This window comes from Pelobates fuscus, chromosome 8 (assembly GCF_036172605.1).
Source record: "Pelobates fuscus isolate aPelFus1 chromosome 8, aPelFus1.pri, whole genome shotgun sequence".
NCBI lineage: Eukaryota > Metazoa > Chordata > Amphibia > Anura > Pelobatidae > Pelobates > Pelobates fuscus.
This window is the reverse complement of record NC_086324.1, coordinates 78,615,882-78,687,970: the sequence shown is the minus strand read 5'-3', so window position 1 is coordinate 78,687,970 and position 72,089 is coordinate 78,615,882. Positions and strand designations below refer to the sequence as shown.

Sequence of the window (72,089 nt, the reverse complement as noted above, 5' to 3'; positions counted from 1 at the left end):
TATGATATAATAGGCATAACTGAAACATGGTGGGATGAGACACATGACTGGGCAGTTAACTTAAATGGGTACACATTATTTAGGAAGGATAGGAAAAACAAGAAGGGTGGTGGGGTATGTTTGTATGTCAACCATGATTTAAAGCCAAATCTTAAGCAAATTGAATGCGATGAGGAAAATGTGGAAGCTTTATGGATAAAAATCTGCTTGGGGGAAAAGAAGGGAAACCAACTATTGGTTGGGATATGTTATAAACCACCTAATGTTAATATTGACGAGGAACAACAGCTGTTTGAGCAAATTGAGAAAGCTGCAAATCTTGGTAACACTTTAATTATTGGAGATTTTAATTACCCAGACATAAATTGGGACATAGGGACTAGTAGCTCAGCAAAGGGAATTAGGTTTTTAAACTTGTTAAATGACAACTTCATGTCACAACTTGTACAAGCACCAACTAGAATGGACGCTTGTCTGGACCTGGTTTTAACAAACAACGTTGATCTTTTGACCAACATTCAAGTAGGTGAGCACTTGGGAAATAGTGATCACAATATAGTGTCCTTTGAAATAAACTCAAAAAAACAAAAGCACATGGGGTATACTAAAACATATAATTTTAAAAAAGGCCAATTTCAATAAGATAAGGGAAGCTTTACAATATATTGACTGGCATAAACTCTTTAGTGAAAAGAACACTGAGGATAAATGGATCATCTTCCAACAAATATTAGAAAGGTACATTTCTCAGTATGTACCATTGGGAAATAAGTATAAAAGAAACAAATTAAAACCAATGTGGCTTAGTAGAGAAGTAAAACAAGAGATTAAAAATAAGAAAAGGGCATTTAAAGCATTTAAATTAGACAAATCAGATGCATCTTATAAAAGATATAAGAAAGCAAATAATGCGTGCAAAAAGGCAATTAAACTTGCTAAACTTCAAAATGAAAAAATGATAGCTAAAGAGAGCAAAACAAACCCCAAAGCATTTTTTAAGTACATAAATTCCAAAAAACCCAAAAATGAAAGTATAGGTACACTTAAAACTGAAACGGGGGTGTTAGTTAATGAAGACCAAGAAAAGGCAGGAATTCTAAATAACTATTTCTCCTCCGTATATATTAAAGAAGAACCCATGGCAATAGATGTGCAAATGATTGCTACTAAAAACTTGCAGAATAATTGTAATTGGTTAACTCAAGACAATGTGCTGCAGCAACTAAAGAAAGTTAATATAAACAAAGCTCCAGGGCCTGACGGTATCCATCCACGTGTACTTAAGGAACTAAGTGTAGAAATAAGTGAACCTCTGTTTTTAATCTTTCAAGATTCTTTTCTTTCAGGAAGTGTTCCGGAGGATTGGAGGAAGGCAGATGTGGTTCCTATATTCAAAAAGGGTTCAAAATCCTTGCCTGGAAATTATAGACCTGTGAGCTTAACTTCTGTGGCTGGTAAAATATTTGAAAGGTTATTAAGGGATAATATTCAAGAATTCCTTGAGAAGAATATGGTTATCAGCAAAAATCAGCATGGTTTTATGAAGCACAGGTCATGTCAAACTAACTTGATTGCGTTCTACGAAGAAGTAAGTAGAAGTATAGATCAGGGTGTTGCAGTGGATGTGATCTATTTGGATTTTGCCAAGGCATTTGATACAGTTCCACACAAAAGATTAGTGTTCAAACTCAAGGAAATCGGTCTCGATGAAAATGCTTGTTCTTGGGTAGAACATTGGCTTAAAAACAGAATACAAAGAGTTGTCGTTAATGGTAAATTTTCAAGCTGGACAGAGGTGGCAAGTGGTGTCCCTCAGGGGTCTGTTCTGGGACCCCTTCTATTTAACATTTTTATAAATGATCTTGAAGACAGCATTGAAAGTCATGTTTCAGTGTTTGCAGATGACACAAAACTTTGTAAAATAATACAATGTGAGCAAGATATTACTTTGCTGCAGAAGGATTTAGATAGACTGGAGGACTGGGCACTCAAATGGCAGATGAAATTTAATGTTGAAAAATGCAAAGTTATGCACTTCGGCGTAAAGAATACACAAGCAACGTATACCCTTAATGGAAGGGAATTAGGGATAACAACACACGAAAAGGACTTGGGAATTGTTATAGACAACAAACTATGCAACAATGTGCAATGTCAATCAGCAGTGGCCAAGGCCAGTAAGGTATTGTCATGCATGAAAAAGGGCATTCATTCTCGGGACGAGAATATCATTTTGCCTCTCTATAAATCACTGGTAAGACCACATATTGAATATGCTGTGCAATTTTGGTCACCTGTTCTAAAGGAGGACATCATGGCACTAGAAAAAGTGCAGAGGCGGGCTACAAAATTAATAAAAGGAATGGAACATATCAGCTATGAAGAAAGGTTAACAAATTTAAACCTATTTAGTTTAGAAAAACGTCGCCTGAGAGGGGATATGATAACATTATACAAATATATTCGGGGCCAATACAAACCATTGTGTGGAAATCTATTCACAAACCGGACTTTACATAGGACACGAGGCCATGCGTTTAGACTGGAAGAAAGAAGATTTCGTCTAAGGCAAAGGAAAGGTTTTTTTACTGTAAGAACAATCAGGATGTGGAATTCTCTGCCTGAAGAAGTGGTTTTATCAGAGTCCATACAGATGTTCAAACAGCTACTAGATGCATACTTGCAAAGACAGAATATTCAAGGATATAATCTTTCAATGTAGGGTAATAACTGCTTGATTCAAGGATAAATCTGACTGCCATTCTGGGGTCAAGAAGGAATTTTTTGTCCTAGCTTGTTGCAAAATTGTGCTTCAAACTGTTTTTTTTTTTTTTTTTTTTTGCCTTTTGGATCAACAGCAAAAAACAGGTGTGAGGAAGGCTGAACTTGATGGACGCAAGTCTCTTTTCAGCTATCTAACTATGTAACCCCAATATAAATGCTCAACCGCATTATAAGGTTACAGGCGGTGGTTGAGATAATTACCAATGAGACATCGCAAGCGCTCAATCTCCTAGCGAAGCATAATACTAGGATGAGGACAGCCGTTTACCAAAATAGATTAGCTTTGGATTACCTATTGGCAGTAGAGGGAGGTGTATGTGGGAAGTTTAACCTAAGCAATTGCTGTCTTCAAATAGATGATGAAGGGCAAGCAATAGCTGAGCTTACTAGCCATATGGTTAAACTAGCGCATGTGCCTACTCAGGTATGGAAAGGGTATAATCCAAGTAGTTGGTTTGGTAACTGGTATGAGCAGTTTGGAGGACTTAAGGCATTGGTAGGTGGAGTCATGCTAATCTTAATGCTGTGTCTTCTTCTACCATGTCTTGTTCCTTTGTTAGTTAGGTCTGTGCAGGGCATTATAGAAAATATAGCAGAGAGAAAGACTGCTGCACAGATAATGGCCATATATAGATATGAGGCTCTAAATCAGGGAGAACCAGTGCAGGAAGAGGAATGTTGAGGGATTCATATCATTAATCGCAAAGTCTGGTCTGGTTCATGGCAACCTGAGGTGTAAGCAAACTAAGGTTAAGTGATGCCTCCGTAATTGTGAAAATATCAGAGGCATCAAAGGGGGGAATGTGGTGGAATCTCGGTAAAAATAAATTTAGTAGGCCGAGATTACCACGTGGCATGTGTACGTGCATATACTGGTGTATCGGTCGGTTGGTTGCACGTGGCAAAGATTCCCCTCCTCCATTGTGCTGGGCAAGCCATGCGGTCAAACCGGAAGTTAGTTCTTGTTCGATTGATTGGGTAAGAGTATGTGTGGGTGGAGCTTATTATGGGAGGAGTTACATGCCTATATAAGGAGCCTACACTATTGTCCGGGGCTCAGATCTTGTTGTATTTTGGTGACATTAGTCCCTCTGAGTCCCGATCGGTGAACCGAATAAAGAATCTCTTCCTTCCTGAAGAAACCTGTGTCCATCTCTCTGTGCTTGGCTTCCGTCAGTTTCTCCGGTATCAGAGGAAGTGGCTTTGAGGAGGAGGAAGAAGACCAACCACAACAGGCATCCCAGGGTGCTCGTTGTCACCTATCTGGTACCTATCTGGTACCCGTGGTGTTGTACATGGCTGGGGGGAAGAACATACATTCAGTGAGATCACTGAGGACGAGGAACGGGACATGAGTAGCTCGGCATCCAACCTTGTGCAAATGGGGTCTTTCATGCTGTCGTGCCTGTTGAGGGACCCTCGTATAAAAAGGCTGAAGGAGAACGACCTGTACTGGGCGCTACTAGACCCCCGGTATAAGCAGAAAGTGCCTGAAATGTTAGCGAATTACCGCAAGTCGGAAAGGATGCAGCAGTTCCAAAATAAATTTAAAAGTGTGATTTACACAGCGTATAAGGGTGATGTCACAGCACAACGGGAATCTAACAGGGGAAGAGGTGAAAGTAATCCTCCTCCTCCCACGACCACGCCGGCAAGGACAGGACGCTTTACAGACGTGTTGTTGATGGAGGACATGCAGAGCTTTTTAAGTCCTACGCATCGCCACAGCCCTTCGGGGTCCACCCTCAGAGAATTACTCGACCGACAGGTAGCAGACTACCTCACCTTAACTGCAGATATCGACACTCTGAGGAGCGATGAACCCCTTGACTACTGGGTGTGCAGGCTTGACCTGTGGCCTGAGCTATCCCAATTTGCGATAGAACTTCTGGACTGCCCCGCTTCAAGTGACCTGTCAGAAAGGACTTTCAGTGCAGCAGGAGGTATTGTCACTGAGAAGAGAAGTTGCCTAGGTCAAAAAAGTCTAGATTACTTCACCTTTATTAAGATGAATGAGGGATGGATCCGGAAGGGACTGACAGGGGCGATACATTCGACTAAAAATGGCCTGATGAGGGGGACGTAACAGGGATTAAACTGATAAGAATAGTACTACTTAACACACCACTCCTATCTGGTGGCACATTAGATTACACGCGCAGTACCCCAAATTTGAAGTAGGAGGACCAACCAAGCATCTTTTTCCATCTCTCGGTTCCTAAAATCGATGCCATATACACGTCCCCTGATAGGGGACGTAACAGGGATTAAACTGATAAGAATAGTACTACTTAACACACCACTCCTATCTGGTGGCACATTAGATTGCACGCACAGTGCCCCAAATTTGAAGTAGGAGGACCGACCAAGCATCTTTTTCCATCTCCCGGTTCCTAAAATTGATGCCATATGCACGTCCCCTGATAGGGGACGTAACAGGGATTAAACTGATAGGAATAGTACTACTTAACACACCTTATAATAACGCAGAGAGATGAGTCTGAAGAAGAGGAGTCAGAGGAGGAAGGTGGCTTTGAGGAGGTGGAAGACCAAACACAGCAGGCATCCCAGGGGGCTTGTTGTCACCTTTCGGGGACCCTTGGTGTTGTACGTGGCTGGGTGGAGGAAGAGACCTTCAATGACATCAGTGAGGACATGGAACGGGACATGGCTAGCTTGGTATCCAACCTGGTGCAAATGGGGAGTTTGCGGTTTTGCAAATGGACTGTTTGCGGTTGTTTGCGGTGCGTTAAATGGGGAGTTTGGTCTGTCACTGTGAAGCGGGCGTAACCCTTACACTACCTGATCGATACAACATGATACCTGATGTTTTAAAGCATGTTATTCCAAACAATTTAGGAATGTTAGGTGATTTATGCCCTTTATGGATTAAAACCAGACTCTGCATCAACTATACAAAAGTGGAAACCACCCAGAATACGTATAATAGATAGAATACAAAAGGACAACCTGATATAGGTCAAATTTCCTTAATTGGAATCTGTGTGAAAATTGAAAAAACTTTCATAGCGTAAAAAAGTAAATATACCGTATATACTCGAGTATAAGCCGAGTTTTTCAGCCCATTTTTTGGGCTGAAAAACCCCAACTCGGCTTATACTCGAGTCAAGGTCTGTATTATGGCAATTTTCATTGCCATAATACAGACTGGGGGAGAGGGGGGCTGGCAGGAAGCTGTAACTTACCTTCACCGCAGCTCCTGTCAGCTCCCTTCTCTCTCCTCCGTCCGTGCAGCTCCCAGGTCGGCTTCCTCTGCAACTCTCGCGAGAGCCGCGGGGTCAGAGCGTTGCCACGGGTTACCGTGGCAACGCTCCGCGCGGCCGCGAGAGTTGCAGAGGAAGCTGACCTGGGAGCTGCACGGACGGAGGAGAGAGAAGGGAGCTGACAGGAGCTGCGGTGAAGGTAAGTTACAGCTTCCTGCCAGCCCCCCTCCTACAGCCCATCCACTGGACCACCAGGGAGTGAGAGCCCCCCTCCCTGGCCAGCTAACAGGCAGGGAGGGGGGACGAAAAAATAAAAATATTAATAAAACAAATAATAAGAAAAAAAAATATTACAATAATAACAAAAAAATAATAAAAATTAATAATAAAATAAAAAAATAATTACCTAAAAAAAAATAACAAAAAAAAAAATATTAAGATAATAATTAAATAATAATTAATAAAATGCCCAACCCCCACCAATGCTCTGCACACACACACACACACACACACACACACACACTGCACTCACACATACACACACTGCATTCATACACACACTGCACTGCATTCATTATATACACACTGCATTCATACACACTGCACTCATACACACACTGCACTGCATTCATTATACACACACTGCACTCATACACACACACTGCACTCACACATACACACTGCATTCATCATTCATTATATACACACTGCACTCATATACACACACTGCATTCATTATACACACTCCTATACACTGCACTCATATACACACACTACACTCATACACACACTGCATACACACTGCACTCATACACACACTGCACTGCATTCATTATATACACACTGCATTCATACACACACTGCATTCATACACACACACTGCACTCATATACACACACTGCACTCATATACACACACTGCACTCATACACACACTGCACTCATACACACACACTGCACTCATACACACACTGCACTCATACACACACTGCATTCATACACACACTGCACTCATACACACACTGCACTGCATTCATTATACACACACTGCACTCCATTCATTATATACACACTGCACTCATACACACTGCATACACACACACTGCATTCATATACACACTGCATTCATTATATACACACGCTGTAAATAAATATTCAGTTAATATAATTTTTTTAGGATCTAATTTTATTTAGAAATTTACCAGTAGCTGCTTCATTTCCCACCCTAGTCTTATACTCGAGTCAATAAGTTTTCCCAATTTTTGGGGGTAAAATTAGGGGCCTCGGCTTATATTCGGGTCGGCTTATACTCGAGTATATACGGTAAGTAGTGTTTAAAGTGAGATTAGAAATGCACTCACAAACAAACGATCATTCAGGCCTTTCACCCTCTCAGGGGTAGTGTGATGAGTAAAGATATCCTCCGACACGATATATGTAAATGTAAAAAAATGCAATATAGTGAAGTATGTCTAGAAATATATAAATTCACATTTATTCATTGCACTTACAAAATAGCAGCATAAAAAGGCATCTCTCCATAAACATATGGAACTCCTGGTGATGACAATCGAGTATCCACAATCCAGAGTCAGGAAGAAGATACAGCATTCAAATAAATAAAAATAAATAAAAACAATATAAGTACATAAGAAGTTCTGTAATATCCAACGCGTTTCGTCCTATTGGGTGTCGGACTTCTTCAGGGATAGTTATGGATCCACTTCTGGAGGTTTTTATACCATTGAACATCATCTTCTTAATCCGGTACACATGTAATCAAACATGCGTTTCACTGTGAACCGCAGAAATCCAGCGCGAAATACATGGAGCTTCTCAAACAGTTCCGGGTAATAGTGCGCATGCGCGTAATGAACGCGCATGCGTCAACTGAAAAGACCGCTGCCTGTAGGGAACAAAAAGCACAGAAAGGCGAAAAAACGCCTGAGACCAAAACCGTGCACATTCTGCTAGAAAATCCTATATAGTGGCAAAATTGCCTATGCTATTAAAGTATAAACCATGGATATATCTATACATATCAATATATATACATTTTTATATTTTGTCTTGCAAACATAAGTACAAAAATAAATAAAATATACACAACCCATATGTTAATATAAGGTTATAACTGGGGATGGATTGAAAAATCCAACTAATATAAACCATATTAAAGGGTCATGTTAAACCCATAATAAGTTCTTTATGTGCAAGGAATTATGAATGTAGGTTTAATTAATTGTAGGGGTTCCTATATGTGAATCAGAAAGTTGGACTATAATGAGTTATATTACATAAAAAATATATTCCATATATTTACATATAGATTAATATATACATATAAACAAAGAAAAAACCATGACATCTTATTAAAGGAACATCGACAACGAGGAGAACCCTTGAGGAAAAATGATTAGATGAGACCTTGTAAATCTATTTCTTGATTAAGTCCCACATTTAAGGTTTTTAGATTGAAAATCCACCAAGCCTCCTTCCTAACTAACTCCTGTAGTTTGTCTCCACCTCTCCATCCTAGTTGAACTGAGTCTATTCCATAAACTTGCAGAGTATTCCAAGAGAATGAAGGACAAGAATTACAGTGTCTTGGTACACTGTGGTCAATTTTATTTTTGCGTATATTATTGTGGTGTTCTAATATTCTGATATGTAACTTTCTGGATGTGCGTCCGACATATTGGGCTCCACAACCACATTGTAATAAATAAATTACACAGACAAAATTAAATCAATTTGAAGGCATTTTTAATCTTTCTGACATATCCCTTTCACCGCAAGAACTGTCATTATTAAAGAAAGGTTTGAATTTTGCTCCGTCTTCAAATTGTAATCCCTTTAACCTTTATCTAGACAACCAGAAATTCCTGAGAAAATTAACATTAAAGAGATTCTTTAAAAGTAAGGAAATGAACATGATTACCTCAGAGCCATATCTAAGTAATACTCCATTAGACTCGAATATAGAGAACAAGGTCCCTGATATGGAATCGAAAATCATTCATACCACTTTGAAACGCAAATCAAATTTTTCCATGGGCAGCCAAGGGGAAATTTTTGGAGGTCTTTAATGATTTGGTACAGGAAGATTTAAACAAAATTGTGGACAGTAAATTCAAACCCAATCTTACTAAAAAAGAAAAGTCAGCTTTAACCACACTTACAGAAAATCACAATTTGGTTATAAAAGAAGCTGACAAGGGAGGGGGGATTGTTATTATGAACAAATCTTATTATTTACAGGAAGCTTATAATAACTTACATGACGTTAACACATATCAAATCTTGGAAAAAAATCCTTCTTCTGAATTTTTGGCAGAATTAAATACACTATTGACTACCGGTTTAAATAATCACATTATCAATCAGGATGAATTTAAATACATCTATAACCCGAACTGCAAAGTGGCAGTTTTTTGCCAAAAATTCACAAGAACACTCAAAAACCCCCAGGACGCCCCATCATCAGCGGAATCAATTCCTTGTCATGCAAATTATCAGAATATGTGGATTTATTTTTACAGCCATATGTCCCATTACATTATACCTTTATCAAAGACACTAGGCATATTCTACAAGATTTACAATCTATAGAGTGGAAATCCTCTTATATTCTAGCGACAGCAGACATTACAGCTCTATACTCTAACATTCCCCACGCCAAGGGTATTGCTTGTATTCAAGATACCCTTAGATCACCACAAGTTTTAGAGGATGCCCAGATTGAGTTTCTGGTGAGTTGTATTCAATTCGTACTCGCCAAAAACTTTTTCTGGTTCAATGGTCAGTTTTTTCTTCAGCGGTGCGGCGTCGCCATGGGAACAAAATTCGCCCCCAGTTTTGCCAACTTGTATGTGTCCCATTGGGAACGCCAGCACATCAAGTTGGCGGACCATGATGGGGGTGGTTTGGTCCTGTGGCGGCGCTTCATCGACGATGCCCTGATCATCTGGGATGGTTCTATAGAAGGCCTTGATTTATTTTTGGGCCAAGTTAACGACAATGAATATAATTTGAAATTCACTTCGGTATCCAGTAATTCCACTATAAATTTCTTGGATTTAACTACATACGTAGAACAAAACCAATTAAAAACCAAGACGTATTTTAAGCCCACAAACTGCAACACAGCCATCGAAAATTCCAGTACTCATTATCCTCCATGGCTCTCCAACATTCCCAAGAGCCAATTTACCCGGCTCAGAAGGAATTGTACAGACAACCACATGTTCCTAGAACAGTCTAAGATTGTACAACAAAGATATACTGACAAAGGGTATAATGTGCAAAAAATGGAGACATCTAAATCTGAAATATTAAATTCTGATAGATCATTATTTCTAACTAACAAAAATGAAGAAGGTTTGGAACTATTAACAGCTGAGCAAAAAATAAAAAATAGATTCAGATGGAAAAATAAAAATAAGGATAAAAGTGATAATACAGATAGAGGAAAAAATAATAACACCAATAAAGACACTAATAACAAATTTGAATTAGCGTTTGTCACACAATATAATTCCCAAGCAAGACAGGTGGAAAAAATCCTTAAAAAGCATTGGTACATCTTAAAGAGAGATGAGATCCTAAAAGATGTATTACCAGATTTTCCTACAGTAAGCTATAAAAAATCTAGCAATTTAAAGAACAAATTGGCACCTAGTCTATTACCTACCACTCCCTCTTGTAACAACTTTCTTAAGACCCAATTACAAGGGTTTTACAGCTGTGGCCACTGTTCTACCTGTATACACCTCAAAAGGAAAATCCAAGATTTTATTGGTACATATACGAAAAAAACATATAAAATAAAAAACTATATTCATTGTTCCTCTACTTTTGTAATTTATTTATTACAATGTGGTTGTGGAGCCCAATATGTCGGACGCACATCCAGAAAGTTACATATCAGAATATTAGAACACCACAATAATATACGCAAAAATAAAATTGACCACAGTGTACCAAGACACTGTAATTCTTGTCCTTCATTCTCTTGGAATACTCTGCAAGTTTATGGAATAGACTCAGTTCAACTAGGATGGAGAGGTGGAGACAAACTACAGGAGTTAGTTAGGAAGGAGGCTTGGTGGATTTTCAATCTAAAAACCTTAAATGTGGGACTTAATCAAGAAATAGATTTACAAGGTCTCATCTAATCATTTTTCCTCAAGGGTTCTCCTCGTTGTCGATGTTCCTTTAATAAGATGTCATGGTTTTTTCTTTGTTTATATGTATATATTAATCTATATGTAAATATATGGAATATATTTTTTATGTAATATAACTCATTATAGTCCAACTTTCTGATTCACATATAGGAACCCCTACAATTAATTAAACCTACATTCATAATTCCTTGCACATAAAGAACTTATTATGGGTTTAACATGACCCTTTAATATGGTTTATATTAGTTGGATTTTTCAATCCATCCCCAGTTATAACCTTATATTAACATATGGGTTGTGTATATTTTATTTATTTTTGTACTTATGTTTGCAAGACAAAATATAAAAATGTATATATATTGATATGTATAGATATATCCATGGTTTATACTTTAATAGCATAGGCAATTTTGCCACTATATAGGATTTTCTAGCAGAATGTGCACGGTTTTGGTCTCAGGCGTTTTTTCGCCTTTCTGTGCTTTTTGTTCCCTACAGGCAGCGGTCTTTTCAGTTGACGCATGCGCGTTCATTACGCGCATGCGCACTATTACCCGGAACTGTTTGAGAAGCTCCATGTATTTCGCGCTGGATTTCTGCGGTTCACAGTGAAACGCATGTTTGATTACATGTGTACCGGATTAAGAAGATGATGTTCAATGGTATAAAAACCTCCAGAAGTGGATCCATAACTATCCCTGAAGAAGTCCGACACCCAATAGGACGAAACGCGTTGGATATTACAGAACTTCTTATGTACTTATATTGTTTTTATTTATTTTTATTTATTTGAATGCTGTATCTTCTTCCTGACTCTGGATTGTGGATACTCGATTGTCATCACCAGGAGTTCCATATGTTTATGGAGAGATGCCTTTTTATGCTGCTATTTTGTAAGTGCAATGAATAAATGTGAATTTATATATTTCTAGACATACTTCACTATATTGCATTTTTTTACATTTACATATATTGTGTCGGAGGATATCTTTACTCATCACACTACCCCTGAGAGGGTGAAAGACCTGAATGATCGTTTGTTTGTGAGTGCATTTCTAATCTCACTTTAAACACTACTTATATTTACTTTTTTACGCTATGAAAGTTTTTTCAATTTTCACACAGATTCCAATTAAGGAAATTTGACCTATATCAGGTTGTCCTTTTGTATTCTATCTATTATACGTATTCTGGGTGGTTTCCACTTTTGTCTATTTGCTGTATATTTCCACAGGTGGTTGTGAAGTTCACCTTGAGCTATCATAGTATACGTGTATTTTTTTAGTGTATATACTTTGTTTCTTTGCTTCATTATTCTGCATCAACTATGTAATTTTCCATGGGAGTTTTGCCATGGATCCCCTCCGGCATGCCACAGTCCAGGTGTTAGTCTCCTTGAAACAACTTTTCCATCACTATTGTGGCCAGAAAGAGTCCCTGTGGGTTTTAAACAAACTGCTCCAAATTGCTCAATAAGAATAATAATATATATGTGAGATAATAGTAAGTGGTCTTGCCATGTAGGGATATAAATGTACCAATTTATATCAAAACGTTCAGCTATCCCTGCTGCCACTGTGATGTTTTGTACAAATCAGTCAATAATTCCTGTATAACGAAGTACTCACTTTATTAATACATGTATAACAGCATCTTCATATTGCAGCCTTGTTACACAGGGTTTCAAATCCCTCGAACATTCCACCAACTGCCAACAAGAACTAATAGATTTTAAATAGGGCAGAGAAGAGCGGTGAAAAACAAACTGCTCCAAATTGCTCACTTCACTGGCGGTTGCCATCTTCAAACGGTCGTATTTTCCAAACTATAAATCCTGCAGTGAAGAGCTTTATATTGTGAATCACAAGACCCAGACCTACATTTTGATGCATAGTATGTCTCTGAAATATTAAAAATGAAGGCACAGTCGCAGTTTAGATATTGCCCTTCAAATTTGAGGTGGCTAGAATGGAGTTTCAATGAATGTCAATGGACGGCGTGAGTTGCATACAAATGGTCATATTGTGAAAACTATCTGGACTTTGGCTTAGTCGTGGACATGTTTAGTGGCAGCAGGGATAGCTAAACGTTTTGATATAAGATTTGTGTAGATGAGCTTTAAAATGAGGAAGTGGTGGCAGTTTAGAAATCATGTCCTGATTTTTCAGCTCACACTGTCTATGACATTACTTCCTCTTTCCTTGCTGCTCCAGCCTGGCACAGGTCAGAGTATTTTGCCTCTCCTGATTACTTTTCATTCTTCAAATGGTCGTATTTTAAAAACTATAAATCCTACAGCAAACAAATGGTCATATTGTGAAAACTATCAGGACTATGGCTTAGCCATATAAGATTTGTGTAGGTGGCCTTGAAAATGAGGGAGTGGTGGCAGTTTAGAAATCATGTCCTGATTTTTCAGCTTTTGCCAGCTCCCACTCTAGTTTTGAACATTTCGCCATTCATTCCTATGGGACCAATTTCGCCACAAAAACGACGATATTTTGTGAACCATTTGGCGAAACGTTCCACAAAGTAATAGCACACCAATAGGGAACAATCCGCACGTTTCAGTATATTACTGTCTATGTAATGTAAAAACTGTGGGAGGAGTTAGGGTGGTAAATTTGGCTATAATAATAAGAATAATATATATGTGAGATAACATTAAGTGGTCTTGCTATGCAAGAACAAATCAGTCAAATCAGTGGAGCGCTCTAAACAGTAGAGGGGTTTACTCACCCCTTTGGTACAGTGACAGTCTTGAAAAACTTGAATGTACATATAAAAGGAAACAAAAACAAGAAAAACAAAAATATAGTGCAGATGTTCCAAAAATGGATAATTGGTAGTAAGTAATGACTGAAACCACTCACATGGACAGGAGCCTATATGGTATTGGCTCTCCGTAAAAGGATCCTTTATGCTTTTAGGGCAGCAACACACCCCTTTATCCCAGGTAGTGTCCCTCCAGGAGTATACAACGAGAAGAAAAGCAGAAAAACAATTGTGTAGAATTGCACATACTATAATGGTATTTTGAAATATAAATAGTTAAATAGTTTAGAGGGGGAATAGCACTCTCCCCAATGGAGTTCCTGATGGCTAGAAAGGACTTTGGACTAAAGTATAAAATAGTAAATAACATTTATTGTATTAAAAACAAAATAAATGGGTACTTAGAAAGTAAAAAGATCCAATAAAAGTCCAATAAAAAGTCCAGAATAATCAGCTAAACACGTTTTGTTACTGGCTGACAGGGCAGCAGGGCAGCAGGAGTCCAATAGCTAATACTTTCTCTGGCCTCTATGACTTAGGTTAGTGGTCCCGCGAGGCCAACACCTATCCTCATACTTGGAGGTACTACGCCCATTGACCCAACTCATAGTTAGTCACCTCGCATGGTGGCATAGAAAGGACCTCACCTGTCACTCCCATTTTATCTTATGCTTTACCAGTCACAGAGAGGCCGATACCCCACCACAACGTTCAGTGGCCATGAAATCCCCTCATGCCAACGCATATGTAGATCCTGTCAAGCCACTCAAGGCCTCACCCGTCACCAACCTAGTTTAATGGTTTCACCGCTTGGCAATAGCTGGTAAGTCAGTAAGTTATTAGGGTACACACAATTACTTCATGTTATTTCACACATTTCAACAACAAGAGGGTGTAAGTCCTGTCCCTGACTAGCACTCATACTTGGTCTGATACTATGTCACACAGGGGACATGACTAGTCCTGCTTCTATTAGACTTTGGACTGTAACCTTGTATCATAGCAGAATATTGTTCAGCACATAAGGTACCAGCAATGGCTGTATTAGGTATTTAACATTGCATTTTGTTCATGTTCATATCAAATTCAAGACCTACAAGTGCATTTGGCTTTTCATCAATCATAGCATAACAGCATGCCTCTTTTGGCTTTCAATACTGGGCCCCTTACGAAGGCATATCTGTAGCAGAGAGCAGTGGTAGCAGGGCTGATTCTCCGCTGGTCACTCCAACAATTACTCAGGAACAAGCAGGATATTATAAGAAGCACAGCATAAGCAGTAAATAAATCCACTAATCTACCATCACCCTCCCCAATAACTGGACGACACTCAGTATCAGGAGCAGAACTGATCTTTTAATACACACACTCAGTTTTTATACACTTCTCCCATGCAAGGGAGACACCCACAGAGAATTAGGCATCAACCAATCAATAGCTGGATACAGTACACATATTCCCTCCCATTACCCTGAGAGATAATTTAATTACATAGAAGTTATAAACATATTTTCCCCCAATTCTTGGATGTACCCCAAAACAATAACATACACCCATAATTTACATATCTCTGATAGCCCGATCTGGGGGAGCAACATACTGAAAAATCACCCAGATCAGTTCAGGAGTTTGAAAGTTTTATGGAGGTCTTAGTTTTACCGACCGCACACGAGGTGTAAGCCAAAGATAGTTCCATGTGTTTTGGCCTTGCGGTTGGTCTCCATTCATGAGGTTGAAAAGCACAAAAATGTCCAACATAATGGGTTTTGTCTTGGTTTGTATGATTCCCCTCATTCGTATAACTCTTTTCACTGAATGTCACTTTGTTCTCTTGATTTCCCACGAACTGGTGGGAGTATTTGGGTTCCCGATTTGGGTTCCAGACACTCGACGATCAAACACTGCTGTTGCGTTCGTATGTAAAGATGGTCGCCGCCACGTGTTCATATGCCGAACGGCGGCCACCCAGGGAATACCCAGTTAGTTTGTGTGGTTGGTAATTAAGGCAGTGTGAATAATGATAGGGGGGTCAGTTAGTGCCACGATCCTCTCCGGGCTGGCCTAGTTGTTCGTATTTTATTCGTTTGTCGAACAATACAGGTTAATATAGTTAAAATAGAATTCTTACCGAACAACCAGACAAATGATATAAAAGACAGCTTGTTACTTGTTTCCTATAAGTAACGAACAGTGGCAAATAATATAAAATAATGCAACAATAAAGGGTATGGACAGCAAAAAAAATTAAAGGTGGATAGTAGCAAAACACAGTCCGCTACGATATCAATTTTTATGCTTTGTCACTCAACCTGGCTACCTCTAAATGGCAGGTGTTGCACTGGCTGGATCGGTTTTATGCCAGGCTCACAAGTATACATGATATACATATTAGATATCTATGTATGTAGGTATATAGTGGGTGGGGGGTGTATGTGTGTGTGTGTATATATATATATATATATATATATATATATATATATATAAAAAATTGTGCACGTGCTTGCGTGTTTTCACACACACTCTGGTTAATTATATTTCGTACTATTGTACTCACTGTCATGTTGGTGATTTGTGTTTAAGTTATCCTCGGTTCTTATTTCATAACTCAAGGTCGGTCGATTATTCTCACTTATTTGACATATCTTACGTATCTACATGTGCCTCGAGTGGATCTTGTCATACATCATTAATATCTGCATACTGGTCGATATGATCACGATTAACTGTATTCTCTTTCGGGTTTCCCCAACTTTGTGATGGGGATTATTCCACATGGTCAAGCTTTCATATACAGATTACTTAACTTTCCCATTTTCAGTCCGATAACCTCTATATGGAGCTTAACTAACATGCCACCTCTTATTTGCGCATGTGGAGGAACTTTCTACTTAAGGGAATGGAAGCATGTTTTCATCCCCTTTTACCAACGAGTCCCTTACAATTTGGGCGTGTTGTGGGCAGTTCAACTATTAGGTGTAGCTCAGAAAACCGGCCACATGCTACATCAACTAAATACATTTGCGTTCCTGACTATGATGTACTTCATGAAGATACTGACTTGGTCAGCTGCTAATAACTACTTTCCTGGTATATGCCCATATCCCAGGTATTGGCGACTTTATCACTGATCACTTATCTTGTTCTCGATTACAGGCTTACACAGGGAATCTAGATTTTAACTAGTTATGGCTGGAATTTAATATTGTAAACAAGCTTCTGGAGTACAACGGTTGTTTTACTTCCTTTTTGCCACCTTTACTTAAATATTTTCACGCTACTAAATTATATGATACATTTTTCTGTCATCTTATTAAATTAGAATCATGTTGTTAGGTGTTAAACCTCAAGTTCTATTCTTCCACCCTCTAGATTACCTATCCTCAGACATCTTTTCCAGTCACGGTCCTGTCTCATCAATGCAGTACCTCTTGAACCACACACAAATCATTACATAAATACTGCCACTTATTACCGCCTTCTTTGGTTTCACAGTTCAAGAGAACTTACTTCCATGAATGTCACTTCCCTAGACTGCATTAAGATCTCACTCCAGCTTACTCCAGATTCCTATTTCAACCTGTTCTTAAATACGCCAAGTCTTACGTAACATGTATATGTAGTACATGGTTATATGCTTAATTTGTAGGCTGTATAATCTTGTATGATATACGCCTGTTGCCCTCTATCACAGGCCCACCCCATCATTGGTTCCGGTACACCACAACCAACTTTCATATTACTATGTCTCATATAGGGACCATACATACCTTCTTATATGCCCTCATTACGGCTTTTGGTGCCCCAACCACAAATTGTAAGGCTGGGCCTGTAGTTGTGGGAGGGGCTTGGTTTCCCTTCTTAAGGATGCCAGACTGCTCCCCATTATCGTTTCAGTCTGGCGATTTACCCCTCCCTTTCTCATATCTTTATCTAGCGTGGGCCCTCTTATTACAGGCCCACCACATAATCGATTCTGGCACGCCACAACCAACTTTCATATTACTATGTCTCATATAGGGGCCTTATATAACTTCTTATATATGCTCATTATGGGTTTTGATGACCTAACCACACAAATGAAAAGAATTTTTTTTTTATTTTTTTTTTACCAATTGCTTTATTAAAACTTTATCCTATTTGAACAGCAGGGGGACTGTGTTTAGGCAGCTATGCCTGCCATGTGATTGCTCTTTGAAAGCGATCACATGTCCCCCGGAGGCCTAAATTGCCAAAAGGAGGGACTGACTGGGCTATCAGGCAGTCCCCCAGAAGACTATTGCGGTGGAAGTGAGTACACCTCGGGCTAAAAGCCATTAGGGTGTTCTATGTTGCTGTAACAGCTTTAAAGCCCATTATAATGGGGATGGCATAGAATGCACTAACGGTGTTAAGGCATATAAAAACAAAAAAAATGGGTGGTCTGAACACTGCCCACAAACATGCAGTTAAGCAGTACATATACACAAATAAAATAGTGACTGAATGAAAAACAATGGAATAGTGTTGCTACAGTCACCCAAACACAAATAGTAAAACAATAAAGTGGATAGGTGAGAGCAAGCACACAAGGAAAATAAACCACTTTAAATAGAAGATGATAAATGGCAGTGGTCAACTATGTATTGCTGAGCCTATTTCTAGCAGGCTCGGAGTTTCAGGCTCATCAATGAGTAACCTCCGGATTGCAGGATCTTGAATCTGCTTTCTCCCAAGAAGTAATTTCCAAGCTCTTGTAAATGGAAAAAAAAAATACTATTTATTGGGCATAGCGTGCAGTAAAAAGCAGCAAGACAAATAAGTAAAATAGGCACAACATTTTTCGACTCTATAGTGAGTCTTTGTCAAGTGCATATATTCAATCAGCTGACATCCTCTTATACTCGGATCCGACATTTTCCCGCTTTATTTGGCATCTTCTTCTGGGTTCACGGGGTCAGCCATCATTTCTGGGAATCGGCGTGGTCACATGACATACTGACCTCACTTCTGGAAACCAGCCTCATTCCGTTGTGTTTAGCGTGTCAACGCTACGACAAAATTATAGTCCTTCCCATAACGTCCATTTTTATTACTGGTGAATGGCAAAAAACATTCCCTTAATAGGGATTATTAACAAGAAATAAGGGTACATAGCATACAAATAATATAGTTCCTAGGAAGAGAAAAACCTGTTTACACATTATACTAAAGTATACCATACTTCATATATTATTGATTAATGGTTTACCATGCTTAAATTAAATCCAGAACATGTGCTGGAGTTCAGTATTACAGATTTAATTAAAAAAAAAATATTTTATGTATCAAAACCATCCATCACAAGAGTGAAACCTTAGCTCTTGTTTTTATAAAAAAAAAAAAAAGAATTAAGCAGTACATAGATGGGTAATTTGCACCAAAATAGAAGAGAACTTGCACATGCATTTGCTGATAGAGGCAATTAATCAGCCTGTATGTACATACCTTCTCTGGTTATTGGAGAGAGAAACCTGTGCATGTGTTCCACAATGAGGTTGTCTTTCACAGGCATTACAGGAAGCAGAGCCTTTCTGCAACACTCAGACCAGCATACACAGGGTACAGCCTTTTCCTTCGTAGATAAGCCAGCCTTGGAAATAGTCTAGCGTTTTGGTACAAGCTTGCTGAAACAAACCAATATGTACTTACATTAAATGTGCTTGTGCCTTCTATATGACCAACAAAGCTATAAAGGAATTGGTTGCCTATTTGCCTCTGTGTGTTGGAAAAAAAACAAAAACGTCAGAAGACAGGCTAATGTGGATTGCACCTGACAGACATATCCAAATGAACTTTAAAAGAAACTAAAGATGAGTTACTTGGCTCGCCTTAATAAGCCTCTGGTGTGCTGGAGGGCTGGTGAGAGCCCACTGGTAACTAATCTGAAACCCGCCCGGTGGCCAGATCATTCCTGCTGTGTTTAAAATATCCAGCTATTTGGCTCCAGAGTCAAGCTGTTGCCAGGTGCAGAGATAGCTATGTGCATAGCAGTCTGATCCCTTCGTGCAGGCTTCCCCAAACTCCGGCCCTCCAGATGTTGCTGAACTACAACTCCCTTGATTCTATGAAAGAAATATAGGCTGAGAGTCATGGGAGTTGTAGTTCAGCAACATCTGGAGGGCTGGATTTTGGGGAAGCCTGCCTTAGTGGAATGCAACACTGCAGTGTGTGGTCCACATTTGGAGCCTCCCAGCTGTGCTTACAGATGCATTCACCTCTTCCATCACAGATTGGGTGGAATGATAAAGGAGTGAAACACAGGAGCCTGTTGTGTTTTTATATCCTATGATAATTGAAGGACAAGCGCACTGGCCAGGCAACCCTTCAAAATCAAGACTGAGCCCTCCAGGAGCCACAGCCCCTCACCACATCTATCCAAAACACAGAAGAGTGAATATCTTCACCAATTCTACCAAGTAGAGGCAGAGCTCTGCTACCCGACCTGTCTCTCAGGGTGGAGTTGTTCTTCATAAGGCTAGGAGGGGAATGCATTTGTTTTAATGTTACCTGTCCTGTAAGAAACTGGCAACTGCACCTCACTTGAAAAGTACAATTTTAGATTTCTCAAAGTTTTTTTTAACTTTTGTTTATATAAATATGATATGAAAGCCCCATTTCTCCTAACCAAAGTTATACAATTAGTGTAGGTGCACTTAATCCGAAAGGTGAATTATGGTTGGACATGGCAAATTCCAGGTTTTGTTTAGATCACAACTTTTACAATTTACTGTCCTTAAGCAGTTAATGGAAAATAAAAAATTAAATACCAAACAAGCCATTGTAGGAGTAATTTTATTAGGTATTTTTTCAACTTTAACAATTTGACTGTGGGCTTAAAAGCTTGATTTTGTTGAAATAGCATAAAAAAGTATTGAAAGTGCTCCAACTTCAAAAGTTTGGAGAAACAAAAAACACATAATTTACAGTGTTTACAGATATGAACATAAACAAAGATACATCTTCAGATCCGCTTGTACTTGTACAGATGATGATTGCAGTTAGGACAGTAGTGATCAACATCCTTACAGCTACTGAGACAGAAAGGGATTAGGCAGCATCCAAGCCAACAACTAGAATAAAAAATAAAAATTATATGAATAAGTGATTAGTGTAGACAGTACTGGTGACTAGGTGTTTCAGATGGATTATGAAAGTTACTCCAAGTCACATTGTTAATTAAATAATGGCCTGTAGTTTATAAACTAAAACGTTTCCTGAAATAAATTTAATTAAAAAAAATGATGCTGTGCTATTAGAGCCACGATTCAGATTGTGCCACCCTGAATTATACAAAGTGCTATTTGCAAATCAAAGAAAATATGCTTGTGCAAATCGCACCAAGTGTAAGGTGCAAACCCACACCACTTAGAGTTCCCAGATGTTTCAGTAAGTTTTGCATGTATGAAAAGAATCCAGTAGAATAGTACTGATAAGACAGAAGAAAATAGGGAGAGAGCTCACACAGCAGTGGGGTCTTCTCTAACTGTATGCACTCCAATGAATAGTGATGAGACTAGAAGCTGCAGATGAATTCAGTTAAAGATACTGCTGCAAGCCTTGGATAACCTTCCTGGGTTTGAAGTCCTGCAATCGGCAGGACTAGGTACCGCTTCCAGGAAGCACGCGCATTAGACCTCCCCATAGGAAAACATTGAAAAAAAATGCTTTTGATGCTTCCCTATGGGGATTTCAGCAACACTGGGGTCCTCACAAATCTGTGCCATGAAGCAGGAAGTGCCCTCTAGAGGAGGAGTTAACCCTGCAAGGTAAATATTGCAGTTTATGAAAACGGCAATATTTACAGCTGCAGGGTTAGGGTAGTGGAAGTTGGCACCCAGACCACTCCAATGGGCAGAAGTGGTCTGAGTGCCTGGAGTGTCCCTTTAAGTCCAAAGTATATTGCGTGCAAAAAAAAAAGTTTATTGTACATGAAAATATAAAAATATAGATCAGATGCAATATTAAGTCAACAAGGCTCCAATGTTTTTAAATCTATGGACCCATCTCACTTTTCCTACATACAATACAGAGTTACCTCTCCTGGAAGGTGTTCTCTTCCTTGGAATAAAAACAAAAATAAGACCTCATATATTGTGATGCTCTTTAAAATGTTCAGAGACATTGTTGTGTGAAATCTCTCAAGATCGGAACATTGTCCCCTATCCTCTTATGTAATGGTTTTGTGGTATGACCCACATATTGTAATGTGCATGGGCAAATTAAGCGGTAGAAGAGTTACTCGTAAAACCCAGAGCCAAAAAAATAAAAACCACCACCTTCCAGGTATAAAATATCAGAAAAGAAAATTGGATTTAAACTTTGGAGCCTCATGGACTTATAAAAATGAATATACATGTATTAAAAAAGTTATAATATTGAATTTGATCTAGTAATTGTTTTATTTCCATGTAAATTACAGTATTTTTATAGCTACCAAGTTATTGTACAGAATTGAACCTGTTCAGTAGGCATATATGGTTTTATATTTTCCTTCCAGTCCATATATGCTTTATGATAATGCCCAATTATATTTGAGGTATGTAAATTGGACATGTTTAGTAGACAAGCCTTTTTCTCCATTCGGTTATTGTTTGGCATCAGGCACTTTGCCAATTCCTATATCTATTGTATTATGCACACATGCAATTTGTACCAAACAGGATGGGAACTGCTATTTAGTCATGTGGAGAGGCAGTGGGACAGAGTGGAATCCTCAGGGAAATTTTGTACAGGTTAAAGGAGATGTCTGGTTAAAAAAAAAAAAAAAAAAAAAAAAAAAAAAAACCATTCCATGCAGTTTCACTGGTCAATGCTTTGCCATTTGGGAAGTCACTTGTTTTCCATTTTTGCAGCCCTAGACACATCCCTTGTGGTGATGCCAACATGAAGAAGTAGATCTTATAGTACAGTGCATTTAGATATTGGTCTTTTGCTCTGTTGGAAGGCCAAAAAAGGAATACATTTCATAATGACCCATGATCACAAAATTTAGATTGATATTTACCCAAAAAGGAGTAAAAGTCCAAAGAGGAGCCAAGCGAGAAGACCGATCGAGTGTACTGTCCTTGTTAATATATTCTGACGGCAAGATGGGCATGTAGTGGATGCAGGCGTATCATGAAAGGATTGCTGAAGTATGATAGTCGGTCCCACTGGAGCCATAACAACTAGGCAACATAAAATAAACCAGTAAGTTTGCAATACATCAATGGAAATGGGTTTCTGGAAGGTGAAAAAAACAAAAAACAAAAAAAACAAACATAGAATAAAAAGAAGTCTAGTATTTTTTCTCTGTATAATTTCACACATGCATTGCAATTTTATCATTGGTTTTACAGATCAGATGTATACTACAGTAAGTATGATGGACCAAGATGTCTGAGGCACATCACAATGTGTGGGATTGGTGGGACTGTATTTTGTTCATGCCCTGTTAGCCCTGCAAACTCACAGGTTTCCTTTATAGCCAATAATAGTAGTCGTTCACTTTGACAGATTGGATCCGTAGGAGAAGCCAGCTGGGGTATTGGACTGCTATTTAGTTGTTTATGTCACTTATTACCTCCAAGTCTACTCTTCATAGAGACCTGTAACTGGGTATTTGGTCTTTACAAAAATACTTATTTCAGAGTTTAATCAGTTTATTTGATGGAATATTCTTATTCTTAGCATCGCTCTCAAAAGAAATACCAGGATTTTATTTTGCACATTTAGGTTTAAGAGCCCTCAAGCACACTGATTTGTTAATAGGTTTGTAAATATGGTACTTTTTTTACACCTGGGGGAGATGCAGCCGATAGTCCTACTCCATAGGCAGGAGGATAGCTCCATCCTGCCCCTGTTCAAGAAGCGAGAAAAAATAAAAATCTAGGTTAGCATTTTTCATAAGGAAGCTTTTACATTGTAATTGTTTATTTGCCCTACAGCATAGCACCCAAACTTGGGAGTCCCCACCTACACGATTTTCAGTACCCGAATGGTCTAGTTATCTAAAGATAGAATGGCACTGTTCTTAGGCACCATTTGTTAGAGATGTAATTGGCAATTATAGAAGTCAGCTATATTAAGATAGTTAAGAGATAGGAGGAGATATAGACTCAATGCTATAGCAGCATTTTATTGTTAGTCTTTATTTTGAGTAATGTTTTCACAAAGTAGGAAAGTCAAGAGTATTGAGGATACTGCACATATTGGCCTTGGTCATAGCAAAAGCAAGCATATACATATATCACATGCATTGTATAAAAGCAAACAGACAGTGTCATATAGCCTCGAACTAGGGGAGCGTATGCACCCATGACTCCCAGTACAAAGAATGTGTGGTTAGGATAGCAGTATTTTTACGACAGAGTAAGGGTGATCTGTCAGATCAAACAGTTTACTTAGCCTACAGACTTGGTGCAGGTTATGCCACTGAGTGGTTGTTAAGCAATCATCTTTACCTGGAGGTTGTGCCGTTGGTCCCATTCCATAAGCAGGTGGAGGAGGATAGTTCCCTCCAGCCACACCTGTTCAAGAAAAAAAAATATATACATAAAATAAGTTAACATCTTGAGATAGAGAAACACCAGGATAGATATATAGAGATCTCTCCATCAATCGAGTCATGGGGAAAAGTATACCCTCTTTAAAATTGTGATTTTACATTTCTGAAAAATATTTCTCATTAGGTAAATACAACCTCAGATGACAACCAAAGGACATTACACGGTCATGATTTAACAAAAATAAAGCCAAAATGGGAGAAGCCATGTGAGAAACATAAATTAGGCCCAAGCACACCAACTGGGATTTTCTTCTTTTTTTTTTTTTTTTTTAAGTTTGGGCATATCACAAAGCGTGGGTACTTGACATTTGATAGTGGAGGTTTTCCCCTTCAGAGTGTACAGTTAAAAAAAAACAAAAATAAGTTCTTATCATTTGGCAATTTGCCAAAAGGTTTACCTGGCATTAGTCATTTCCTCCTTTAAGAAGCAAATGTTCCTGCTTGGCCAGCTTCTTGGCAACGAATGTCAGCTAATCACTCTCAAATAACTAATCTGAACTGCTGGGCTAAATTAGAGATGCTAGATTAAAGTTTCCAGCCCTCAATGGAATAAGTGCATGTACACTGTCAACCTAATATTTTTTTAATTTAGGTGGTGCAAGTTCATAAGTTAGTGCAAGTTAGCTTTTCGAGTTCAGGGTACGTGGCCTCTGAACACTGGGCATTATTCTAGGGCCAAAGGGAATCACAGCACCACCACCACCACGGCCCCTGTGGGGTGGCCTGCCTCTGCCTGTAATTTTTTTTTCGATTAGTGGCACTATGCGTGCAAGCTACTATGACAACAGATATGAGTGGCACTGTGCACTGGCAGAAGTTGGCAGAGTAGACGCTGTAGGCCTGACACACACGCTTGCAGACTAACGGCTATTTTTTTTTCCCAAATGTACACTACAGATGTTACTAATGTTACACCAGATGAGTTGCACTGGTGTGACACTGTGCCCTGGCAGTCCCTGAAACGCACACGTGTGAAGGAAACTGACTGCCATTATATTACAGTCAAAAACAGTTTTTTTTTTTTTTTTTAAATGCAAGCTATTGTGACACCAGTATGCCCTGTTGGCACTGGGCAAGTGGGCACAGTATATGCTGTGAGCCTGACACGCTGGCAGGCAACTGCAATTAGATTACACAGGAAAAAAGCAGACTGATGTTCTAGCCCTAAAAAGGGCTTTTTGGGGTGCTGTCCTTACAGCAGAGATCAGATGAGTCCTTCAGAATTGTAGTGGACACTGAATACCCTAGCCTAGCTATCGATTTCCCTCTTAAATCAGCAGCAGCTACACTGTCCCTCCTCTCACTAAGAATGCAGCTTCCGAATAAATCTAAAATGGATGCTGTCCAGGAGGTGGGAGGGTCTGCTGCTGATTGGCTGGAATGTGTCTGCTGACTGAGGTACAGGGTCAAAGTTTACTCAATGATGACGAATAGGGGCGGACCGAACATTGCATATGTGCGAACGCGAACAAGCTATGTTCGCCAGGAACTTTCGGGACATCTCTAGTGACCATGTGTTTTAATATATGAATGTAACGAGAGACCATGTTTTACTGTGAGTGGGTCAATTACTTACTGTGAGACAGTCAGTGGGATTGTTTTTAATATCAAGATACCAGTTTGTATGGCAATGCCTACAATAAGCATGTCTTCATACAACTGATAGCCATCTACAAAAACCATTAAAAGTTAAGCTGTACAGTCAATTTCTACTTTCATAAATAGCCCTGATACACAGAAAGTTGCAAGTCAAATTACAAGGTAACTTAAATTTGAATGAAAAAATTATATATATTGATAATGGTGCTCTAATATGATAACACATTTCGCCAGTGACGGAATATATAATTATTTTGATTCATTCCAATTTAAGTTACCTTGTACCTTGACTTGCAATACAACAGAACTCTATTATGGAGAGAAAGAAAGTCCCCCAAACCAGCCACACCATTAGTGAAAGTTGTTTGCCTTCACAGAAAAGTACAAGTGCTGTGGATTAAACCATCTATACTACACAGAATCCAACTTTCCAAGTACATACTATGTTAATACCCATGAAATATTAATCTGCACTAGTTGGGCAACTCCATCAGTGAATTTCAAATTAAAGTCCAGGTGAAGAACCCTGAAAATCATTGTATAAACTGGAGATTTAAATACAATTCAAAGAGATCTTCAATGAGTAATAGAATGCCCATGTGCATAATATATGGGGAAGGAGGACCCCAGAAAATTAGTGTGCACATATTATACTCCTAGTCAAGAAGCCATAGGTCTAACAAGTTAGGCACAAAACAGCCTTATCAGCCAAAAAACCTTAGTGATTGTGCAGCACAGCCCCATATCACAGTTTAAATGTCTGCATAATTGGCACCCAAATTAAGAGCCTTCTCCCAAAAATCCATAATAATGTGGGTGTGCATATTAACATAATGCGTTAAAAATTCAAGTGTATCCCGTTATAGAAAAAGATCATATTGAACTAGTGCACATTAGTCAAAACATTCCTACACTGTCTTTCTGTAATGGGCTTAGCAGTTTATCATGTCACACACCTGATGCTATGGAGTTTAACCCCTTAAGGACCAAACTCCTGGAATAAAGAGGTAATCATGACATGTCACGTGTCCTTAAGGGGTTAAATAAAATGCAAATTTTGAATCTAGAATGTTTATCAGCAATCTAGTTTAAGGATATTCCACAAATTTCAGTTTGCACTTTATGTGGACATTTGCAAAAGTAAAATAAATTGAGCCAAGGGAAAAGGACTGTCTTCCTTCTATTCCTACTCACTTGTTACAATTAATTTGCCTCTTGCATTAGTTAGTAAGCCACACAAGAGCAATTTGACACCAACAATCTATAACCCCTTTTCAAATTTACACTCTACATAACTTCGTTTGTAGATACGATTCTTTGTGAGGAGCTACATGATCCAATGTACAAACTCATACAATAAAGCAACAATGTAGAGAGAAAAAAAACAAAACACACACCACAAGCACAGTGTTACAACATCTAAGTAGTAATGATTAAAGTTCCAGCTAGACAGACCTGAATTAAGATAATTTACATAAATTATACCAGATGTCAAAAATCTTGACCTTATAATGTATCTAAATCAGGTACTTACCAGGTTGTGAGGTTGTAATGTCTGGATTCCCACCAGGGGGATACTTATTGTCATACATTCTTGGTATTCAACTTAATGAAAAGAATAAAAACACGTTAGTTTGTGCAGTCGAAGGAGTATCCTTCTCGATGATCTTTATCATAAAAATATTCTTAGCAGTTATTCAACAGGTTTGTACTTTGACTGGCAATTTATATTGGTCATTGTTTGTCTTAAAGCTCACCTAGGTTTACAGCTGGTCACTGTAGCAACCTGGGCTACAAATGAAAGAGGAAGAGTGAAATAAGATAGTGTTTGCTCACTGAGGTTCTCTATTGTGTGTAAATTTGTGAAAGGTTATTCACCAACATGTGAATGGTTTCAAAGGGAATTTAAAACAATTCTAGAGGCAAGCAGCCATAATGATATGCATTTGGCTAGTTTGCTTTCAATAGGAAATGCTCTTCAAATTCCCGACAATTCACACTCTATGAAACAACCAAGCCAAAATCAGGAATGTGTTTAGAGTAATCTAGTTCAAGAATCACTGCCAGCTCCATGACGATTTTAACACAATGACGTTTTTATGTAACAAGGAGGTCAAAGGCACAGTCTTACAATAACAGGTTAAAATTGACAACTCAATTCTGGTTTTGAATACCATACATAAGAGAAAATATACAATAATAACTAGACCATCAGCACTGAACATATAGGGACATAAAAATTGTCCAATTGATATACAATGCAAATACCAACAGGTGCCTCTATACCAAATGAATAAAACTTTATTATTGGCACTAAGAAAGGCACTATCAACGTGGAAAAAAATACAATGTATCAAAGTACCTATGAAGGGATAGACTACTAGATTGCCTTTCCTTTAAGCACTCTTTACTGGCTACTTTATATATTTTCATATTCAGTCTTGGGGATTTCAATACTGGAATATATCCCTAAGCTGTAGTCTATCCCTTCATAGGTACTTTGATACATTGTATTTTTTTCCACGTTGATAGTGCCTTTCTTAGTGCCAATAATAAAGTTTATTCATTTGGTATAGAGGCACCTGTTGGTATTTGCATTGTATATCAATTGGACAATTTTTATGTCCCTATATGTTCAGTCCTGATGGTCTAGTTATTATTATTATATATATTTTCTTATGTATGGTATTCAAAACCAGAATTGAGTCTCTCCCTTCTGGATTGAGCCTCTATTATTTTCTAGCTTTATAAATACTTTATTTTGGGTACAAGCCCCCCTCTGTGGATCTGGAACCACCATCCTGACCACGGTGTGTTCCACATTCTCACATATATGAACTGTGGACGCACTTTCATCTCTACTTATCTAAAATGGACAACTAACCATTTGACCTCAAACTCTGGAAAATGGCTACCAGTCACTCTGTCCTACCATTTACACTGAAAGTCTGAGGCATTAACCAGTAAGCCTTGACCAGATTGTGCTGATGCTCAGCCTATCACTAGCTCCCCATTCAGAAATTGAGTGAAATAGAGAATGTATAATTGTCGGTCACTTTAATGAATGGACTGACCATTGTGACCAACTTCAGATGTTGAGAGGCAGATCAGACACTGCCTGAATTAAAAGTTCAGTCTTTTTTTTTTTTTCCCCACACACTTTTGGCAGTTTAATCCATGAAGGTAAGGCAGCACCTGGGATCTCATTTTGTTATGACATCATTGAAGTAGTAATATGCTTAAAAAAAAAAACCAAAAAAAACCCCACCTCTCTCCCCTTAGAATTCCAGTACTGAAGCCACCTGTAATTAAACATACACACCCAAACAGTCTCCAAGCAACAGTTACTTTGCCTCTTCTGAAATCATGTTGGGATATTCTTAACCCCATCCAGAATGTCTTACAGAGATATTTAAAAAAAAAAAAAAAAAACCCACACATTCCAAAGAATGCAGGTTAACATGCTACGTGCAAGAATACAGAACATGAAGACCACTGATTTTTGAAGTTCTCTAGTAACTGCCAGTCTTACAGTCTTTAGGAGGCATGTCCTCTGGCAAATGTAAGTCTCAAATAGTAACAAGTTATATTGCCAGAGAAAGGGGGGGGGATGAATCACCTATGTAACCAAACCAATACATTAAAATGTGGTTAGTGTCCCAAAAAAAAAACAAAAAAAAAAAAAACCCACACACCCCACTTACGTTGCTTTCAGAAAGAAAGAAATTAAACAAACAGGACACCTTTAAAGACATGGTATTCTTATGAAGCCATACAAACTAAAACCAGTGGACACATGAGGAGTCTGGCAGAACAGTGCAATACAAAAAAGTTATTTTGCGCTCAAATGCTGGCAGTATCATTGAGAATAGCACTTAGACCAAATTTATGATCAAAACAAGAACATTTTCACAGTCTATCCCAAATGCCTATGTACATTTAAATAGATGTTTTAAAACCATTGCAATGACAAAGTATAAACTCACCTGCCAATATCAAAGCAAGCAATTCGGTGAATCCTACACTAACACTTCAACATGCTACCATCAACTAAAAAAACAACAACTTCAATGAGAAGGGTATCATTATTTATCCCTAGTAACTAATTAACACTAAATGGGAGACACATGGAGTGGGCAGGATCAATGTAATATGGTTGTGTAATAAACAAGCAAATAAAAAGCACAGAAATTAGGCCGGGACTCACTGGGTTAATCATTGAAGTAACAATTGCCAGGAATTCAAACTTAATTTCAAATATAACGCTGAACTGCTAAAAATCTCCAAGTCAGCTGTTCTTCCAGCTCAGATACTTTGTCTTTAAATTTAACTTTGAATTTAATTCACTTTGAATTCCCAACAATTCTCTCTTTAATAAATAAATAAATACATAAATAAGCATAACCCAAAAAGTTACCCACATACTATCCATATTCCCTTTATATTTAAATAGCATTGTTAAGATCACTGAAATAGCCATGGAAATGTAAGGTCATATGCAAATGTCAAGGCATGAGTCATTGGAGGGATATTGAAATGTTTACTCCAAGCAGTGATTTTAAGTGATTATGGTGCCTGGAGTCTGTAAGTCCAGAGTTTTGCTTTGAAACCCTGCACATGCAGAATTAAACCCCTTTACTATGCAATTTGTAACTCCACCTCTGGCAGCATCAGTGGCGCATCATCAGCCAGCCCAGAGCAAAAATGTTGGACTGGCTAGTGTCATACTTCTATGCAAAGAATTGCATTCTTTATTGGCTGAGCGTGGTTAGCTGATGCTCTAAGCCAGTGGTTCCCAACCCAGTCCTCAAGTACCCCCTACCCGTCCAGGATTTAAGGATTACTCAATTGTGTCTAAGGTGTTTTTGGAGAAAAAAAAAACGATTTAGACGCAACAGTACCCTAAATCTTGGACTGATAAGGGGTACTTGAGGACTAGGTTGGGAACCCCTGCTCTAAGCCAATGAATGTAGACAGCCTCAGCATCATCAGAGGAGGAGAATGGCTTTCCCCATTACCATGAAACGAGTGCCAGGATACTCCTCACATCTTACCACTACAGCAGGCAGTAGTGGTTATGGTATCTGGAGTAACCCTTTAACCCAGATAGAAATAGATGTCTTTCCTTATCTCTGATGGTAGAGCTTAGTGGATAGCATGTTTAAAGGGGCACGAAAGCTCTGTACAATGTTCAAGGGCCAATTGAGAACTCAGAATAGAGATATGACTATCGCCACCATTTATAATTGTGAAAGTGCACTGAGTACTCTGGCAGGGTTATTCACTGAACTCCAAATGTTTGCGACTTAAACCTGAATGGAAAAACCAACTCAAAAATAGCCGAACTACAAAAAGCCATTTTGATTTAAATTGCAAAAAATATTATTTTAGTGAATAACCATCAAAGTTATAACCCCAGTGAGGCTTGTCAGGATATCAAAGTGAATTTAAACTTTAAGGCCAAAAAAGCCAAACTGAAAGCATAGCAAACTTGGAGAACCTTTCCAGTTTGGCTATTTATGCCTTAAATTTGAAATTCACTTTACTTTGAATTCTCACTTCAGTGAATAACCCTGTAAAAGTGTGGCTTCAGCACTTTTCCGAGGCTCATTCCGTGCCAACAGAGGTTCCTTTTTCCCCTCTTGAGGGCTCCAGGACCCGAAAACGCCTCCTTTCTTCCCGGCTAGAGGGAGATCGTGGGGCTCTAGATACCCCCGTGGTGGGTCTTCGGGCAGACGCCCTTATGGTGAGTACCCCTTCTTCCCTTCTCGATCAGGTTCGGGTGGCGGGGAGGCTAGCCTTATTTTACCCAAGGTGGGCAGTTATTACCTCAGATGCTTGGGTTCTGCAATGCGTAAAGGGTTACCAACTAGATTTTGTTTCCCTGCCTGTCCAAACGTATACCCCCAGGGAATTGTCCCTCCCACTGGAGCAGGACGCGATGATCTCCGCGGAAGTCGCGGAGATGTTCTCAAAGGGCGCCATCGAAGAATTGCCGTTCGCCACTCCAGGCTTTACGAGCAATCTCTTCCTTGTACCCAAGAAAGGGGGCGGTGTCCGCCCAGTGATAAACCTTCGCCCTCTCAACGCCTTCCTACGCTACCAACATTTCCAGATGGAAGGCATCCATTGTCTCAGAGACCTTCTGAGACAGTCGGATTGGATGGCCAAATTGGACCTGAAGGATGCGTACTTCACGGTTCCAATAGCGATAGAATCCAGGGACTACTTGCACTTCACCTGGCACGGACGGCGTTGGCGTTTTACATGCCTTCCGTTCGGCCTCTCCTCGGCTCCTTGGTGTTTCACCAAGGTTATGAAGCCGGTGGTGTCGTTCCTCCGTACCCGAGGGGTTCGACTAATTATTTACCTGGACGACATCCTGATCATGTCACAGTCGTTGGAATGCCTGAAGTTGCATTTAGACTGGACGATCAACCTCTTACAGAACCTAGGTTTTCTGGTAAACTGGGACAAGTCGGTCCTGACACCCGCCCAGTCTATGGAGTTTCTGGGGTTCCAGGTGGATTCCGTGCGGCAGTTCCTGTACTTGCCAGAATCCAAGATAAAAGCCATCCAGAAGGAGCTCCGTCGAGCTCTTCGCGCTTCGGACTTGTCAGTCCGGCAGTTGGCGAGGATCATCGGCCTGCTGGCCTCCTCCATTCAGGCGATATTCCCAGGCCCCTTACATTACCGGGCTCTCCAACGGCTCAAGGGGTCACACCTACGTTCGGGTCGATCGTACGAATCCCGACTTTGTCTGGATGAGGAGTCCAGAGACGAGCTGGTATGGTGGTTGGCACACATGGAAGCCTGGAACGGAAAAGCAATTTTCGGTTCCGTTCCGGACGTGGTCATAGAATCAGATGCCAGCTTGCACGGCTGGGGGGCTCGTTGTGGCGACATTTCCACGGGGGGCAGGTGGTCCGACGCAGAGAAGTCGTTACACATCAACTGCCTAGAACTTCTGGCGGGGGCCTTTGCGATTCGCAGCCTTACCCCTGGAAGGGCGAACTGTTGTGTTCTCCTCAAATTGGACAACGTATCGGCAGTCCAATACATAAATCACTTGGGCGGAACCAAGTCCAAAATGTTGGCTCTGCTGGCGAAGGACTTTTGGCAATTCTGCCTCCTAAACAACGTCTCGGTGACGGCGGAACATATTCCGGGTCTGGACAATTCAGGTGCGGATTGGAACTCCAGACATTTGAGAGACTCGGGAGACTGGCATTTGCACGCCTCGGTCTTCCAAAGCTTAAACAGGCTGTGGGGTTGGTTCGAGATGGACCTGTTCGCATCTCGACTGAACACTCAGTTGCCGAGGTTCTACAGTTGGAGACCGGACCCGGCGGCAGTGGCGACGGATGCCTTTCTTCAAGAATGGCCTCCAGGCCACCTGTATGCCTTTCCCCCATTCAACATGATCGCTCGTACGATCTCGAAGCTGGTTCGTCACGACTGTTGTCTGACCCTGATCACCCCTCTGTGGAGATCACGTCCGTGGTTCCCTCGTTTGATGGAGTTGTCCATAGACTTCCCTCGTCTGTTGCCGAACTTCCAGGACCTCCTTCTGGATCCGGATGGGAACTCGCACGAATTGGTGCTCCAGCACCAGTTGCCCCTAGTAGCATGGTTCCTTTCAGGGGACGCTGGCTTGTCCCTGACGTTCCACAGTCGACTCTCTTGCTCCTCGATAACGCCTGGGCTCCGGGCACACGATCAGCTTACCGAGCTGCATGGAAGTCTTGGTCTGATTGGTGCATGGAACGGGCAGTGGATCCCATATCTGCCCCTCTCCATTTGATCCTGGGGTTTCTTACAGCCCTGTTCGACTCAGGCAAGGCGTACAGGACTATCAATGTTTTTCGATCGGCCATATCGGCCGGTCATGGTGGTTTGGAAGGTGTACCCATCGGCAAACATCCTTTTGTATGCCGTCTTCTCAAGGGTATTCGCTTCGTCCGTCCGCCTAGGTCGCGGTTTTCGACATTTTGGGACGTCAACATTGTGTTGCGGTTCCTGTCGGATTGGTACCCTAACCAGGACTTGACTCTTAAACAACTATCCTCCAAGATGGTTATGCTGTTTTGCCTGGTCTCTTGTAAGAGAGTCTCCGATGTTAGGGCTCTTGACTGGGGTGCCTTTGTGTTTACGCCGGATGGCGTTACTTTCACCATATCTAGGAGAACTAAGTCGGCGTCCAAATCCTTTGTATATCCTAGATTCCCGTTGTGTCCGGCGCTCTGCCCGGTGGATTGTTTGAAGGCCTATCTAGAGGCTACACGTACGGTGCGCTCATCCGAACGCCATCCCCTATTCATTTCGTTTAAGGCTCCTCATCGCCCAGTATCGACTCCGACGCTGGCACGTTGGATTCGTTGGCTTTTATCCCTAGCGGGTATAGACACATCTGTCTTTACGCCTCATTCTGTAAGGGGTGCTATGGCTTCGAAGGCATCCACAGTTGGTTGCCGCCTGGAGGACATCATGCGCGCAGCGGAATGGTCCCGAGAGTCGACCTTCAGAGACTTCTATTTCAGACCAATTGAACACGTCGCATCTCAGGTGATAGCACAGCTTTAAACTTGCATAATAGGAGCCTCCGTGTCTTTAATAAAATTCCTAGATTTTACTAGTAACATGACGTAAAGTCATGATTTTATTAAAGACACGGAGGCGAGTATTATTCCCTCCCACCCTCCCGGTGTGGATTTGGGATTGGAGATGCTTCGATGCAATACAAGTACGTGGGCAATTGGGTCTGTATTGAGTTCATGTTTTTGTACTGTGTAGTTTTTATCATGTTTAGATGATTTGACAGTTTTATATTGATTTCTAATCATGTATATATTCTATTTCAGAATCATGTTTCATGTAGATCCCTCACGTTTATGTTTGGTAAGTCTACAGTTTGAGTTTGGAAATTACCATATTTTTCTATCTTTTTTAGCTTGAAGTTCTCGTTTTGTTTCCCGTTTCCTGTTTGGATCAAGTGGGACATCGTTTATCTTACCTGGTCTTCGGTTGCGCAAGAAAGAGGGGGATTGTGGGAGACACAGGACTTATATAGCTACTTCCTCTGTTATGTGATTGGCTACTCGTTATGCCTGTACAGTTTTTTCTTTCATTTTGATAATATTTATATTCCTCTATCTTTGCTGCTGAGGAAATAAAGAAAGAGATATGCATAATACTCGCCTCCGTGTCTTTAATAAAATCATGACTTTACGTCATGTTACTAGTAAAATCTAGGAATTATTTCCCCCATAGTTTACCTTTTTACACTACACCTTTTAGAAGCAATAACAGCCTGTGCTAAAACAAATTAATCACCCCACCCATGCTTTCCTGCTATTGCTTATATTTATGATATTCTCGAAAGTTGTTTGATTAAAATTACGCAACACAATACAAAACGGAATGTTCAGTGTGTCGTGAGAGAAATTAGGACATATAATAAAACAGGTGTGTGTGGAGTTTATAATTAATCTCAGGGTGAGGAAGAGGACTAGTGGAAGATGTGGAAAATAAAAGCACGAGGAGTGTGAAGCAAATTTAAATGAGGATGTTTGAGATTACATAAAAGAGCAAGGTGTGTAACGCATTAGTAAAGAAAGCAGGTGTTTGTGTCAGAGTTCTGTTCATGTGACAATAAAAGATATATAAAGCCTGTAAGATATTAACTGTGTGTGTGACCTGAGTTAATATTTTATATATATATATATATATATATATATATATATATATATATATATATATATCTAAAGATGAAGGCCAGACAGTATAAATTATTGTGTGTTTATTATAGGCTGACTTGATATGAGGGCTAATTATTGGATGTAATTTACAAGTTATGAGGAGAGACTTATAATCAATGGGCAGGATTACAGATCACTCTCTGACTGGGTGAATTGTGATATTAATTGAATTAAGGAGATTGGGGGCAATAACGAGGTTATTCACTAAACTCTGAATTCACCTAGCCCAAGCTGGCAAACGTAATCTGCCCAGGGCATTCAGATACCATAATCTAGATATATTTATTTTATTTTTATAAGCTATAAAGCCTGGTTTTTGGTTTTCCGCATACAGATGAATATGCATGTCTACCATATTTCAGCCTGTCCGGAGACGACCAAGTTATTGAATATCTGAATTGTTTTGCTTGCCAGCAGCGCAGGCAGCCAGGAGACATATAGCTAAAAAAAAAAAGAAAAATTAAAACCCTCAGCAGAGCAAGGGTCCAGTAATGTGGTGGTTGCCACACTAAAAAGAATAATAACTAAAAATGTATAAAACATACAGGTGTTATAAGACTCATATGCAACTATTGAGAGAATCCTTTACACCAGGGGTGCCCAAAAGGTAGATCAACAGATGTTTTAAAATTACAGCTTCCATGATGAAGCTGGGGCTCTACCTTTTGGGCACTCTTGCTTTACATTAGCCTGATGTGTTGTGGGTGGAAGCATGTTCTCTAATAACCAATCACACTTCTGAGGGGAACTACTGTTAGGGGTATTAACTATATCTACATGACAGGACATCAGACACTTGGTATCCTCTGATATTACTGGGTGCCAGAGCCTTTCTATGCCAGGTTCACTTTAAGTTTCCTCTTATGGTCACCTTATGCTTCTAATGTCTTAAAGTACGACAGACAGCATTCTGAGTCATTGACACAATGACAAACTGCAACTGCAAGAGAGCTCTTCAAGTAGTCTGCACCTGGTATGGGAAAATTACCTAGTTTGAATGATTTCTTAAAGACAGATTTTGAAAAGTAAGTTGCTGGAATTTTGGAAATGGATCATTTTACTAGTGTGCATGCAATACAGTGTAAGGTTAAAAAATAAAAAAACTCATATATTGTGAGTTACTAGTGCAACCTAATGCATCCAACTCACTGCAAAGTGAGATTCGCCTGTGTTAATTGTTGCAAGTCTGCTTCATCAAATGGTAACAACCAAATACGTTTTCAAACAAATGTTATGTATATTTAGCTATTATGAAGTATTGTCTAGATATTCATGTTCAGCTATTGTGATGATATATAAATCCCTTGTAGCCAAGATAGCATTACAACTGCCAGCACACAATTGGAGTTAGCATTATACAATAAAGGCTCTGTTTAAAGGACCACTATTGTGCCAGGAAAACATACTCGTTTTCCTGGCACTATAGTGCCCTGAGGGTGCCCCCACCCTCAGGGACCCCTCCCGCCGGGCTCTGGGGAGAGTAAAGGGTTAAAACTTACCTTTATTCCAGCGCAGGGCGTGGAGCTCTCCTTCTCCTCTCCGCCTCCGATCCTCCCTTTCGGCTGAATGCGCATGCGCGGCAAGAGCTGCACACGCCTTCAGCCAGTCTCATAGGAAAGCGTTTACAATGCTTTCCTATGGACGCTTGCATGCTCTCACTGTGATTTTCACAGTGAGAATCACGCAAGCGCCTCTAGCGGCTGTCAGTAAGACAGCCACTACAGGATTTGGAGGCTGGATTAACCCTATTATAAACATAGCAGTTTCTCTGAAACTGCTATGTTTATAAAAAAAAAAAAGGGTTAATCCTAGAGGGACCTGGCACCCAGACCACTTCATTAAGCTGAAGTGGTCTGGGTGCCTAGAGTGATCCGTTAAGGCCTCTTGAATTACAAAGTGTTCATTTATTGCTGAGCATGAAGATTTGGTTTTTGGTGATATGGTTGTAGATGATATGGGTAAATAAGGGATTAAAGCAGTGTGTCTATTCCATTCAGAAAACTATTGCAAAAGAATTTCCCTTATTTATAATTCACCCAAAATATTGCTTTAATGCACTTGCTAAAGCCCTGCAAATATTTCTTGTGATCACCCTCATGAAAAATAAGGCTAGTGAATTTCACCGGGGAAAATGAATTTGCATACATAGTTCTCGCACGTGCATTAGGGTGTATAAATGATGGCATTAGGGTCATAGAGTCATACAAATTACATGTTGTCTTACATGTTACTCACTTGACAATAGTTTGTTGCAATAAAATGCAATATATAGCAGCAATAAAATGTACAATAAATATATATAACTGTGGGTGTAGAAACATAGAAACATAGAATGTGACAGCAGATAAGAACCATTCAGCCCATCTAGTCTGCCCAATTTTCTAAATACTCTCATAAGCCTTATGCCTATCCCACACATGCTTAAACTCCTCCACGGTGTTAACCTCTACCACTTCAGCTGGAAGGATATTCCATGCATCCACAACCCTCTAAGTAAAGTAATACTTCCTGATATTATTTTTAAACCTTTCCCCCTCTTATTTAGGACTATGTCCTCTTGTTGTGGCAGTATTGATTTCCGTTATGTATTTACATGTTTCTATTATATCCCCCCGTCTCGTCTTTCCTCTAAGTCAGTGGTTCCCAACCTTTTTTTTCTCTTGAGCACCACTTGGCAGCCCATTTCCAAAAATAGTACCTCTTATATTAGTGAAATAATTGTGATTATTATAGTTTCTGTTATTTCAAATGTATATGCATTTCTCTGTCCCATCTCCTCATTTTCTCTGTTCCAGGCTCCTTACAGTGCAGGTACACACATGTGAATACACAAACACACATAATGGCACACGTGCAGATACACAGATACAAATTATGATACACATACAGATACAGACACACAGATACAAACACTGACAAACATATAGATGTACAGACACACAGATACAAACAGTGACACATTCATACAGATACATAACACAGACACACTGACACACATAATAATAATAACAAAGTATTTAACCAGGAAAGGTACATTCAGATTACTCTGGTTTCCAAGTACGTCCTGGGGATGTTACCTTAGCCCAACATCCAGGGGTTGTTACTATCACCCAATTTAATGGTACTCATTTTATCTACCTCGGAAGGATGAAGGGCTGAGTCAACCCTGCCGGGATTTGAACCTGCGACCCAAGGGTTAGAACAGATTCTGCTGATGCATTAGCCCACTCAGCTATTTCACATGCAGATACATAGACACAGATACAAGAACTGAGATGCACATGCAAATGAAGAGACACACATACAGTTGAACAGACACAATAACATACATGCAGATGAACACACTGACATACATATAATTGCAAAGACAGACTTATACACGCACTAACACATATACAAATGTAAAGACACACAGGTACAAACACTGCCACACATGAAGACAAACAGGTGGCAACACTACTATACATACAGTTGAACCGACATGCTGATAAACACACTGCCACACATGCAGATACACAGATACAAACACTGCCACACATATACAGTCAGATACAGACACGCAGATACACATACAGATATAAACATTGACACACATACAGATGTACAGACACACATACACACTGCCACACATGCCACACATGCAGATGCATAGACACACAGATACAATCACTGACACACATACAGATACAAAAACACATGTGGACACACACACAAATACAGACATACAGATACAGACATACAGATACACACACTGACACACACATACAGACACATAGATACACACACATATGCATACAGATACAATGACATACACAGATACTGGCCCAAGAAATGTTTCTGCCTGGGTCCCCCAAAACAACGGCACCAAAACACGCCTATATTGATTATGTTTTATTATGATAATTAAAACCAAAATGAAATATATCATGATTCGATAAATACATTCCAGTAACATATTTAGATAATTGCACACTAAATTAAACGTCACAACATATATGCTTCTGCAGTGGTAATAAAATATTAGCTAAGTGCCATATATGTCAATCACTAACAATAACAAACCAAAAAGGAGTAAGTTAAGTTGTCATGTGGGATGTATGCCAGTAGTCTGTAGAAGTAGTGGTGTGTGTGCTGGGGATGTAGTGTGTCTGTGTGTGTGCTGGAGATGTACTGTGTGCTGGAGATATACTGTGTCTGTGTGTGCTGGGATTGGAATTCCTATGTACAGCACACTGTGTGCATCAGTGTTAATTTTGTCGATTAACCATTTTAGTCAGATTTTAGTCGACTACAATTTTTGAGATTCGGTCGACTAAAACTTGACTAAAACTAAAACAACTCAGATAACTAAAATATAACTAAAACTAAAATGGCTTTTTAGTAAAAAAAAAAACTGTTAAAAAAACATTGAAATTTGCCGCAAAAATTAACATGGGTGAGTAAGACACATGGAGGAGGGAAAAGAAGAAATTAGACACATGGGGACTGAGACAATGAGACACATGGGGGTTGGGGGGTGGCAAAATAGACAGAGGTTTTAATTAAACCCACTAGATTTTAGTCATGTCGACTAAAATCTACTGGAGATTTAGTCGACTAAAACTAGACTAAAACTAAAACAATTCAGATGACTAAAATATCACTAAAACTAAAATGGCTTTTAGGTCAGAAGACTATGACCTTAACTAAATTGAAATTTACCACCAAAATTAACACTGGTGTGCATTAAGGCTAATAATTACTTACCCTTTCAGTATCCGCGGTGTGGTGGATCCTAGCTGAAGTGGAGTCTGAATTGACTCCTTGCAGTTCCGCTCCTCTTGTCTACACCATTGCTGGCTAAGTCCGACTCCTGCACTCCTGCATGTCCCAACGCCTGTGCTAGCTATGTGGCCGTCACAGCACTCATAGCCAGACACAAAGTGGAGTTCTGATGCTCCTGGGAGCCAGCCCACAGCAACAGCCCTGCAGCAAATTTATGTAAGTTCCCACTGAAATTCCGGCACGCACAACTAGTAATCTCGGAGTGCCGTAACTTCAGTGGGAAACACTTGGTAACCCTGTGGACCCGACCAGCCCCAGATCAGCCTTCCTCCAAAGACTCCTAAGATTTTCCTTTTTTTTTCTTTTTGTTTTGAGCATCCTCCCAGCCTTTTACGGCATGTGAGCTGATCGGTGAAGACTGGGCTTTCCAGGCAAAGTGCCGCCTGGAGCCGTGTCCCCACTGGGACCAATGGATGGGCAGGCCCTAAAACATACAGACACACATACTGAAACACACACAGCTACACAGACATACAGATACACAGATACACTCACACACAGTTACTGACATGCAGATACACACACTGACCCACACACAGATGCACAGACATACAAATATGCACACTGATAAACAAACAGATAAACAAACCTACAGATATGCACACTGACACACAGAAATACAGATGCACACACTGTCATACACTCATGATATACAGACATACACACTGACACACACATACAGATACACACTAACATACACACAGGCAAACAGATACAGACTGACACATACACACACACTGACATACAAACATACAGATACGCACACTGACAAACACTCAGATACACAGACATACAGATACACACACTGACAGATACACAGACATACAGATACACACTGGAACATACACGCATAATACAGATACGCACATTGGCACACACATGCACAGACATACAGATATGCACATTGACACAAACACAGATACACACTGACACACATATACACAAAGATACAGACATACAGATGCAAACACTGACACACACAGATACACAGACATATAGATACACACACTGACCCATACACAGACATGCAGATGCAAACACTGACACACACAGATACACAGACATACAGATACACAGACCTCCAAATGCACACTGACAAACACACAGATACACAAACATACAGATATACACACTGACACACAGATATACAGACATACAGATACACACACACACTCACACAAAGATACAGACATACAGATACACAATAAGATACACACAGACATACAGATACCTAGACTGACACACACTGACACACAAACATACAGATACGCACACTGACAGATACACAGACATAAAGATACACACACTGACACACATACATACAGATACATACATTGACACACACATGCACAGACATACAGATATACAGATACGCACATTGACACATACAAACACACAGATATACAGATACACTAAAACACACACACATATACAGGTACACTGACACAAACACACACACACACAGATATACTGACACACAGATATACTGATACACTGACACACACACACAGATAAACTGCACAAACACTACATACATACCTCCACACACACACACATAGCTATACAGATACACTGACACACAGACACACACATATACAGATACACTGACACACACACACATATATACAGATACACTGACACACACAGATACACTGACACACACACACACACAGTAATGAAAGGAGGAGCACAACCAATAAAAATGCAATAAACTTGATTGTATAGGCACACATATAACAGGTATCAACAGAGACATCATAAAGTGTCAATATACTTATACATATCTGTCCAATATGTAAACAATGACTAGGACCAAAGAAAAAAAGATCAAAAACAGAAAAATTCTGATCTAAGTAATCAACAATATGTGGTATAACCACTGATACAACAGAGAAATGTTATGATACCTGTATAAAATAGTGAACCAAAAAATACATACCAAATACAAATCCTATCAAGAAACATGAGAAGAGGGTGAAGACGTCAAACACAAAAAAAAAGACGTCAAGCTATTTTGTGTTTGACGTCTTCACCCTCTTCTCATGTTTCTTGATAGGATTTGTATTTGGTATGTATTTTTTGGTCCACTATTTCCACTATACAGACCTTTATTCATTTCACTAATTTATGTCGCAGCCTTGTGCTGCAAGAGTTGAATAATTTCATTTACTTCATCTACACTTAAAACCCCATAATGACAAGGACAAGGAAAAAGTAGATTTATGACAACATTACAAATATATTAAAAATGAAAATAAAATATAGGCATATGTATTCGGACATGTATCTTAGTACTATATTAAAGTTCATTTACAGCTTCAAGCCTTTTTCAGCATGATGCACATGCGTGGCACTCCTGGGTTTAAGTAGTTTCCATCATTCATTAAGCTTGCTGAAAAGCTTTCTGTGTGAAGAACATGTCCTCTTTTTTGATTTTACAATATGTGCAAATAGGAATAGGTACTTTTTTTTTTAAATTAACCTAACTGAACCCCACCCCCCAACCTGTCCTGTTCCTTTCTGATTTCGTTAGCTCAGTGCAGCTAAACTCAAGAGGCAGCAATTGCTCAGAGCACCTATCTTGCAAAGACTTCTGAAACTTTATTTTAAAATAAATCCAAATGAAAAATGCATAATGAAATGCATGCACATTTTCCCTTGGCGCATATCTACTAAACAGTGATTTTTATTTATTTTGAATTTGGGTAGTGGGGTGTCTTTTTAGGACTCACCATTCCCATCATTATAGTACATTATCTTTGTATAACAACAATACTATGCCTCTTATTCCAATGTAACAAACAGTGGGATTAAACCCAATTATACTAAATGCATATTTCAGCACAGTAGATTTACTCCCTTTATATACTGACAATAATTCCTGTTCACTCTGATATGTACCTAATAAGAATCATATGGAGTCTGACAGAACAGGGGCATCCCCAAAAACAATTAACCCTTCATTATACTTCTCTCTTAGGCATAGATATATAGGTTGAGTTGCTTTTTCAGGAGCAGAAGAGGAGGGGGATAGGGTTGGGGAGAGAGACAGTGTATATAGAAAGAGCGTGAGGGCTATTATGGGGGAATGCCTTAGAGCATACCCACCCTATACACAGAGGTGTTTAAAAAAGAGAAGCTTAGGAACAAGGGCAGTATTCAACATGATAATAAGCCCAAACACACCTCCAAGACACTCACTATCTTGCTAACGTGATGTCGTCATGGAGGAGTGGAAGAGGACTCCAGTGGCAACCTGTGAAGCTCTAGTGAACTCCATGCTCATGAGGGTTAAGGCAGTGCTGAAAAATAATGGTGGCCACACAAAATATTAACACTTTGGGCCCAATTTGGACATTTCCACTTAGGGATGTACTCACTTTTTTTTGCCAACGGTTCAGACATTAATGGCTGTGTGTTGAGTTATTTTGAAGGGACAGCAAATTTACACTGTTATACAGAATGTACACTAACTACTTTACATTGTAGCAGAGTTAAATTTCTTCAGTGTTGTCACATAAAAATATATAATAAAATATTTACAAAAATGTGAGGGGTGTACTCACTTTTGTGAGATATTTTAATTATTAAACCATTAAACATGCAAAAATAGACAGTAGGTATCAAAGCGCTAGCATTACAACCCTTCAATCAAACACCAGCACTGCACACCTACATTTAAAAGCCAACACTACATACAAAGACAACACTGCATTCAAACGCAAACACTACACACAAGAACACCACCGTATTCTAATGGAAACAGTACATACAAATTTACATCTGTATGCACACAAATACGCTATACAAAAACATGCTTAAATTCAAACACACAAACATTGCTCAAAAATACAACCCTGCAAGCTGTGGAAAATGGTTGATTCACAGCTGGCATAGCATCGTTGGAGTTTTAAAACAGATTGGGGTCTACCTTTTTGCCACTATTGCACTAGAAGGCTGCCCCGAAAACTTTCTTGCATTAGGGCCCTCTGTAAATTAGTTCCAACACTGAGTACTATTAACAAGAACAAAAATTTCATTTTTTTCAGTACCAGATGTAGTGGTTAGGGTCATTGTTATGTTTGAAGGTAAACCTTTAGTCCAGTCTGAGGTCCTGACTCCTGTGCACCAGGTTTAAGGAAATCTCTGTATTCTTCTGTGTTCAACTTTCCCTCAATCCTGACCAGTTTCTCCGTCCATACCACTGAAAAACACCCCCAAAGCATAATGCTTCCATCATGACATGCCTATATGGTAGTTAATCCCAGCCACCCTGGGGACCAGCCATGCACTCTATCCTATCTAATTGTCTGTCACAGGTTTGTATGTTGGGGTATACAAACCTGACAACACAAGTTTGATAGTGGAGCCATGTTATTCTCTAACACACTGTGTACTACTCTGGAGCTCTAATATACTTATACACAGCGCACATTATGATGACAGTATATCCCTCTGCTAAAATACCTAAATCAATTTTCAACCCATTTATATTTTATAATACACTCCTGTTTAATTTACATCTTCATGATGCCCTTTAAATAACACCTCTCTCCTCATAAGGCACAACTCTTTGCCAATTAACTCGTCCTCTCCATTTTACTAATGTACGTTAATTTCTTTCTCTCCTCAATATATTCCCGTAACATTGTGCAAAAGGTTCTTTTTTTTTTCTTCTTTCTTAGTATTTTATATTCGCCTGACAGTTATTTTCATACTCTATATCATATTAAGATTAGATAAATTATTGACAATGTTGCCCTCATCACAATCGCACTGTTCTGATATTTTTCAACAACACTGTTACAATTATTGAATCTATGAAAAAAGGTCCCTCTACATTATGTTAAAGGGACAATATAAGTACCAAAACCACAGTATCTTAATCGAGATGTGTTAGTGTATATAGATCATGCCCCTGAAGTCTAACTGCTCGATTCTCTGCAATTTCAGAGCTGAATTACTTTTGTTTCTTATTACACAGCCCTAGCCATACCTCCCCTTGCTGTGACTCACAAAAAATAAAACAATGGTTTCAAATGGTTAGCATTTTATTAAACAATGTACAGAAGTGACAGGTAGATATGTTATCAGTAAAAAGCTCCACATCATGAACAAATTCATTAATAACAGAAATATTGTTTAACAAGATTATGCAAGCAACGTTGTGATTACGCTATAAACTTACATATACAAATATGTGCACACCTTTTGAAGAATGTCAATAACATTTATGTACATATGTGACGTGTTTTACACATAACTTAAAAGCACACTGTGACATGTTGCACAATATGAAATCATTAGCAGCTGGGAAAGAGGTCCAGTTTTGGAAGCCCACACAACCTATATACTGTAAGCGCGTTTGAGCAGGGTCCTCTTCAATCTATCGTTCCTGTAAGTTTGATTGTAATTATCCTATTTATAGTTAAATCCCCCCTCTAATAATATTGTAAAGCAGTACGGAATCTGTTGGCGCTATATAAATGGCAATCATTATATTAATTGCAAAAAGTTGGGCTACCTATATAAAAACTCACACCTATATGGTATCGTGATTGATACTAGCCCACAGGAGTGGGAGAGGGTAGGATACAGACAGAAAGACACACAAAATATTGATCACAGCATTCAAAAGCATATAATTTAAAGTGTGTGTGACTTTTCTATACAATTTGAATTCTTAAGCAATTGTAATGCAAACTATCAGTAAGAGCAAACATCATTGTGCTGTTCCATTACTAATAGCATATTGTCACCAGGGTTGAACAAAAAATGATGACAACAGGGGGCGGGGCCTGACTGCAGAGCTGGAAGGAAGCAAGCCTTAATAGCTCCAGCTATCTGAGACAGAAAAAGTTGAATTTCACAACTAAAACAGCGATTACTCGACGCAAACAGGCCACCAAGGGAGAGGTGACATCCAGGGGCACAGAATGATGCCACACAAGCAACATCCAAAGCAGCAAACACCTGGACCCATGGTGAGGCCTACCACCAGTATAGGCGCAGGAGGGACGGCCACCCTCACACTGCTGCAACTCGCCGAAAATCAGCACGAGAGCCCCTGTTCTCCCCCCTTTGGATCGGTGGGGGTTATCCCGGTCTACCCCCATAAGTCCTCCCTGTACAGCTATGATCAAGCAACAACACAGCAAAACCCCAAACAAACTCTCCATGTGGCTCACAAAATGGCCGGCTGCCCCACCGATGACACAAGCAAGGCAGAGCATGAGACGGAGCTCCGGCTAAACAAAATATTCCAAGCCTTCTGGCAGAAACTAGAGGCCCACATGAACCCCTCTCCGCCAGAGACTTTGTCCACGAACCTACCACACTGCTTGCCCTGAAGGGACAAGCGGCGGGACACCATGACCCACCTTAATAATACCATTACGGCAGACAAGCACCCACAAGGGGCCACCTCTGGAGCACGCTCCCGGAACCGGCCTAACAAAAAGCGCCGCAGACCTCCTCATCCTCGAGCCTGGGAGCAGCAGTAGCCGCGGCGGGGCGAGGCTGACCCGAGTCGGCCGGAGGGGCGGTCAAGTGCAAAGCCCAAACGTGCGGCAGAACACGGCAGTGTCAGGGTACCTGTGGTCTCTACCTCTGAAAGAGGTAGAGACTTAGCTGTTCCTCCATCCAGACGGCCTGATGGCTCCCTTCTCCACGGTCTATCCGGTCATGCAAGGCCGGCCGCGAGGGAGTGACTGCCTTTTACAGCATCTAGGCAGGAAGTTGTCATCAGGACACTCCTCCGGAACGACCTGTCACTCAATTGCTGCAGGACCAATCAGGACGCCTCGGAGGCGTGGTTAATGCTCTGAACAGGGTATTTAACAGAGCTTCTTTCATTAGCTCATTGCCCTGTCGTGGTTCTAGCTTGTTCTAGTCACTCAGTGCTTGTGTATTCTATTATCCCTTTTGGTTTTGACCCGGCTTGTTTACCTTACTCTGCTTATCTCTGTTACCCTTGATTCTGGTTGTCTCTCGCTTACCTGTCTTCTGTTACCCTCGACCTCGGCTTGTCTTTGACCATTCTATACTGTACTACTTACGTTAGTCCGGCCATTCTAAGGTCTGGTATACGTATCTGGCTACTGTTTGTACTCTGCGTGTTGGATCCCTGTCCCGATCCTGACATTACGACAGGGCCAATGGATCCTGCAAGTACAAACAGTCAGCTGGCTTCTCCTGATCCTAGGTTTGAAGCCATGGATCACAGAATGGATCAGATGGCGCTTGCGCTACAGGCTCTATTATCTCGTGCCAATAACCCACCAGAGGAGATACGTAATACCCCTGTTTCTCCTGTCGGTTCAGGTCTAGAGGTAGCCACAGTGGGTGCTTCTTCTCGCATTACCCCCCCAGTACGCTATGGTGGGGCTCCTGAGAAGTGTCGTGGTTTCTTAAACCAAATTAGTATCCACTTTGAATTGCAACCTCGCTCTTATCCTACAGATAGGGCAAAGGTAGGATTTATTATCACCCTACTTATTGAGAAAGCTCTGAGATGGGCCAACCCATTATGGGAGAACGATAACCCATTAGTTTATAACTATAACGCCTTTGTAGCTGCTTTTAGAAGAACATTTGACCCTCCAGGTAGAAAGGTTAATGCAGCCAGATTACTGTTGCGTCTGAAACAGGAGAACCGAACACTGGTGGATTATGCACTAGAGTTCAGGTCTCTGGCGTCAGAGGTCAAGTGGAATGAGCAGGCGTATATGGATGTATTTTTGAATGGCTTATCTGAAGTAATCCTTGATGAGGTTGCTACCAGAGAACTCCCCGAGAATTTAGAGGATTTAATTTCGTTCATCTCTCGTATAGATGAACGTTTAAGAGAGAGACAGAACACTCGAGAGAGGAACCGGAGACCTTCTTTTAGGTTAGCCCCCGCTTTTCCAAGTCCTGACTCCACGGTATCTTTGCTTCCTGAACCTATGCAGATAGGGTATACCCGCCTCTCTGAGGAGGAAAGACAGTACAGGAGAAGAGAGGGTTTGTGTATGTATTGTGGAGCTAAGGGTCATTTACTCTCGAACTGTTCAAACCGCCCGGGAAACGCTCGCACCTAAGTCTCTCTAGAGGACAGGCCTTGGGTGTTTCTATATTGTCCTCTACTCCTAATTATAAAGATCACAGGCTTCTGCTACCAGTTTCCTTAACTTGCGGGAGGGAAGAAGTAAGGGCTATGGCTTTGATAGATTCCGGTGCTGCTGAGAATTTTATCGACCAAGCCTTTGCTAGTAAAAACAATTTCCCATCCCAGCTAAGGGAGACACCCTTGGCCGTTGAGGCCATAGATGGTAGACCACTACTAGACCCTGTTATCTTTCGTGAGACCATACCCATTGATTTGAATGTTGGTATCCTACACGTGGAGAAGTTATCTCTTCTGCTCATTTCGTCTCCTTCCGTTCCCATAGTTCTGGGGTATCCATGGTTGAAAGAACATAACCCTATTATCGATTGGGAGTTAGGGGAGATACTCTCGTGGGGCCAGGGCTGCCAGGATCGGTGTTTGTGCAAGTTTTCTCCATTAGCTAATATTAACATACAGGAGAATCCTACTCAGTCCACAGAAAGACAAATACCAGACCTTTACCTAGACTTAAGGGCAGTGTTTGACAAAAAGAATGCCGATTCTTTGCCGCCACACAGGTCATTTGACTGCAAAATTAAGCTTCTACCCGGGACTATGCCTCCGAGGGGCCATGTATATCCTTTGTCTGTTCAGGAAAACTCGGTTCTAGAAGAGTATATTCAGGAGAATTTAGAAAAGGGATTCATCAGGAGGTCTTCTTCTCCGGCCGGGGCGGGGTTCTTTTTCATTAAGAAGAAGGATGGCACGCTGAGACCTTGTATCGATTACCGAGGCTTGAACAAAATAACTGTCAGAAATGCCTATCCTATCCCACTGATTACCGAGTTATTTGATCGTCTTAAGGGCTCCAAAATCTTCACCAAGTTAGATCTCAGAGGGGCTTACAATTTGGTGAGAATCCAGCAAGGTCACGAGTGGATGACGGCATTCAATACCCGGTATGGCCATTACGAATACACTGTTATGCCATTTGGACTATGCAATGCTCCTGCAGTATTTCAGGATTTGATTAATGAGGTTCTTAGGGAGTTTCAGCATGATTGTGTTATTGTTTACCTGGACGACATACTAATACACTCTAAGGAGATTGAGACTCACCATAGACAGGTCAGAAAGGTGTTACACAAACTTCTGCAACATGGTCTATACTGCAAGTTGTAGAAGTGCAGTTTTGATCAGTCTCAGGTAGACTTTCTTGGGTACGTGATTTCTGGGGAAGGTTTTAAAATGGATCCTGGTAAACTCCAATCTATTTTAGACTGGCCTTTGCCCAAAGGACTCAAGGCTATCCAAAGGTTTATTGGTTTTTCCAACTACTATAGGCGCTTCATTAAGGGTTACTCCTCTATCATTGCGCCTATTACCAATATGACCAAACAAGGGGCTGATACTAAGTTCTGGTCTGAGGAAGCTCTTGGTGCTTTTAAGACTCTCAAGGAACTTTTTGCCTCAGCTCCCATTCTAGTTCATCCTGATACGACTCTGCCTTTCTTGCTCGAGGTCGATGCTTCTGAGACAGGAGTTGGGGCTGTTCTGTCTCAAAGGTTAGGGGTGGATAAACCGTTACACCCTTGTGGTTTCTTCTCTAAAAAAAATTCTGGGCCTGAGAGCAGATATGACATTGGGGAGAGGGAACTGTTAGCGGTCATTAAGGCTTTAAAGGAGTGGAGACATTTACTGGAAGGGACACTACACCCTGTTACTATTCTAACGGATCATAAGAACTTGTCTTATATTGGGGAGGCTAAGCGCTTGTCCGCCAGGCAGGCTCGCTGGGCCTTGTTCCTCACTCACTTTAATTATGTACTTACGTATAGACCTGGTTCTAAGAACTCTAAAGCAGATGCTTTGTCTCGTCAATATGAACCATCCACTATAACTGAACCACTTCTGTCCTCCATAGTTCCTAAGGGGAATATCATCGCGAACACGAATCTCAGGATTCACTCTCCATTGCTTTCTGAGATCATGAAGTTTCAGCATTGGAAGGGTTATGGTCCTGAGGAGAGAAGTTGGGTACCTCAGGAGGAGGTGCATGCTCCCCGTCTCCGCAGGGCGTTTCACTCTCGATTCCCTTCTCGCCCTGGTGTATTCCGCCCGGTGGGTGTATCTGAGAGGGGGGGTACTGTCAGGGTACCTGTGGTCTCTACCTCTGAAAGAGGTAGAGACTTAGCTGTTCCTCCATCCAGACGGCCTGATGGCTCCCTTCTCCACGGTCTATCCAGTCATGCAAGGCCGGCCGCGAGGGAGTGACTGCCTTTTACAGCATCTAGGCAGGAAGTTGTCATCAGGACACTCCTCCGGAACGACCTGTCACTCAATTGCTGCAGGACCAATCAGGACGCCTCGGAGGCGTGGTTAATGCTCTGAACAGGGTATTTAACAGAGCTTCTTTCATTAGCTCATTGCCCTGTCGTGGTTCTAGCTTGTTCTAGTCACTCAGTGCTTGTGTATTCTATTATCCCTTTTGGTTTTGACCCGGCTTGTTTACCTTACTCTGCTTATCTCTGTTACCCTTGATTCGGCTTGTCTCTCGCTTACCTGTCTTCTGTTACCCTCGACCTCGGCTTGTCTTTGACCATTCTATACTGTACTACTTACGTTAGTCCGGCCATTCTAAGGTCTGGTATACGTATCTGGCTACTGTTTGTACTCTGCGTGTTGGATCCCTGTCCCGATCCTGACAGGCATGCCCTCCCAGAGTTCGGGCAGACCGCAACAGTGCCACGAGGCGTGCCAGGCAAAAGAACCCTCAGGAAGGATCTCAAGCTTCTCCCGGAGCGCACTCCTGCCCGGCACAGTAACACGAGCAGCATCGAGGCATCCAACAAGCCGACACATCGACACACTCTGGGTTCAGAGGTCCCAGGGAATAGCCTCACAGAAACCACCAAACCAGCAGTGCTCACTCCGCTTGCCTGTCTGTCTTCGGACAACAAGTCTCTCAAAGCTGGACTCAGAAGCACCCCAGCAGGGAATTGGCTGACCAGGGGGCAGAGCATTGCAAATTTCCTTGACTGGCATCATACCACTACCCCTACCGTTACTTGATGAGTATATTTCTGATGTTCTCCGTGGTTATATTCTCCCTTGAAGGGTACATTTATGACATACCCGGGGGCCCATTGGGGGGCTTTATCACAATGTGTAACGCTCACTGTACCAACGACTTTCTATTTACAGCCTGTTGATAACTCAATTCAGTTTATACAAATAGTATAAAATCGTTTAGACATAACTGCCCAGTTTTCTATGTTGTAGACAACCCAATGTAGTCAATGCATAACTGTTTAGACAAAGCTGACTAGCTTACTACACTGTCGATAACCCATTGCAGTTACTGTAAATAGTTTATAATTGATTAGACACGTGTGCCTAGCTTACTATGTTTCTTTTAAAACAAAATGTGCAAACCCTTCATGCCACTGTTTAGCCTATGTCTAAATATAAGAGCACACTGTTGTGGCGTCTGTCTATGCTTTGTAATCACCTGCACGTCAAAAATAAAGAATACAAAAAAAATAAAAAAAATGATGACAACAATACACACAGAACATGAATGTGTTCTTATTAACAATGGCTTAAAAGGCTTTAACTGATAGACATACATTCTCATTCTAGCTACTTCGGAATGGATGGAAAACCTCTCTAAAACCGGTTTGCCAGCATCTTGAATCTTGGGCTCCTGAAGATATACATTTTTAATTACAGATAATTTGTCATAGTCATCATTCTTGCAGGCAATAGAGTTGGCAGTTTTTTTACTGTTGTGGTGTAGACAGTGATTGTAGGACCTTCTGTCTCACCATTATAGCTGGCTTGGATTGTCCCTTTAATGTTTCATCTTGAAAGATTGTGAACATCAAAACAACTTGAGCTTATTATCCACTTAAGGACACATGACATGTATGACATGTCATGATTCCCTTTTATTCCAGAAGTTTGGTCCTTAAGGGATTAAAGCAGTTTTGGTGTATAGATTGTGTGCCTGTGGGGTCACTGGTGACTCCTCTGCCATTTAGAAGTTAAATAAATTTGTTTATTCTGCCCTAGTCACACCTCCCGCGGCTCTGACTCACACAGCCTCCATGAAAAAAAGGTTTAATTTTCAAACCAATCTTTCAACACAGTGTCTTTTACTTTATAACTTTCTATCTTCGTATCTGTTAATTGAACTTTAATCACACAAAGGAGGCTACTGAAGGATCTAGCAGGCAAATAACCATATCGGAAATAGGCATCTCTAACTTGCCTCCTTTGCTGTACTGCAAATGATCTCTTTCCATTCATTGAAGCCAAATTGGATTTGAGACCTTCCAGTTTTATTTTCTTTCAATTCCTTTTCTTTTTAATAGTTATCTTAACAGTTGTAATTTCACTGTTCACACATTTTAAAATTCGGCATACTTCCTGCTGTTTTAATTGCTGTGCTATTGAGCCATTACTGCATAATTCCTATGACAGTGGTTACACATGTTCTGGAGTAATTTCTCTGATTCCAACCAATGTTAAATCCACTATCGGATATTTAAACTCACATTATGAAATAATCATGGCCTTGTTGTGGTCTCTAGAGAGTTTGTTTTGTATTTGTGTTATTCTGGTGTTTTTTACTTTGGTCTCAGATCCTGACTTTGACGTTCTCTGTTACCCTTTATTTTAGCTTGTCATACTTATTTTGACCTTCTGTACTCCTTTTATCATATTCTCCTTCTGTTTGCAAGCTTTTTCTCTACTCTAGGCCACTCTAAATGCTGCTTATATACAATCCAGTCCCACAAGTTACCTTATTTTAGGAGCTCTGCATGCCAAGATCATTACATTTCCGGACAAAACTATGCTTGACTGTTCACTAACCTCAACCCTTACATATATTCTTTTAAATAACATCGTTACTGTCATATGTTTCCATCCACCCTCATTTACTTGATTTCTTGGTTGTCAGATGTCTTTTGCATGGGTGGGGGGCGTTACAGTGCCATTCCTATCTCCAAAGATTCACTAATGTCAGCTAGTTACATTGGCAATGTGTATATTTCTATATTTTTATATATTGCAATAACAGAGGCAACACTTATGTTCAGGGTGGAATAATACAAAACACTTTAAAGGACCACTCTAGGCACCCAGACCACTTCAGCTTAATGAAGTGGTCTGGGTGCCAGGTCCAGCTAGGGTTAACTAATTGTTTTATAAACATAGCAGTTTCAGAGAAACTGCTATGTTTATCAATTAGTTAAGCCTTCCCCCTAATCCTCTAGTGGCTGTCTCACTGACAGCCGCTAGAGGCGCTTGCGTGATTCTCACTGTGAAAATCACAGTGAGAGCACGCAAGCGTCCATAGGAAAGCATTATGAATGCTTTCCTATGTGACCGGCTGAATGCGCGCGCAGCTCTTGCCGCGCGTGCGCATTCAGCCGACGGGGAGGAACGGAGGCGGAGAGGAGGAGGAGAGCTCCCCGCCCAGCGCTGGAAAAAGGTAAGTTTTTACCCCTTTCCCCTTTCCAGAGCCGGGCGGGAGTGGGTCCCTGAGGGTGGGGGCACCCTCAGGGCACTCTAGTGCCAGGAAAACGAGTATGCTTTCCTGGCACTAGAGTGGTCCTTTAATGCAATTTTAATACACTGACAAACCTTTAACATCTCTAGAGTAAACTTGTAGTGACACAGACAAAATAATATATGAAATATAATAGCACAGAGGAACAGATATCCACTACTCAAATACTATAAAATATGACTTTGTAATAGGGTGGGTAAGTAAAGAACACACAAACACTGAAACTAAAAGCCTTTCAAAAGTCACCTTATACAAATATTTGAACTAGACAATTTGTATATTCAGAAATTTGAATCCATCATGCTCACAGCAAAGCCTAAAAGGATCCTATAATGCCAGGAAAACAAACCCGTTTTCCTGGCTATATAAGGTTAATATGTCCCCTCCCCCCCTCACTCGGGGCACCCTTACCGCTGGGCTGAAGGGGTTTAAAACCCTTCAGCTACTTACCTTAATCCAGCGCTGGGTTCCCTCTGCGCTGATGACCTCTCCTCCCCCTGCCGATGTCAGCTCCCGAGTGGAGCCAAATGCAAATGCGCGCGCATTCAAACCGCCCATAGGAAAGCTTTCCTATGGGGATCTTATTTGACGCTGGACTCCGTGAGGACGTCCAGCATCATTTCAGTGCAATTTATTCACTGAAAATCGCGGAAGCGGCCTCTAGTGTCTGTCAGGGAAAAAGCCACTAGAGGCTGGATTATCCCCTCAATTTAAACATAGCAGTTCCTCTGAAAATGCTATGTTTTCAGCTGCACGGTTAAAACTAGGGGGACCTGGCACTCAGACCACTTCATTGAGCTGAAGTGGTCTGGGTGCCTATAGTGGTCATTTAAGGCTGGTTACACTGTTAGAAAGGTGTCCTGTTACATAGTCAATGACCTTAAGATACTATAGCATAATGATTTCCTATACAAAGGTAATGGGTTCACTATACATAAGTATTTCAGCTAGAGATTATATAATACAATACCTAGTTTATAGGTATTCTGAATACAATGGTATAATATACTGTTATTCACATAAATTAGCATTGCTTGTGCCAGTAAACCTTAGCAACAAGTTTCTGTTTTAATATGGTGTATAGAAATGTAGTTGTTGTTAAAGGGAAACTCCAGTGTCGGGAAAACAATCTGTTTTCCTGGCATTGCAGATCCCCTCTCCCTCCCACCTCCCAATCCCCGGTTGCTGAAGGGGTGAAAACCCCTTCAGTCACTTACCTGAGGCAGCGACATGTCCCACTTCTTCCTCTGCCGCTGCTCCTCCTCTGCATTACATCGTCCGGTGGGCGAGACTGATTCCGTCCACCGGCCGGAGAGACATAATGCGCATGCGCGGCAATGCCGCGCATGCGCATTAGAGCTCCCCATAGGAAAGCATTGAAAATGCTTTTCAATGCTTTCCTATGGGGAATTGAGCGACGCTGGAGGTCCTCACATAGAGTGAGGACGTCCAGCGACGCTCTAGCACAGGTTTTCTGTGCTATGAAGCTGGTGATTGTCTACAGGGAGTTAACCCTGCAAGGTAATTATTGTAGTTTATTAAAAAACTGCAATAATTACACTTGCAGGGTTAAGGGTAGTGGGAGTTGGCACCCAGACCACTCCAATGGGCAGAAGTGGTCTGCGTGCCTGGAGTGTCCCTTTAAGCTCTTAACACCATGCTAGTGTTGAGTTTTTTGGTTTAGCGGTAGCTGGTAATGAATCTCGACAGGGCTGTAAAGCAGTTGGCAAGCAAGGTGGCTCCCAGAGAAAATAATGAGAGTTGTTAGCAACTACTTAGCACCTGTATTTCCTTAGTGGTTGCCAGTAATGTCTTGTTGCTACTGTTAATATAGTTCAGTCAGTAACTAGCTGCTATGCGCTAATAGTAGTGGTATGCAATTTTGTCTCCATACTGCCTTCCTCTAATAAAAATAGCTCTTTTTAGTGGATCTTGTGACCAGGCCCAAAGACCATGTGCAGGCCTTCAAAAGGCTGTGGCACAGGAGCTTCAGCCTCTGGCCATGGACTATGCTACCAGCGGAGGCCTGAAGCTGTGCTGGGCAAAACATCATTATTAATATAAAATATATATATAATTATAAGTAAAAAAAAAAAAAAGTTATAAAGAAGTGCTGATTTCCCCCCTCCCTGAGCCTTACTTTAAGCAAGGGAGGGAGGAATCGTTATTCCTAGTGATCTGGTAGGAGAATGTGCTTGTCTGCAGTTGGGATCTCTGTGATACAGGCTGCCGGTGCCCACCCGTCTCTGCTCCCTCCTACACCCATTCCTCTGCTGAATTCTGCTGTTAGCATTAGATATATAGTATGGCCCTTAGCCCATCTCCACCCAATGGGCCAATGTGGGGGAAATGGTTCAAAAAAATTAGAGACCAAATCTCCAATCACAAATCCACAATTAAAACAGGCAAGATTAACTTGCAAGTACCAAAACATTTTTTTGAAGCATGTCATAGTGTCGCAAAACTGCGGTTTCAAGTATTAGAGTGGGTTCCATCCCAAGTATAGGTGGAATAGAGTAAAAATATTAAAGAGAATATAATTTTGGAGGAGGGAATTTAACTCTCTTGAACCATCTGGCATGAATAGGGCTTATGATTTGAGTATGTTTCTTTTATTATTTATTTTTCTTTTATTTAACTTTACAGATTAGACCACTGCATATAACACAAGGGAGCTTGTATTTATGGCTTACATTGGGAATCTACTTTGGTTGCACTCTATTCATTAGCACTTTGTTTATGTATTGCACATGTATCATGTGACTGAGTTCAGATGTTTTATCACATGATTTAGTATATGATTGTGCTGTTAGGTCTAACCACATGATCTAATATGCACTTGAATGCTTGCTTGTTAAGATAATTGAGGGGGACACTCCACCCCTTATAAGAATAAGAGGTCTATTTATGCCTACACTTTTTCAAGTTACCACCAGATTTGAGAAAGGTCCTGCATGGACCCTTTCTTCGGCACTTTAAATAAGGATTTGTGTATTTAAAGGTTTGTGCTGGACATTTTTAGTTTCCTCTATTACTGTTTGCTGTGGGCATGGCCAGGGTTCATGCAGCCTAAGTTGACCAGAATCTTCATTTTTATTTCTATATTTTATCCAGTTTATACAGTTTTTCTCTTATTCCCTCACGTCTGCTCTCCTGCACATGTCAGATGTCTTTTGTTTTTTTTTACACTTATGTTGGCTGTATGTTTTTTCTTCTATCTTTCTCTTACTGTATCTCTGTTATTCTTCACTTGCATTCCCGTTGACACTATCTCCTCCTATCTCTGCTATCCTTCCCTATATGGTGACTTTTGCCCAACTCTCACTCCCACTGTTTTTTGTCATAGTTTCATTTCCAAGTATCTTTTCCCTTTATTCTCACCCTCCCCCCCCCCCCACCCCCCCCCCCCCCCCACCCCCCATATCTAAAGCTTGCTGCCTGCCTTTAATTCAACTTATGCCTTCTCTCTCTCACTAACATATATTATGTTCTGCCTCCTATATAGTCTGTCTCCTCTCTCTCTCTTTATCTCCCAGATGCTATCTATCTGTGTTTCTTGCATGTCTGCTTTATTTTCAGTCCCTTACTTTCTTTGCATCACTTTAACTCCCTTTCACATCCACTGTCTTTCCCCAACTCCCTCCAATATCTGATGTTTATATTACTTCCTGCATTCATCCTATCTGACTTCACAGTAATGATGTTAACAGCCCCCTTTAGCACTCAGTATCCTAGACAGCTACCAAATTTGTCTAAACTATCAGTAAAGTATATATATGTAAAGAATAAAATGGCAAATTATCTGTCAGTAAAATGACACATCTGTGTAAGCAACTGAAGAAAGTAATATGCTTCTCTATTAATTTTAAGATTAATTTCTGGGAACTTAAAAGCAAATCTGCTATATATGTTGGAAAATAATTATGTTTAAAAAAAATTTTTATTTCAGTTTAAATATAGGACATTTTTCAAAATAACAAAAAGTAACACTTTCTCATTAAGTTATTATGGCACTAACTTTAAAAAAAGTAGTTATTCAAACAAGAGTCTGCCTTACCTGATCGTTTCCCTTGGACTCAGTAGCACTGAAATGACTCAGATGATTTGTAAGTAGCTTGTTGTAGTTATTAAACTAGAGGAGGAGTTCTTTTGTAGGCATTGATTTAGTTATTGTTTATTTCACAATCTTGGAAACTGTGATTCACATGAATGTACGTGTAGTTTACAGTGATTATGCAACTGATAAACCAGCTTGTCATGTACAATGTAACAGTTTTAGGACAACTTAGATTTATTGATACGTAAATGTTATGGTGGTGCAATGTCCCTTGTCTTCATAGGCTATTTACATTGCCATTTAGTCCATTAATTTGATATTTTCCAGGCTTTTATAGTTAAATTGCTTGTATGTCATCTCGTGGGAATTGTTGCCTCATTTATAGCTTGTCTTATAACATCATAAAATTCTTCAAGACGTTATTGCGACACTGACTAGTGTTTTCTTTAGCTGAGTAAGTAAACCAACGTATCTAAAACCATGTACAGAATATAACAGAGGTAGGCCTTGACACAAGGGGGAAACAAATTCTTAATAAAAAAAAAAAAAAAACATAATTAATTCATGAGAATGCTAAAACTTATAGAGCACTTCCTTTACTGTGCAAATATAATAGCAACAAAATATAAAATGACAGCTCCATGTGGCAGAACCGCTGCCTGTTTGTGGGTTTTCCCTCTCTTTTACATGTGTTTCCCTGTATGTTCGTTTATTGTGCCTGATCCCCGTTCGGGAGTATTTCCACAAAGGGAATTAATTTACCTCCCGAATGGGGACCACCGCAATCCCTCATTTAGAATATTAGGTTAAAATGTTCCCACCTCTCAACCTACCGTATATACTCGAGTATAAGTCGAGTTTTTCTGCACATTTTTTGTGCTGAAAAACCCCAACTCGACTTATACTCGAGTTAATGTCTGTATTATGGCAATTTACATTGCCATAATACATTATGCTCCCAGTGTAAGTCTCGCAAGAGCCCCGGGGTCAGAGCGCGGCTCTCGCGAGACTTACACTGGGACTTGCAGAGGGAGCTGACCGGACCGGCGCGGAGGAGAAGGGAGCTGACAGGAGCTGCAGGAGAGGTAAGTAAATGCTCTGCCAGCCCCCTCCTACACAGTTCACACCACTGGACCACCAGGGAATGAGAGCCCCCTCCCTGGCATGTATCAAGCAGGGAGGGGGGACGAAAAAATAAATAAAAATTATAATAAAATAATATTAAAAATTATAATAATTTTTGAAAAAAATAATAATAATAAAAAAAATAATAATAAAAATGCCCACCCCCCACCACGGCTCTGCAACACATACACAAACACACCCTGCATCACACACACACACTGCATTCACACTCACACTGCATTCATACACACACACACTGCACTCATACACACACACTGCATTCATACACACACACTGCACTCATCCCCCCCAGCAAATCATGCGGGGGGGACTGGTTATGGGGAAATCCCCCCCAGCTCCGCCGGCCCCCCTCATGCTGCAGCCGCCCGAGCGCTCTGTAAAGAGCCTCAGAAGGCTGCAGCTTTGCCCGGGCTGGTGCGTCCATTAGGGCGCACCACCCGGGCGCAGCATGAGGAGAGGGACTAACAGGAGGGAAGCGCTCAGCGCTCCCTCCTGTCACTCCCTCACTGTAGCGTGGCCGAGCGCTGTATGTTCCGGCCGGGTACAGGGAGCATCTGTCTCCTGTACCCGGCCGGACTAACAGGAAGTGCACACTGAGTATTTCCACAAAGATAATTAATTTACCTCCCGAATGGGGACGACCGCAATCCCTCATTTGGAATATTAGGTTAAAATGTTCCCACCTCGTAACCTACCGTATATACTCGAGTATAAGTCGAGTTTTTCTGCACATTTTTTGTGCTGAAAAACCCCAACTCGACTTATACTCGAGTTAATGTCTGTATTATGGCAATTTACATTGCAATGGCAATTTACACTGAGTGTGCACTTCCTTTTAGTCCGGCCGGGTACAGGAAAACAAAAGCTCCCTGTACCCGCGGACCATACAGACCTCGGCCACACTACATCATAGGTGGGGGGGGGGGAAGAAACAGGGAGGGAGGGGGGGGAAGAAACAGGGAGGGGGGGGAAGAAACAGGGAGGAAGGGGGGGAAGAGAGTAGGGATGGAGGGAGGGATGGGGAGAAAAAATACAGTGACAAGGGAGGGAGGGGGGAGGGAGAAAAAAGAGAGTGACAAGGGAGGGGGGAAAGAGAGTGACAAGGGAGGGGGGAAAGAGAGTGACAAGGGAGGGAGGGGGAGAAAGAGTGACAAGGGAGGGAGGGAGGGGGATAAAAAAGAGAGTGACAAGGGAGGTAGGGAGGGGAAGAAAGAGTGACAAGGGAGGGAGGGAGGGGAAGAAAGAGTGACAAGGGAGAGAGGGAGGGGGAGAGAGTGACAAGGGAGAGAGGGAGGGGGAGAGAGTGACAAGGGAGGGAGGGAGGGGGAGAAAGAGTGACAAGGGAGGGAGGGAGGGGGAGAAAGAGTGACAAGGGAGGGAGGGGGAGAAAAAGTGACAAGGGAGGGAGGGGAAGAAAGAGTGACAAGGGAGGGAGGGGGAGAAAAAGTGACAAGGGAGGGAGGGGGAGAAAAAGTGACAAGGGAGGGAGGGGGAGAAAAAGTGACAAGGGAGGGAGGGGGAGAAAGAGTGTCAAGGGAGGGAGGGAGGGGGAGAAAGAGTGACAAGGGAGGCAGGGAGGGGGAGAAAGAGTGACAAGGAAGGGAGGGAGGGGGAGAGTGACAAGGGAAGGAGGGGGAGAAAGAGAGTGACAAGGGAGGGAGGGGGAGAAAGAGAGTGACAAGGGAGGGAGGGGGAGAAAGAGAGTGACAAGGGAGGGAGGGGGAGAAAGAGAGTGACAAGGGAGGGAGGGAGGGGGAGAAAGAGAGTGACAAGGGAGGGAGGGAGGGGGAGAAAGAGAGTGACAAGGGAGGGAGGGGGAGATAGAGAGTGACAAGGGAGGGGGAGAAAGAGAGTGACAAGGGAGGGGGAGAAAGAGAGTGACAAGGGAGGGGGAGAAAGAGAGTGACAAGGGAGGGGGAGAAAGAGAGGGACAAGGGAGGGGGAGAAAGAGAGGGACAAGGGAGGGGGAGAAAGAGAGGGACAAGGGAGGGGGAGAAAGAGAGGGACAAGGGAGGGGGAGAAAGAGAGTGACAAGGGAGGGGGAGAAAGAGAGTGACAAGGGAGGGGGAGAAAGAGAGTGACAAGGGAGGGGGAGAAAGAGAGGGACAAGGGAGGGGGAGAAAGAGAGGGACAAGGGAGGGGGAGAAAGAGAGTGACAAGGGAGGGGGAGAAAGAGAGGGACAAGGGAGGGAGCGGGAGAAAGAGAGTGGGTAGGGGTAGGGGGAGAAAGAGAGACAAGGGAGGGGGAGAAAGAGTGACAAGGGAGGGAGGGGGAGGAAGCGAGTGACAAGGGAGGGAGGGGGAGGAAGCGAGTGACAAGGGAGGGAGGGGGAGGAAGAGAGTGACAAGGGAGGGAGGAAGAGAGTGACAAGGGAGGGAGGGGGAGAAGGAGGGAGAGAGATTGACATTCATCACACACACACACAATCATGCAACCCTTACACACACAGAAACACACAATGCATTCCTTACACACACTCAATGCACCCCGTGCACACACACATACACACACACACACACAAAACACACAATCATGCAACCCTTACACACACAGAAACACACAATGCATTCCTTACACACACTCAATGCACCCTGACACACACTCAATGCACCCTTTACAGACGCACACACTGCATCCCGTACATACACAGAAACACACCTTGCAGCCCTTACACATACAAACACAGATTCACACAATGCATTCCTTACACACATATCAGGACATCCCCTACACACTCCACCTCCTGTGAACAAACTCATTGGTGGAACATCAAGGTGGACCCTGGGACCCAGACCTTGAGCTGTGTAAAGGGCCCCCAAAAAATGGAGCTGCTTCCCGTTCTCCCAGAACATACATTTTTGTGACCACAGTTACAAACAGCCTCCAGAGAGCCTGTTCTACACCAGTGGAGCCAGACTGCAGCTAGAGCCCATCATCATCCTCATCTGGTTGTAAGTAGGCAATCTAGCATATTATTCGTGGCACTAATCTCTGATTTACCTCACATTAAAGAAACACTATAGTCCCCAGAACCACTGCAGCTTAATGTAGTGGTTCTGGTGTCTATAGCCTGTCCCTGCAGGCCTTTTAATGTAAACACGGCGGCACTCCAGCACTGGTGTTAGTTAAAATGGCAGAAAAATTATTGGAAAGGGTTAGGGGGCTACTAATAAGGATAGGGGGAGAGGGGTAGGTAGAAAAATAATTGGAAGGGTTTGGGGGGCTACTAATATGGATGGGAGGAGGGGGGAGGTAGAAAAATTATTGGAAGGGGTTAGGGGAGTACTAATATGAATGGAAGGAGTAGGGTGGGTTCTAATATGCATGGAAGGGGTTAGGGGGTACTTATATGCATGGAAGGGGTTGGGGGGTACTAATATGCATGGAAGGGGTAGGGGGTTAATATGCGTGGAAGGGGTAGGTGGGGTCCTACGCCCATGACTGCATTCATACACACAGCTGCACTCATACACACACACTGCATTCATGATCTTGCTGATGACATCCATTCTGAACTAATTTGTCGATCAATGTGATGGGTACTCACTGCAATTAGACGAGTCCACAGATGTTGCAGGACTTTCAATTTTGTTGCTTTTTGTTAGATATAAATTTGACAAATAAATTGAAGATGACTTGCTTCTGTGTGAAAATGTAAACACTTATATCACTGGTGAGAACATCTTTAACTGTATTAGAAGTTCATGAACGCACTGGTAGCTGAAAATATTTAAATCTCACTTAAAACTGGGCAAGACGAATCGGTCCAGATTATTAATTAAAAAAAAAAAAGTCAACCATGAAGATATGGGTAGTCACCACTCTGCTCTGCTTTTGCATTCAGAAGTCTGTTGGCTATCACGAGGTAAAGTCCTTGTTAGAATGTTTGAATTGCGTCAAGAGTTGTTTGCATATTTCCAGGATCATACATTTGGATTATCTGATCGATTTAACAAAAACTTTGTGGTTATCCAAAGTAACATATCTTGCAGATATATACACAGAATAAAAATACATATGTTTATCACTCCAAGGAAAAAACACTAATATTTCTAATGCTAGAGATAAAATATTATCACTGTCTCGTAAGCTGCAGTTTTGGACCTCATCTGTTGAGCAAAATAATTTGAACTCTTTGCCAATGCTTAAGGATTTTCTTGAAGAATCAGAAATTGAACTTGAAGTTGAAATTTGCAATGAAATTGTAGATCATCTTCGCCATAATCACATCTATTAATCAGTGTTTTCTATTCTTGAATGAAAATAATAATGAGTGGGTTTTGAAATCCATTTGAAATCCATTCATAAAAGACAAGCCAGCCAATTTGTCTGATGTAGATTTTGAGAATCTGATCGATATAACTTCTGACAGTCAACTGAGCCAAAAATGTAAAAAAGTTTCTCTCTTTGGGGTGATTTATGCGAAGAATACCCAGAATTGTCCAAGCACGCAATTAAAGTTCTGTTGCCATTCACCAGCACGTACTTATGTGAAACTGGATTGTCACTTAACTCTGCAACAAAGACAAAGTATCAAAATCGATTTGACACAACTGCAGACATGTGAATACAATTATATAGAAACACCCCTTCATTCAAAATTTAACACACACAAAAGTACACTTGCATTTAAATGCCAACACTACATACAAACACACCCCTGCATTCAAACACAAACATTAAATAAAATTACACCATAGGCAACGGTACATACAAATACACCTTTACATGAGCACAAACATACTCCATATGAAAACTTTTTTACATTCAAACGCACAAACACTGCTCACAAATACAACCCTGTAAGGATAAGCAAATGGTAGATTCTCAGCTGTCATAGCATTGTGGGAGTTGTACAACAAATGGGGATTTACTTCTTGGCCACCCTTGTCCTAGAGGGGGCCCGCACAAATGTCCTCTCTACATTAGTTCTGCCATTGCCCCCAACCCACCATCAGAAGTATTGCCATGGCCTACAAGAGTTTGAACAACTCTTTCTTGGCCATGAGGACTGATGACACCTCCTCCACTGCTGCCACCTCCACTAATTATAGCCTCAGAATAGTTCAATATACGGCATATCCACTACGTCTGAATCACCACCCAGTTGGCAATTGGATTTTTTTCAGCCTTTTCATGCTGCAGTAACTTTTCTGTAGCTTGCATTAAGACTACAACTCATTCTACCACAGCCAGTCCAAGCATTACAGCGTATGTGTTTTATGTTGCTCAGATCTAGGAATGATAAAAAACCAGTGGACTTGTTGCCGTTCCCTGTGTTACCCCCTATTTCTTGTAGCCACCCCAAGAAACACTAAGGGAGAGTTCAGCAGAGACTTCATCTGTGCCATCAGTGCCACTCTTCACTGGAAAAGTCGAGCAGAGTACCAAAGTAGTGTCCACAATGTTTGCTCATAATGGTGGTGAGCAATCTGGTGATGGCGATAATGCTCTTTCCCCCACTACTGCACATATTTGTTTAAAGTGGCACAAGCACCCCCATATTAAAATATTGTATTTCATAAATATAAAATCTTTATGAAATACTCATCATGACTGTGTTGGAATTTCACTGAAATTTCAACCCAGCCAAGAGAAATACAAATACAGAATAAGGACTGCTTTGTCTCTGTCTTTCTCCTCTGCCTGATTTTCCTGGACACAAGGAGGAGTCTTATAGTCAATCCCTGCAGTAGAATTGCCTCATTTAATGGAGGAGCATTATTTCCTATTATAAATGGGAGCAGCTCATCCAGTGATATTATTATTAACAGGACCAGCTCTCTTCCTGTTACCATGAGTCAACAAAATACTAGTGTAGAGGTTACTAAGCAATTCCATTTCCACCAATGCAAACCCATTCATTGCTTTATCAGTCACAAGATGAAGAAGTTGAGGGTATTATACTGCAATACTTTGACAGTCATTCAGAAGGGTGAATTTCAAAATATAAGTTATGCCATAAGGAAGTGAGTGGGTGAGAGTAAAAGGTCATCTCACTAGTGCCCATATGACCCATAATATGCATAGGCACCAAAATACTGCATTCCTTAAAAAAAAAAAGACACAGAATAAGAAATGACTAGGACAGGTAGCAGGTCCATTGTTGCCATATCTGACTCTGTGCAACCAACTACCTCTTCCACTATCATCACCCTTGCGCAGAGCATGGGGATGTTAAACCTTGTGCCACAAGGTGACAGGAAGTGACAGACTATCAATCCACATCATCCCAGGGATGTGACTGCCAGCCCTCTTTTGAACTTTCTTTTGGATATCAAAGCAGAATGATGTCAAAACAGCAGGTAAAGTCACCCACCTGATTGCCCAGCTGATTACTGTAGGGGAAGATGTATTTGCATGTACAGAAGATGTTTCAGGCCCTTGCTCCACTATATGGCTGTAGGTCAGAGGGCACTTCACCACAAATTTATGGGGTGGTCCTAGTAGCCAACACACCATACACTCCTTGATAGTACACTGGTAGTAGCCCACAGTGTCTGGGAATGCTGGTGACAGTTTTGGAGATCCTTAGCAGCATGTCAGGCTGGAAGTGGATCTGTAGGGCAACAAGGCTATCAATCTTTCCTGCTGCATGCTGTAGGCAATCAAACAAATGGTGTCAAATTGTTTGGGAGATCAGACAGGTGTCTATCGTCAGCTTGGGTACATGGTCACCAATGGAGCTGCTAACATTATCAAAGCTCTGCAGCAAGGTCCCATTCTTTATGTATGCTATTCTGCACATACCTTACATCTTGCAGTTAAAGGTGCAGTTTAGGAAGCCAACACAAACAGAGTAATGGTGTGTGTTCCCCTTTAACTCAGCAAAACCACACTGCAATTCACTTACGGTTTGGGACAGGAGGGTCACTTGCTGTGTGAGGGTAGTCAGGACATTCAACACCTCTGCGGGCTCCATGGTAAAGATCTGGTCATTATGTAACAGTTTACCAGGAGTTGGAGCCCAGTTGCAGGAGATGGCACAGGAAGCAGGCAAAATCCAAAACACAGTACAGATTAAGGGAAAATCCAAAGGCAAGGTCAGACCAGAAGCAGAAGTCAGGGCTGGCAGCGGAGTAACAAAGTCGGTAAATCAGGCAGAGGTCAGTGTCCAGGAAATCAGTCAGTAGCAAAGCAAAGATCCGGCAGAAAACACCAAACAGGCAAAATGACCAGATCCTAGGTTTCAGGCATGGCTGGCTGCAGGTGGATCAGTGCTGCTTAATCCAGGCAAGGGGGTCAGGAAGCAGAAAAATGCAAACAGAAACTGAAGCCCCCTGGTGGAAATCCAGCCAATCAGAGTGCTCTGTGTCATTTTGCACAGCGTGGGAAAGTTCTTTGGAATTTTCCCATGCTGTGTAATTTGACTCATAACTCTCTGATTGGTTACTTGCAATCCACCAATCAGAGTTTTGTTATGAGTCAAATTACACAGCGTGGGAAAATTCCAAAGAACTTTCTCACGCTGTGTAAAATGACACAAAGCACTCAGATTGGTGGATTTCAAGCTAACCAATCAGAGTGCTGTGACAGGTAAATGTAGAGACTTACCTGTCAGTCACTTCATTTACCTGTCAGAGCACTCTGATTGGATGGCTTAAACCCACCAATCAGAGTGCTCTGAGCCTAATTGCAGTGTGGGGCAAGGCTTTATAAGCCTTCCCCTGCCCTGCAGAGCTCAGTCTGCGCGGAGCCCTCCAGGTGAAGATGGATTTTTTTTTTTGCGCTATTTTTTTTTGTTTTGTTTTTAAAGTGTGTCGGTTCTTATGAATTTTTATTTGCCCTTTTTTGGGGCTGAAAAATAAGATTTTAGAAGAAAGAAAACATCAAATGGTAAGTGTAACGGATCACCTGGCACCCAGACTGGGTACCTCCGTTGAAAGATGCTCCTAGCGCTTCCAGAGGACTCCAAGCACTCCACCAGACACCATAAGCACCGCAGGCTGCAGCTATCTCCCTTCAGAACGAAGCAGGAACAAGCTCTTACAAGAGCTCAGTGATTATAGCAAGGGAATATGCCTAGCATAGCAATCCCTTGTAGCAGATTCCCCCAATAAGAGACAGGACTCAAGTTGAGGGTAAAAATAGAACTCTCTGGCTGCTAGCTTGCAGCCCTTTTTATTAGGTGCTCCCATGAAGGGGAGGGACACACACAGTAACGTACATTAACCAATCACACAATAGTTACATCCCACACATAGCCCTCCCCTCTACCTGTAAACTAATTATCTGTACACACAGGAAAATACAATTATCCTAGGTAGGGAAAATACAGTTTTTACACAACATTCATAACTCCCAAAATATACATCACATTCGCATAAAAATACATATACACAATCAATCCATTCGGGGGAACAACATACTCAAAAATCATACGAATTGGACCAGGGGTTCAAAAGTTAGTACAAATGTGCATTTGACCTTCTGGAAGCATGGTTTTTAGAAGCTCAAACTAGTTCCCCAGAATCCTCTATCCTGGAGACAATGGAGAAGCTGATTTAATTATATCCAGGGACAAACACAGCCTCCATTAAGCACATGTTACCAGCAACCACCAAAAGACATAAAAATACATAACTCCTGTTATACTAAACAGAACCCCCACATTCAACCTATCCCCAGATGGCTTGGATCTGAGCGCTCAACATATCCAAACAGCGTTTAAATGCCATGGGGTTTAAGTTTCGTATGGGCTGATGAGAGGGCCCATAATCCTGGGGCAGCCCAATAACCCACAGTATGCCCAAATACCGTGCATAAAGGGCCAAATCACCCAGGGACCGTAGTCACAGGGTAAGAGGCGGGCAAGCAGCCCCCTCCAAACCACAGTGGCGAAGTGGCTTTCGCTACATATCTTCCCATTCGGGGGTAGACTAACCAGGTACCTGACCTTCTGCCGGTCAGTACCTAGATTAGTCGGGCAGCCCACCCATAAAACAAAATTAGCAGAGTAGCCCACCCACAAAACAAATTTAGCAGTGTAGCCCCCCCACAATAAAGAATTCACAGAATGGCCCACCCACGGTACATAGTTCACAGAGGGTCTAACCCACAAAACAAATTTAGCAGTGTAGCCCCCCCCACAATAAAGAATTCACAGAATAGCCCCCCAACAATAAGTCATACTGGCCTGTAGGTCCCAAGTTGTGGGGTGAAACTGTGGCACCCTCGGCCTTGCTGGGCAAATGGCTGTGAGTACTTGGGGGCCAGATGCCCGATGTGCTCTGCTCCGGGGTCAGAGCTGGGGTAGTCTCAGGGTAAGGAAAAAAGGAAGGACAGAGGCCAGCGGCGCTCTGCCCAGTTGCCAGCTCTTCCGCTGAGGCAGCCTGTAGAAAGTCAGGCTCAGGGGAAGGAAACAAGGGAGGACAGAGGCCAGCGGCGCTCTGCCCAGTTGCCAGCTCTTCTGCTGGGGGGTCAGGGAACAAAGGAGTTGACTGGGGAGGAGAAATATCACTTACCTCCCCCTGGTACTCCGGCTGCTGCTGGGGGGGGAGGTCGATGCTCTCCACTTTCTGTAACTCCAGCTCTAGTTGGGGATCTGGGCCGGTTGCCCAGCATCCCTGTAGGGCCGGTGGAGAGATCTCGGTCCCATCTCCACCTGCCTGCAGGGTGTCCTCCCAGGACCAGTCTATGAGGTCCTCTACCTCGGGTACCTCTGGTTGCTGTTGGGGAGGGAGACCGGTTGTCTCTTCCTCCAATAACACATTCTGCCGCTGGGGAGTGAGACCGACTGTCTCCCCTCCCTGTAAAACATACTGCCGCTGGGGATCTGGGCCGGGTGCCCAGCATCCCTGTAGGGCCGGTAGAGAGACCTCGGTCCCATCTCCACTGGACACCTCGGTTTCTTCCTCGTCCCACTCTACCTGTGGCTGGAGTTTCTCCCAACGTGCCCACTGGCCTTCCCTCAACGCCCTGTGTTGTAGGTTCTGGGTCACCATGTCCCACACGAACCGCACGTATTTCTCCTCTGGATTGGGTCCGTAAAACTTCAGGCGCAACCCTACCATCGTGCCAAACTCTAGTACGGAGTAGCTATACGCCATGCTTGCTGTAGCCACTGCTGGTTCCATTATGTTGCTGAAGATAGGGACGCTGCACAACTCCACACGTTACCGGTGTCTCTGAGCTGCTTCTCCTCGCACTAGGACGCCATCCCACCGCTTGCCACCAATGTAACGGATCACCTGGCACCCCGACTGGGTACCTCCGTTGAAAGATGCTCCTAGCGCTTCCAGAGGACTCCAAGCACTCCACCAGACACCATAAGCACCGCAGGCTGCAGCTATCTCCCTTCAGAACGAAGCAGGAACAAGCTCTTACAAGAGCTCAGTGATTATAGCAAGGGAATATGCCTAGCATAGCAATCCCTTGTAGCAGATTCCCCCAATAAGAGACAGGACTCAAGTTGAGGGTAAAAATAGAACTCTCTGGCTGCTAGCTTGCAGCCCTTTTTATTAGGTGCTCCCATGAAGGGGAGGGACACACACAGTAACGTACATTAACCAATCACACAATAGTTACATCCCACACATAGCCCTCCCCTCTACCTGTAAACTAATTATCTGTACACACAGGAAAATACAATTATCCTAGGTAGGGAAAATACAGTTTTTACACAACATTCATAACTCCCAAAATATACATCACATTCGCATAAAAATACATATACACAATCAATCCATTCGGGGGAACAACATACTCAAAAATCATACGAATTGGACCAGGGGTTCAAAAGTTAGTACAAATGTGCATTTGACCTTCTGGAAGCATGGTTTTTAGAAGCTCAAACTAGTTCCCCAGAATCCTCTATCCTGGAGACAATGGAGAAGCTGATTTAATTATATCCAGGGACAAACACAGCCTCCATTAAGCACATGTTACCAGCAACCACCAAAAGACATAAAAATACATAACTCCTGTTATACTAAACAGAACCCCCACATTCAACCTATCCCCAGATGGCTTGGATCTGAGCGCTCAACATATCCAAACAGCGTTTAGATGCCATGGGGTTTAAGTTTCGTATGGGCTGATGAGAGGGCCCATAATCCTGGGGCAGCCCAATAACCCACAGTATGCCCAAATACCGTGCATAAAGGGCCAAATCACCCAGGGACCGTAGTCACAGGGTAAGAGGCGGGCAAGCAGCCCCCTCCAAACCACAGTGGCGAAGTGGCTTTCGCTACAGTAAGTTTATTTATTTATTTTTTACAGGTATCTAGCTTATCTTAGCATTATTTTTAGGATGAGGGGGGTAGGTAGGGGTTATTTTTTGGGGGGAGGAGGGTGATGGGTAGGGGTTAAATTTTTATTTAGGGCCCCCACCCACCACACAGGGGTGGGGGCCGGGGGGAAGGAAAATAGGTTCCCCCTTATTCTAAATTTATGACCCCCACCCGCTGCTCAGGGGTGGGGGCCGGGGGGAGGACAGTAGGTGTCCCCCTCATTGTTATTTAGGGCCCCCACATACCGCGCAGGGGTGGGGGCCGGGGGGCAGGACAGTAGGTCCCCCCTCTCATTGTTATTTAGGGCCCCCACCCACCGCTCAGGGGTGGGGGCCGGGGGGGATTACAGTAGGTCCCCCCCTCAATCTTATTTAGGGCCCCCACCCACCACACAGGGGTGGGGGGTGGGGTGGAGGACAATAGCTATCCCCCCCTTATTTTACTTTAGGGCCCCCACCCACAGCTCAGGGGTGGGGGCCGAGGTGGGAGGACAATAGGTCCCCCCCTTATTTTACTTTAGGGCCCCCACCAACTGCTCAGGGGTGGGGGCCGGGGGGAGGACAATAGAGGTACCCCCCTTATTTTACTTTAGAACCCCCACCTGCCGTTCAGGGGTGGGGGCACTGGCTGCTCACTGTGTACTAGACATGCCCCTACTTGCGGTATAGTGAGTAGAGGCTGAATTTACTAATACTAAGTAATCTTTACTTAGTATTAGTTAATGTGGCTGAAAGACCAATTTAGGTCTTTCAGCCTTTTGGTAGATAGCTCATATGCTGCACTGGCCAATCACAGCCATGCCATTAGTAGGTTGCCCTGCAGCCTTTCAAAACATGCCATTACACCAAACTCCAACCCGAGCATACCGTGAAATGTCCGTGTTCGGATCCAGGGTCCAAAAAACGTTATGTTCGGTACGAAACCAAACTTTAGTTCGGGTTCGCGCAACTCTAATAATAACACAAGAAGGATTTGCGAATTGCTATAGACAACAAACAAGGCAAGGATGTGCAATGTCAATCAGCTGTTGCTAAGGCCATTAAGGTATTGCCATGTATAAAAAGGGGCATCAATTCTCTGGATGAAAATCTAATTTTGCCTCTTTATAAATCAATGGTAAGACAAAACCTTGAATATGTTGTGCAATTTTGGGCATTTGTTCTAAAGAATGGTATAATGGCACTAGAATAAGTTAATTAAAAAATAGTAACTAATTCATAATTAATAAAAGGAGTGGAACATTTAGTTATGAAGAATGGTTAACAAATTTA

General features: G+C 41.6%; 1 protein-coding gene across 3 annotated transcripts; it reads right to left on the bottom strand.

The window, feature by feature from the left end:
- Positions 1–20,772: 20,772 nt before the first annotated feature.
- On the bottom strand, positions 20,773–58,513 carry LOC134570785 (LITAF domain-containing protein-like). 3 transcript variants are annotated; one of them, XM_063428756.1, is made up of 6 exons: positions 58,441–58,513; positions 27,669–27,739; positions 24,432–24,497; positions 23,768–23,827; positions 22,994–23,156; positions 20,773–21,059 (listed from the first exon to the last, which is right to left on the bottom strand). In XM_063428756.1, the coding sequence occupies exons 2-6, from the start codon at positions 27,724–27,726 to the stop codon at positions 20,951–20,953; spliced, it is 456 nt and encodes a 151-aa protein (XP_063284826.1). In that variant the 5' UTR covers positions 27,727–27,739; positions 58,441–58,513; the 3' UTR covers positions 20,773–20,950. The 3 variants fall into 3 exon arrangements, with proteins under 3 accessions (XP_063284826.1, XP_063284827.1, XP_063284828.1); XM_063428757.1 differs by lacking the exon at positions 58,441–58,513 and adding an exon at positions 30,121–30,196; XM_063428758.1 differs by lacking the exon at positions 23,768–23,827.
- Between the last annotated feature and the right edge of the window lie 13,576 nt (positions 58,514–72,089).

Bases quoted from the DNA above. Each gene is read 5' to 3' on its own strand.
- LOC134570785 (XM_063428756.1), bottom strand. From the start codon at position 27,726: ATGTATGACAATAAGTATCCCCCTGGTGGGAATCCAGACATTACAACC. The intron at 24,498-27,668 runs GTAAGTACCTGA...TTTCTTGAACAG, and splicing joins CATTACAACCTCACAACCTG to GTGTGGCTGGAGGGAACTAT. The intron at 21,060-22,993 runs GTAAATATCAAT...TTTTTATTCTAG, and splicing joins GGACTTTTACTCCTTTTTGG to TTGTTGGCTTGGATGCTGCC.